At 40.4% G+C, this 72089-nt stretch overlaps 1 long non-coding RNA gene across 1 annotated transcript; it reads right to left on the reverse strand.

Annotated features, from left to right (window-relative positions):
* Window positions 1–17112: 17112 nt before the first annotated feature.
* On the reverse strand, window positions 17113–31383 carry LOC114045226. The gene is made up of 3 exons (XR_003569353.1): window positions 31190–31383; window positions 19614–19889; window positions 17113–17356 (listed from the first exon to the last, which is right to left on the reverse strand). It is a non-coding gene; the product is annotated as an uncharacterized LOC114045226 (long non-coding RNA).
* Window positions 31384–72089: the final 40706 nt, after the last annotated feature.

The raw sequence follows: 72089 nt of genomic DNA on the forward strand, positions 1-72089 counted from the left end.
ACGATCATAGTGATTGTGCTTGAGAGGAAGAGAAATCCATTTGTGATATATAGCCAGTGTCTGGGGGTAAGAGAGGTCAAGGTGTTTGGTAAGGACGAAACTATCTCTTTTGATGATCACCTTACTAAATGTAGCTCACTCTGACACCTCCGTTCAAAGGACAGGAGTTTTACAAATTATAATTAATGTGGTCCTGAAAACGATCATGAGTCTAGAGTGAAGGAGAAAGTGGTTGATGATAAATGTAGGTGACACATGATGGCTAATGAGAGCGTATTACTAGGGAACACATTATCTTGGATGATGTGGATTATACCAATGGATGAACACTGGTATTGAAGTTGTATAACAACTGTTTAGTCAACAGCTAGATGCTAGTAAATTTATTAACATCCCATTATAAATGAGCCCCTTAATATGTTGAAAATGTGAGCCAAAAAAAAGAAGCATTCTACTGAATTGTTAGAGAGCTATGACCTAGTCAATGGAGCAGTATGTTGCTGTGGGATAAATTTTTAAAATGGTGGTGTGATAATATTTTGGGTCCACCAAGTAGAAATATGCCAAAGGCAAATATGGGGAAGATGGTATAGCAGTAGAAACACAGCCTGGAGACTAAGGGATCTCAAAGTAAATGCAATTATGTTTAGTAATTACGGGTTTCTGCAAACACCAGTCAAATATCTAAAGGTATTGGGGATACATTATTTGCAGTTGTCTTGAACACAGACAATAAACATTTGTTGAATTGAATTGAAACATCTCTTGGTTTTTGCCTCTCTCTGTCTTTCTATTTTTCTTTGTTCTATCTCAACAGTAACTACCACGTGTATCTGCAAATAGGCCACACCTTCAGTATAGTACAGTAGAGTATAAAGACTATGACACTAAAATAAGAATTTTTTAAAAGGGACACGTGTACAGCTATACATGCACACATATGCATATACATATATGCTTATGTAGAATGAAAGAATGAATGAGTGAAAAAGCATTTATTAAGCTTTACTATGTGTTGACCGCTGTGCTAAGCACTGTGGATAAAATAGAAAGTTTAGCTGCAAAAAAAATAACATTAATTATAGAACGTGCTTAGATTTTATGCAAGCTGGATTTGGGGGAAAAGTATTTTTATAACTCAGGACTGGATAAACAAATGTGGGTATTCTAAGGTCCTTTTTTATCCTCTTTAACCTTGGTCAAACTATTTCCTCTCTCTGGCCCTCAGTTTCCTGCTCTAGAAAAGAAGGGAGTTTGACTAGATGCCATAAGTTCCTTTTCAGCTCAAAAATTCAGGGGTTCCTAAGAGAGAAGAATCATTTTAATTCATTTCTCTGTAAAGTGGGGAGCAGTGAGTTATTTCAAATTGCTGTTGCCTTTCTGGTTGACCATACTGTCCTGCCTGCTTGGATGTGTCCTCTAGGCCATACAGAATGAGCAGGTTGGGGAGAGGGGCAGTGGCCTGGGGTGGGTCTTTCTATGAAAGGAAATCTTCTTAGGGAGCCAGATGGCAGAAAGGATAGAGCTCTGTACTTGGAGTCAGGAAGAGCTGAATTCGAATTTTGTCTCAGATACTTCTTTAGCTCTGTTATCCTGGACAAGTCACTTAACTTCTCTCAGACTCAGTTTATCCATCTGAAAAATGGAGACAATAATAGCACCCACTTCATGGGGTTATTGTGATGATTGAATGAGATAACTTAATGTAAAGTGCTTTGCGAGCCTTAAAGTCCTCTATAAATGCTAGCTGTTTTCATCTTTATGGGTCCAAGGATTTGTAGGCAGTCGTCTTCGTGCTCTTTAAAAGTGGGCAGTAGGAAGACCAGAGCTGCTGGAGGTTGGGCAGCTGGGTCTTCTGTTTGCCTTGGCTTTTCTCTCCTATACACCTAAGAAATGGGCCTTTTCTGTGATAGGGAAAGGGAAAAAAACTGGACCTATAATGTCACTGATAAATGCAATTCCTAGGTGAAGAAACTCTCTCTACTTAATGCAGGTCAGCACCTTCTCTACACTTTAGGGACTTAGAAGATTTCCTAGAGCTTTTCAAGATTCAGTGATTTGTCCAGAGTTACTCACAGTAGTGTGTTGGTGTTTAACAATGGACTTTCCTAAGGGGTGTGTATGTGTGTGTGTGTGTGTGTATGTGTGTGTGTGTGCGCGCGTGCGTGCACGTGAGTGAATACCCATGACACACTTTTAAGTTGCATCTGCATTTTTAATATTTTCTCCATCCCCTTTGCAAGTCTTGACAATCAGCAGAACAATAAATCAAACCCAAATGCTCACACTGACAGCTTACCAATCAGCTCCCGTGGCAGCGCTGGCTCTGGAAGACCCCTATGTGTGTGTCACACAGCAAGCATGTGGCAGAGGAGGATGTGAGCCCAGTTTCTACTGCCTTTGAGGCTGGCTCTCCATTGATTCTGCTACCCTGATTCTCATTCTCTGTCATGAAAGAGGAACATGGGGCTCAGGTACTGAGAGGATTTATTGAGAAGCTGGAGTGTATCCACAGGAGGGTGACCAGGATGGGGAGAGGACTGGAAATTATATCACCTGAGGATGAGCTGGATAAGCATTAAACTATGGTGTTCCAAATCCATTGTGATTCAGCATTCCTTCGATCTCAGGCAGCTAGGTGACTGAGGGGAGTCAGGAAGACCTGAGTTCAAACCCAGTCTCAGACACTTAATATCTGTGTGACCTTGGGCAAGTCACTTAACCTCTATTTACCTCAGTTTTCTTAACTGCAAAATGGGGCTAATAACAACACCTATCTCTCAGCATTATTGTAAGGATCAAATGAGATAATACTGTAAAAAGTGTTTAGCACAATGCCTAGTACATAGTAGGTATCATATAAATGTTTAGACCCTTCCCTCTTCCTGTTGTTGTAGTTTAGTCATTTCAATTGTATCTGACTCTTTGTGACCCCATTAGGGGTTTTCTTGGCAAAAGATACTGGAGAGGTTTGTTATTTCCTTCTCCAGCTCATGTTACAGATGAGGAATCTGAGGCAAACAGGGTTAAGTGACTTGCCCAGGGTCACACAGCTAGTAAGTGTCTGAGGCCAGATTTGAACTTAGGTTTTCCTGACTCCAGGACCCAGGTTCTATTTACTCTACCACATAACTGCCCCTCCCTCTTCCTAGGAAGGGTCTAATAGTGTACCTGATTAGTAGAACCCACAATGAAGAAAATGTTTTTTTGGAGAGAAGTATTTAATTGGGACCATCAAGCACATAAGAGAGACAACATAGTATAGTGCAGTGTTGTCAAGCTCAAATAGAAATGGATCCCTGCTGCTACATGTTGACTGAGAAAGCCACAAATTAACATCATTTATGTTGTATTGTATTTTTATTTATTTTGTTAAACATTTCTCAATTACATTTTAATCTGGTTCGGGCTGCACTGGGGAGTTTTGGGGAAGCATTTCCACTAGCCTAATTTTGACGTCTCTGGTGTGGTGGTTTGAGAGCTGACACTTGAACCAGGAAGACTTGAGTTAAAATTCCACACTGATAAATACTGGCTGTGTGAACCTGGGCAAGTCACTTAACCTCTCAGTGTTCTAAGCAACTCTCTTAAGACCAAAAATTGCAGAGAAGAAGCCAACTTGCATTGGTAGAGGGAGTTTCCTCACCTGAGAGTTTCCTATACCAGTGGAATCACAGGTCCTAGTCCCCATCCCCATTAAGCACATGGAGTACAGATGGGGAATTCCTAGCTCAATAGAAACATAAATTCACAAAGAATGACTTCTATATTATGTAACAATAATATACAAATATGAGACAATTATGTCAGGATGGCAATGAATATCTCTTTTGGGACTAGTTGCACATAAACGTGACGTAATACCACATGGAATTCTCAGTTCTTTGCAGAGAGGAGAGAAAGAGAGAGAAAGAGGGAAAGAGAGAGAGAGACAGAGAGAGAGAGAGACAGACAGACAGACACAGAGAGACAGAGAGAGACAGAGACAGAGCCAGAGAGACAGACAGAGAGACAGAGACAGAGACACAGAGACAGAGAGAGACAGAGATGGAAAGACAGAGAGAGAGAGAGAGACAGAGAGAGAAACATACACAGAAACAGGGAGAGAGATAGAGCTAAATTCTAGAGCCAAACTATCACTTTCTTGCCTGGACAGAAAAGAGAGTGAACTAAAACATTTGTGACTTTAAGCCCCATTTACTATTTTCTGTTAATTCAAGTCCTTTACTAGCCATAGTTTTTCTTGCTTGGATCTAGGACTATTTACCTTTGACATCTAGAAGGTTGGAAGCAACATTCACATATCTCTACTCCATCCTAAACTCTGACAAATCTTTTTCCACCTTGTTAATAAACAGAAATTTGACTCCTTAACAGAGTTGATGTGACTCATTGGGGTCTACTCTCATAGTTGGAGTTGTATGAAGGGGATAATGAAAAGATGTTATGGAACACATTCCAAATAGCTAGAAGGTAACTTGAGTGTCAGTTGATAACTTATGTTATTGCCATGATGCCCTAGCAGACAAGTTTCTAACATACTCTCCCCATTAATGAGTTGATGATACCAATCATCATGCCCTCTACCTACATGATGGCTAGGCAGGTAAGCTTGTAAGAGGGGGCACGATGGTTGTCTTCAAGTAATTAAAGACCTGACATATAAAAGAGATGCTAGATTTGTTTTGCTACATGTCAGAGGTTGAGTGGATTGTCTTGAGATGTGATATATTCCCCAGTGTTGGAGGTCTTCAGAGGCAGGTGGGTGTCCTAGTAAATAAAGCACTAGGCCTGAAACCAGGAAGACTTGAGTTCAAATCTAGCCTTGGATACTGTGTGACCTTGAGCGAATCATGTTATGTCTCTCAGTTTCCTCACCTGTAAAATGGGGATAATAATAGCACCCACTTCCCAAAGTTGTTGAGAGGATTAAATGAGTTGATATTTGTCAAACACTTAGCCCAGTGCCTGGTTCATAATAAGTACTTAATAAATGCTTTCTTCCTTCCTTGACTTATTAATGAGCATAAATAATGCATAACAAAGAGGTATATGGGGTGCTCAGGGAGGACTAGGACCTCCAGTGGGGGGCTTGCCAAGCCCTTTTCAGGGCCACTTTCCACCTTTGGTGTCCATCTTTACCCAATTCTCACCAGTGGATCCAAGAAGCTGTAGTGTGTACAGGGGCTACACCCGGGTAAAATACATTATGATAGAAAGGCTGAACCGGATTGATGGTAACCACCAGTCCCCAAACCTGTTGGTGAGTTAGGGGGATGTCTACTCCAAGCATGTAAAGAAGTCTCCTGGCAGAATGGGTGGATGAAGACATTTTGTTCTGATGGCCATGAAGGTGGCTGAAGCAGGTGCCGTGGAGTGCTTAGAGCTTGGTCAGACATCAAAGGTGCCAAGGTCATCCGCCGCATCCTGGTCCATCACCAGTCATCTTGACTTCTGTCTTGCCACTGGACTTCAATGACTCAGGAAAAGAGAGTGAGGATGAGGACTTTGCGCAGTTCGCCTCACTTAAATCTAATTCATGCTAGAGTCAAGACATCACTTGTGATGTCATTGGTCCTCTTTGAAAATGAAGGATGATAGAACTCAAAATCTTGTGGAAGTGAATGTTGAAAACTAAAAATAAATGAGTTAATTTAAAAAAAGAATGAAGAACAACAAGGACAACAATGGCCATAAAGTATAATAAAGGCACAGAGTGATGGCCAGTGGCTCTTCCCTTAAGGAGAGGTTGAAGGAAGAAGCAGAGACCTCTGGGAGACCAGAGAAGTGGCTAAAGATAGTTGCCTTGCCATTTCCTTCCTGAACCAAACTTCCAGATGGGTTAGGGTTAGACAGAACCTAGATTAGATTAGGAAGCTTAAAGTTGCCCTGAGTGGCAAAGTAGGGCTTCAGACTGTGTCACTTTTGATAGCTTTATAGCTCTTTTGAAATCATTCTACCTTTTTTATGCATGTTATGGACTTTTTTTTTACCCTTTTCCTTATACTTCATAAAGCCATGTCCTAATGTTGCGCAACACAGTGAGTGTAGGGGGTGAATAAAAGTGTGATGGTACTTTGTTGGCAGGATGGGTCATATCTCAGAGCAAGATGAGAAAGGAGACCCAAAGGGGTCTGGAGTTCGATGTACTTCCTCTGGGCACTGGGATTTTGGTGGGACCCAAGCCTTCTTCATAGACTGAGATTGTCCTCTCCATGCAGTGACAGGGGATGCCTGGGGTCTACTTAGGAATTTTTAATGGAGAAACTTTTGGGAGAATAGGGAAGTGGGAAAAGAAGAATTGAGAAGCTGGATTATGACATGACAGTCACCTTGTTGGCTTCAAAAAAAGAAGTGGCTTTTTCTTTGAGCTTACACGAATGCCTTCAGTTGAGAATAAGATTTGGACGATATAATTCCCAGGCACAAGATAAACAAGATCTAGTTGGGCTTGTATCCTGTGACTCCCCTGGCCAGTAGCAGAGAATCAAGACTGAGAAGGATGGTCCAAAGGATAATGGAGTTTGGAGTCCATAGCAGTCCTGACCATCCAGGCATGGATGGATACTTTATTTTGGTCAACACAAACATTTATTAAGCACCTACTGTTTGCAGAGTACTTAGTTCATATTTTTAGAATTTTAGCATCTTTGTTTTTATTACATGTTTCCTGTAGTTTATACATAACAACATTAATAAAAGGGGACGAACTGCTATTATAAAATGACTTTATAGACCCCTGGGCCCAAATATTTAAAGGAAAGGACAGTCCCTTAAAAGGGAATCACTAAGGGAAGCAGGATTGTGACTCTGGGAGCAATGGTTAAAACACCAGATATACTTGTACTTTGGGACGAATGATTTAAACAACTCATATTTTTCCATCACTTCAAGGTCTGAAGAACTCTCTTCTCACAAAGACCCCGGGAAGTAGATAGTGTAAGTAGTATCATCCACATTTTACAGATAAATGAGTAAAGTGAGACTCATAGAAGCAAAGTCACTTGCTCGTGATCAATTATGAGAGATTCAAACCCACTTCTGCTAACTGAGTGTATTGTCTTTCTACCATGCTGTTCATTTATGTTAAAGATAGGTTGCTGGATAGATTTTTGTATTTTTATTTTTGTATTTTTGTATTTTGTATTTTTAGCCTACCAGGACTCAAATTGATTAAAAATATTAAATATCATCATTGTCAAGTTACATTTTTGATAATTGTAGATATAAGTGTATCAAGCTACATGGTCCTTGGTTTCCAAATTAACAAATTAACATACCAAACTCCTTGCTAGAAATAATGAATTACTAAGGAGGAGTGTGAAAGCAGCTGGTTAAAAGTACTCTGGGGATGCACAGCAATAAGCAGCCAGGCGGGAGAGTGGGAGGAAATAAAACCTAGAACAAGATCCTTCTTAGAAGATAAGAATGCTCTGAGGCCCTTGTCAGAGACCAAATCCTAGTGAGCGTGGAGAGGAATAAGAGAAACCTGGTTCCTTCAGAAGTCCCTCCAGCCAAATAATGCTCGTACAATCCTAGAACCCAGGGCTTTTGAAAGGGATCTCAGAGGCCACCCCAACTCAGGGTGTACTGGAGCCAGCTTGAATTGACTCTCAAGAGTTGACTGCTACATTTTTAGTGTGAGCATTTATACCTACAGATCAGAGTTTGATTTACTGTCTTGTTGATTGTCTAGATTTAGGAAAGTGATGAAGAAAATGTTAATAATTAGACTAAACTTAAATTTTTTTCATGTTTACATTTTTTGGGGAAAAGCCAGTTGTTAAACATTTGCCAGCACATTTGTGAGCCCAACCAATAGTTGAAGAATTCCTTTTGAAATATATCCAATGAAGGGTCATCCAAATTTTGCCTGTAGATATCAAGTGAGAGTAAGACAAGACCTCCGAAGGCAGCCCATTCTGCTTTGGGCTGACTGTCATAGTTAGAAAATTTTTCTTTCTGTGAAATTTAAATTTGGCTCTTTGCAGCTTCCACCCATTTATAATAGTTCTGTCCTCTGGGGCCAAGGAAGACAAATTTAATTTCCTGTCATAGCCTTTCTAATACTTGATGATAGCTATCATTCTGTACATTCTCCCTTACTTCTCTACCCTCCCTACTTCCCAATCTTCTCCTCTCCAGGCTAAACATTCTTTATCTGATTCTCCTACGGTGTGAACTTAAGGTCTTTTACTGTCTTGTAGGCCCTTCTTTGGAAGCTCTCCAGCTGATCTGTTTTTTCCTAAAGTATGTTGCCTAGAACTGAACTCAATTCTCCAGATGTCACCTGAGCAGGGCAGAGTACATACAGCAAGATTTGTTGTTGTTATTGTTGTTGATTCGTTTCAGTTGTGTCCAACTCTTTGTGACCCCATTTGAGGTTTTCTTGGCAAAGATACTGAAGTGCTTTGCTGTTTCCTTCAGCTCATTTTACCGAGGAGGAAACAGAGGCAAACAAGGTTAAGTGACTTGCCAGGGTCACACAGCTGATAAGAGTCTGAGGCCAGATTTGAACTCATGAAGATGAGTCTTCCTGACTCCAGACCCGGCACTCCATCCATTGTGCCACCTAGCTGCTCTGTCAGTCACACTACCAATACCAACTGATGGCAAATTGCTATCCATTGGCAGGTGAGCCCCAAAGACTCAAGAATGTAATAGTGCTCCCAGACCCCCGGCCATTTTCTAGCCCAGCCCCAAGAGTCAACATACAGGGAAATAATCCCTATGGAAAAAGTGCTAGTCATTTCCAGTTATTACCCCTAATAGGGCAGGCAAACTAATCTAGTTGAAGCAGCCAGGCACCCTGAGGCACCTCCTGAGAAGCAGCAAGCCCAACGTCGGCCACCAGCTCAGCTACCACCTTCCTTCAGACCCTGATGAAGACAGCTCAAAGAAAGCCCAAGACCTTTGGGCATTGCAGTGACTCCCAGATCAGTAGCCTTCTCAGGCCAGCATTCTCAGCCATCACAGAGGGGAGCCACCCTTGTGGAGGTGGGACCCTGCCCTCTCCTGCCCCACTCCCCCATCCCCACAGCTGCTTCTGCAGGTGCATCAGTCCCTGTTCCTTCAGCAGCCACAGTTAATGAAGACTCAAAAAAGAAAGTTCTTGCCGTCAAAATCCTTATCAGGATAAAGTGGTTCAACATCAAAACTGGGTATGATTTTATCAGTGGCAATAATATTAAAAAATGTGTTACCGTCTGTTTTTGCCACTGCACCCTAAAGACCACTGGACCTTTCCATCAGACTTGCAGCTGAAACCTCCTTTATGTGCTGTTTTTCCCTATGAAAATGGGAGCTCCTTGAGAGTAAGGACTATTTGGCTTTTTTGTTTTATTCCCAGCAGTAAGCATAGAGCTTGCACATAGTAAGTACTTAGTAAACATTCATTCATTCATTCATTCATTCATTCATTCATATCACTTAATCACATCGTATATTGATTTCCTCATTCTTATAAAATAAAGGCCTAGATTCTAGGACCTAGAAAATCTCTAAGATCTCGTCCGGCTCTGAATCTTATAATTCTGACTGTCGGGTGCTCCACGCCTCAGCCCCAGAGAGGACACCATCATAAAAATGCCTTTTCCCCTTCTTTCTCTGAGTCAATTTACTCTCATGTCCTTCATTCAGACCTTGGCAGAAAAGTCCCATGTCCCAGAACTCAGAGAAAAGAAAATTGCTCTATTTATCATGGGATCATAGATCTAATATAATAATAACAGCTAGGATTTATATAGCTCCTACTATGTGCCAGTCCCTGTTAAGTGCTTTACAAATATTATCTCATTATACTATTGCTTGCCTTCTCAGTGGGTGGGGGAGGGGCTGGAGAGAGGGAGAAAATTTGGAACTCAAATTTTTAAACAAATGCTAAAAATAAATAATAAAAATAAAAAAATAGAAAAAAACAAACAAACAAATCCCAAACATTGTCTGATGAGTTCTAGAGGACTCTTGGGAATCATCTCCTTTGATACTGAGATTCCCCTGCTGGGTATATACCCTGAGAATGTCATTGACAAAAAGAAAGGCTCCATATAATACACTAAGATATTTATAGTAGCACTTTTTGTGGTAGTAAAGAAGTGGAAATAAAATAGATGTCCATTGATTGGACAATGGCTAAGCAAATTGTGATACATGAATATAATGGAATATTATTGCGTTGTATGAAATGACAGACATTAGTACATGGTATAGAGAAGCATGGAAAGACTTACATGGACTGATGCAAAGTGAAGTAAGTAGAGCCTAGAAAACAATATACACAGTGACAACAATAATGGAAATTGGAAGAGTAGCCACTACAAAACAATTGAGACAATGTTATAAAGATTATTTAAAAAAAAAAAAGAGGTTGGTCTCAAAAAAAGACACGAGAAGACACCTTGCCTTGCCACTTTGTGAGGTCAGGGTCCATGAGTGTAGAAAACTGAATATAATGTCAGATTATTTTTCTATGACTTAAAATTCATCATTGCAACATGATGCATCTCCTACGGAACATACCTCCACGTTTAACAGAGCAGTTTCCAAGAATCAGGCACCCATACCCACCCTAGTCCAATTTATCACGTTTCTTTCCAACCCAACCCAGCTCAGTTCAGCACATCTCTCTGTTTAGCTCAGCTCAGCATCATTCATTCTGGTCTCCACTCAGCCTACCCTCAATCTCTTTAGGCTATGCTCTCTTCATTTCACCTAACAAATACAAGGTTTAGAGTTTGGGTCACCTCTTCTCTGCTGCAGATCCTCAGCATAGCTTCCAGTTCCCTATTGTCCTCCCCAACTCTTAAACCCCCATCTGTCCAAAGAATAGTCCACCTCCCTTCCTGCCTGCCGATTGGACCATCCTCAAACACACCTCTCCGAGCCCCATCCCTCCCTTTGCATGTCTCCGTCCAGTTTGCTGCTGACATTTAATCCTAGTCCCCTCCTCCTTGCCCAGCCCTCTCCAGGTTTACCTTTCTATTGTTACTGAGTCAGCATCTCTCTCTCCCTCTTCCTTACCCTCTCCTTCTCTCTCTTTCTTCCTTCTATCTCCTGTCTCTCTCTCTTCCTGCCTCCTCCTCTCTTTCTCTTCTCTCTCTCTCTCTCTCTCTCTCTCTCTCTCTCTCTCTCTTTACAAATGGCTTTGCAGCAGCCCTGGGAGTGCATGGCAGCACCAATAATGTCTCTGTGGCTTCTTGTTAGCTGCACTCTAAGCAGGAAAGTGACTGGGCCTGACAATATAATTTACATTGCTGTATAAAACTATCTGTGGAAGCCAAGCTAATTTGTGCCAGATTAGGCTATTTGTCTCAGCTAGTGTCTAGCAGCACAATCTATCAGAGGGCTGTTTTCAAATATCGCTTTTCAAGCGTGCCCTTGAGAGGCAGAAATTGATTGGGATCTTAGAGAGCAAAATTACAGCAATAACTTAAAAGAAACAATAATTACTGAATCATACCAATGTCAGCACTCTGCAAAACACGAAATAGCCATCAAGCCCTGATCCAATATATTCTGAAGCGAATTTATTGAATGGAAAAAGCAGTTGAGTGAGGGTTTTTCTCTCCCTCCCCCCCCCCCCTGTACATATGGTTATCTCAAAACCGCAAGTGAATGAGTCGATAACTCTTGTCATTGACTGCTCCATTTTCAGGGAGTCGAGAGAAGATCCATTAGCTGCCTCCTGCTGCACTTTCTCTCTCTCTCTCTCTCTCTCTCTCTCTCTCTCTCTCTCTCTCTCTCTCCCTCCCCCTTTCTCTGTCTCGCTCTCCCTTTCCCTCCCTCTCTCTTTTTTTCTCTCTCTCTCTCCCTCCACTCCCTTCTCTTCCTGTTTCCCCTTTGCTTCTATTCATTTGTGAGTCTCTGCTCTTCAAGCAAACAAACATGTATAACTAATCATCTCTTAAAACACAGAGGGTCCCTAATAAATCTCTGCAACTGAAATACTTTAATGGGTAATTAATTGATCCTGTTCCAGAGGAGTAATAAGATAATAAATTAGACAATATTTCACTCAGTTGTGTCAGGCTACTTGCTAATGGTGCTGTAGGGCTAAGCTGAAGGATAATAAATTAGCCAGAAATTAACTGCTAAGAGCTTTCTGGAGAGAAATTGGCTGACAAGTGAGTCACAAGTGTGATTTAAAGCCTGCTTGGTATTGTGGCAATCTCTATAAATATGGATGCCTGTTTTTGGAGGGAGCTGGGAAGGGTGGGGCAGGGTCCAATCAGATTAGTGATCTAGGCCAGATAAGGGAAGTAGGTGGTGAACCATTGTGTAAAAGTACTGTATATGTCAGCAACTAACACAATATCCTGTAAGCATTTGTCCGGACTTCTAGATTTCAAAACCAAGTATATATGCCTCATGCAGCCTTCTAAATAGTTTTCTCTATTTATTGGAGTCACCAAATAACTATTCCTGCCCAAATATATCAGTACCACCCCACCTCCCCTGCAACCATACACAGCTCCTTCAACTACTCCTACCTGGCTAAGTTAATGGAACCTATCTCACTGGGCTATTAGGACACAAGCACCTTTTTGTGGAAAATATACTCAGAGTCTTTCCCAGATAGATTCTCATAAAAAGCAAAACAAAAAGAGGGAGGGGAAAGGAAAAGAGAATCGATTAAATTTCTCAATGGGCTCCATGAAGAAGTCTTTTATATGTGAAGGGGAAGAGAGGATTCTTTCAGGAAGGTGGCAATTAATAGACTTGTTAGGAAACACTAAACTTAGCAAGTCAGGAGGGCCTTTGGATGAAGAAATGAAAAGCCATTTCTTAAGTTGATCAGAGTAGGGAGGCCTCAAAGGCAGGGTGGGGTGGTAGTGGTAGGCGGGCAGTGGTTCTATCACTGTAAGGAAATAATGTTTAGTAGAAAGTAAATACATTGGATTTGGAGCCAGACAACCTAGGTTCTAGTCCTTAACATATTATCCATGTATCTCTGGACCAATTACTTAACTTCTTTATTGAATCTCAGTTTCTGCATCTGAAAGTGGGAAAAAAATCCCTACTGTGCTACATGACTTCTCAGGTTTGTTGTGAAACTCAAATGAGATAACACATATAATATATATTAGATATATTAGTCATTTGTTATTATTTATTTCTTCACTGATAGGCAGCTGAAAATGGACTAGAAAAAGAGCAGATGACCCACAGCTCTGTTTAAGTTCCTAAGGCAGCCCATTTAGGAGACATAATAATGTAAGAAAAGAAAAAAAATTGATTCAGGCAAAGCTTGATAAGAATTCACTTCAATAGAAAACGATTTCAAATGTACCTAAGGATTTATTTTTCTTTATACCTTGCTCTAATTTGTATACCGCTATGCTTTTAGTGGGAATTATTGACTCTGGTTACTATTATAAACTTATATGAATTAAAACATATTTTTATAGGAATGATACACAGAAAATGGGTCACCCATTATGTCTTTGTCCCTTTCCATTATCCACAACTGAAATGAGTTACTCCAAACCATTCAGCTGTTAGACCATAACCCCAAATGTTATAAGGTATCATAGACTTTAGATTAGATACCAAACTCATTTAGTGAAAAAAAGATCACAAGTCTATTAACTGATTGTTATTAGACTTGTTTACATCCCTCATTTTGCTTAGTTATTGGTCCAGTCATCCTGTCCTGGCTGTATGACATGTTGCTACTGATGTATGGCGGTCCCTTTGCCTTGGGTGTGGCTAAATCAAAACATTTTCATATATTCCTAACGATGTCATCTCATCTATGTGACTATTGCCACCAGTGATTCAGATGAAAATCCATCTATACATGCCTTATCCTGTATGACTCTTACCATGTTTTCTGATAAGTTTAATAAAGAGGGTCTTTTCAGGGCCCTTCAAGCTAACTTTCTCCTGACGTTGTGAAGATACCAGTGGAGCTTATCATCTTTTTTTTTTTTTTTTTACATTTCCCTGATAAGATTATTTACTCCTGTTCTTCTTCCTTATTTGTTATATATTGTAACCTGTTCACGAGTACCATGTGCCTCTCCACATTGCCCTCTATGTGGTAACTCATTTTTAATTCTTCAATGACTGTAGTGTTTAGTGACTCACAGCCATAAAAAACACTGGTTGAATACTGACCTTAAAAAGATGGGCCTTTGTTTCTGGGAGAAGTTTGGGGTCACTGAAGAAGCTTTGCAATTATCTGAAGTCAATCCAGCTCACCCTTTACCTCCTGCTTAAATCTAGATCCATGCAATCCATTTATATTTAGTCAAGCTATATATGCTGTCAGTTCTATAGGCTCTTAATCCAATTATGCGGCATAATATGGACAATAAATATTTTTCATCCACTTAGTTTTTTCTCTGTTGGTGTTTAGGTCAAATTCTTCGGAGTGGTCATGAATCTCTTTCAAGATGCTTTGAAATATTCCAGTTTTTTATGCAGTCACCACATTGTCAGCTGCAAATAGGAACATCTGGAGGATTGGAATCTCCAGCTTGCATTTGATCCAGTGGCGTTGGCCCCCTTGCTGCTTATTGCATAAGAGATTCTATCTCCCGACTCCAGACATTTTCACTAACTGGTCCCCATTCCATTCCAGGAGAGTATTCTAACTCTCCCTCCTCTTCTCCACTTCATGGTTCCCTGGCTTCCTTCAAGTCCCAACTAAAATCCCATTTTCTTTGAGGAACCTTTCCTGATTCCCCTTAATGCCAGTGCTTTCCCTTTCTTAATCATCTCTAATTTATCCTGTATACATCTTGTTTGTATATATAGTTGTTTTTATGTTGTCTCTTCCATTAGACTGTGAGGTTTTTTAGAATAGGGATTGTCTTTTGCCTTAGTTTCCATAGCAGTTATCACAGTCCTCGGTACATAGTAGGTGCTTAATAAATGCTTACTATTTAACTGATTTATTGACTGATTTCTCTGAAATATCTGAATATTTTATCCAGGACACAAAAGACTGTGATTCTGGTTTACCTAGTTTTTATCAAAGAATTTTAGCCTTTTTTTTTCTCCTATTAATTTTCCTATCTCTGAATGCTGTTGACATTTCTTCTTCATGTCCTCTATGGCAAATATTTATTTTGAAAATGAAAATGAATTAACATTAATAAGATTAAATGAGATAACATGTATATTACTTTGCAAAACAAAGCGCTACATAAATGCTAGCTATTATTAATGTGGTTAATAGACTCAATCAACCAACAAGCATTTATTAAATACCCACTAAGTTCCTGGCACTGTGTTAGGTGCTAGACCTGCAAGGAAAAAAAAAAAAGAAATGCTACTTTTTGAAATAACTGAGGTGTCACAAAAATGTTGGAAAATCATTACTTTAAATGCCTGCTCAGTATGAAAGCCCTAAAATGTCACAATAAGACGCAGCTATCCTATGCAAGATGCCAAAAGGAAGAGGGGCAAGATGTCATGAACCTGGGCTAAGGAGTGGATCTATTACCTCCCTCCCCCCATCCTAATGAAGGTCTCAGCTGTGCTTTCTCTTCCTCTGTGAAATCATCCCTTCTTTTGCTGGTAAGTGTTTGTCGATTGATCTATTTTAGAATGTGGTGGTGATGGAATGAGAATAGCTCAGTTATGTATTTCCCTTCACAAGTACTCTTTCTCTGTTGGAGACTTCAGGATTAGGAGGGTGTGTAGTCAACCTCAAGAGATTTTTTGTGAGAGGAAGAGTGATATAGTGGATAGAGTTGCTAGGCTTCAAATCAGGAAGATGGGTTCAGTTCCTGCTCAGACACTTAACTATCTGTGTGACCCTGAAGACTTAGCCTTTCTGTATCTCAGTTTGCTCATCTATAAGATGATGGGTTTGGAGTGAATGACCTCTATCATTCTTTCCCACTCTAAATCTATGATCTGGTAGCCCTTCTCTTATCAGTGCCCTTGCTAAACTGTGTTGCCCAACCCATAATTTTTTCAGATGTGGAAACTAAGGCCAAGAGAATATAATTTGCCTAAGGTAACACAAACAGTAATGGAAAGCTCAGATATTAACAGCGGTCTTCTGTTTCCAAATTGGTTACCTTTCCCATTGTATCACACGAAAGCTGGGCAAATCACTTCACATCTCTGAAATTCAGATACCTTATCAATAAAATTATCTATAAAGTAATATTTCAGGAGAAGTACTTTAAAAGCCTCAGAGCATCCTGGCACTATTATCCTTGTGAGTTGTCATTGTTATTATTACTACCATTTCTAGGGTCTTTATTAAAACTCTATTAGGATTAGGGATGGCTTTAAAATGTTGTCCATGGCTATGGTGTGGACAATTGGAAAGGAATTCATCTTGCATCTTTCTCTTCACTGTCTTACAATTAGGTTCATTAGGAAACAATGGAATCCCTGTGCTGGGAGAAAAATGCACCCAAAGAAGTTTTGTAGTTAGATATGGCAATAAAAAGTAAAATGTAACCAGTCTAACATGTAACCACTAATTTATTTTCCTTTTTTAGGAGCTGATTTATACATTCTTTATTTTCCTGCCTTAAATGTCTTCCCCCCTTCTCTCTGCCAAAACAGTGAAGGCTCCAAAAGGTAATGAGGATATTTATGGTGGGCATAAGGAGGCTGTGGCATATTATCAATAAAGATGTATGCAAGAAGTAGTATAGATATTATATAGGATACATATATATTATACAGGATTTTATATATATATGCATAATGATTGAAAAGGTATGGGTGTATATATGTGTATGTATACATATATATATATGTAGATAGATAGATATATGTATATATACACATTTATGATTGAAAAAGGTGGTAGACCAATCATGTATCAAGGGTGTAGGACAGCAGATGGACAAGTTAAGTTTATAGTCATACTCATGGAATACTAAAAGATACAGAGGAAATCTTTGGGTAGATTTACTAAGAAAGATTTATTGGAGGACACAGATAAACATCTCACAGGATGAAAAGTGTGGATGGATTGTGATCTAACAGTGAGGGATTATCTCCATCAACGAAATTATGGATCTATTGAAGTCTTGAAATATAATAAGTAGACTATGTGTTTGTCTCATAAAATGTTTTGTAGATAAGAAAGTAGCATATAGATCAGTAATTATTGATGTTTTCTCAGTTGCTTTTTTTGAGCATTAATACAGTCTATTTTTTCCTTATGCTTTTGGTAGAATTTTCTCCTTCAGATATCTTACACATTGATTCCTTAAGTCCCTCACAATTGTGTCATCTCTAGGACAGATCTCCTTTATTTATGCTTGTTGTAATCCAGCTGATTTTTTTCACCTTGTTCTTCTTTATTGCTTTTTCTACCTCCTCTATAAACACATCTGGAACTGTGATGTCAGAGTTCAAGTATGGTGAATCTCTTGTCCTTAATGGTAAAAACAGTTTGTTATTAAAAAAATCACTGCAGATCTTTTCCATTTTTCTATCCTTTGTTGTCATTCATTGACCCTCTCACTAAACTTTCTTTAAATAGTTTCAACCCTCCACTAATTCTCTCTGCTTTATGAGATGATACTATTCATAACCTTATCAACATAAGATTACTGATTTAAAATGAGAAAGGACTATTGTGTCCTCACCCTTTTCCGTAAGGTATTACAAACGAGTTTATACTGCTGTGAGACATAGAGCACAGCAGTCTCTAAAGAACAAAGGACAATGGAAAGACACACAGTGGGTATGAGCAGGCTAAGACATATAACTAATATGACACTTTGGAGAACAGAAGTGAAAGATGCCATCAAGTAAATACATGATTAAAAAAAAGAGGATGGGACTGACCACTTTGCAAGCATGAAGGATAATAGGTGGCTCTCCATTGGGATTCTCACAACATCAGGAGAAAATGAATAAAAGTCCAGGATATATGGATGCTGGATTGAATTTATGGACAGATATGAGCATAAGTCAGAGAGAATGGGCAGGCCTGGATAGGTTGATGTCTGCATCACTGGAGGGAGATCAATGAAATTCCAGATCTATTTGAATATTTGAGTATATCTATAACCAGAGGACGAGCCTGAGTTTAGAGAAGCCTATAATCAGGAAGATGGCCACCAGGTAATGAGTTATTTTGGCAGCAGTAACATGTGAAGACTACCCAACCATAGTTGGGATGTACTTCCATTGTGGTTATACATGGAACTTTTGAAATATTGAAGAATTCTCATAAGCTGCCTACTTGGGTATGCTCAGGACCTATTGGAGCTACACTTTTTTCAGATCATGAATAATGTTAACTAGCATTTATATAGCATTTTAAACAGCATAAAGCACTTTATGTGTATTATCTTATTTGATCCTCATAACAACCCTATGAAGTAGATACTTTTATTATTCCAGTTTTACAGACAAGGAAACAGATAAGGCAGAGAGAAATGAAATGACTTGCCCAGGGTAACCCAGCTAGTAAGCATATGTGGCAGGATTTGAACTCAAATCTTCCTGTTTCCAAGGCCAACACCCTATCCATTGTGTCATCTAGCTGCTCTGTAAAAGAACAATTTGCACAGGCTTAACTAAGTTATTCTTTAGAATCCTCTTTGGTCTAAGTTTCATTGGTCAGTGATATCCAAACAGAAAGGAGAGAGAAAATGAGGCTGAGAGAAAAGCGGTAGAAATGAAGAGTAAGAGGGGCAGCTAGGTGGCGCAGTGGATAGAGCACTGGCCCTGGATTCAGAAGGGCCTGAGTTCAAATTTGACCTCAGACACATAACACTTACTAGCTGTGTGACTCTGGGCAAGTCACTTAACCCTAACTGCCTCACCAGAAAAAAAAAAAAGAAATGAAGAGTAAAAGGCAAAGAGAAGACGGATGGGGAAGGGCAGGAGAAAGAAAGAACTGAATAGAGAACATAGTACAGTAGAAAACACTGGATTTGAAGACAAATAGATGATGTGTGTTTGATTCCTGAATCTACTTCTTACTATCTATGTGGCCTTGGGAAAAATGCCTCAGTTTCATCATCTATAAAATGAAGGGCTTGGATTATATGATTTCCAAAGTCTCTTACAGCTCCAACCTTTATGAGAAAAAGAAAAGATAGGTTCCGGAGTAGCATAGGACCACCTGGTGTTGAGTAAATTGGTGAGGAGGAAAAGTGATGGTAGAACATCACTGGAGATTGCCCCAGGGACATGAGTGCCTCAGTTTGCTCAGGCCTACAATCTGCCTAAAAGACCAGACTGATTTCTAGGGAGCAGATTAGGCTCTGGGTACCCTAAGATGTCATATGGAATTACCTCAAACTCTATCCTGTCTTGTTCTCTAAGGGGAAAGCTATAGGCTACTAGCACTCAATAAGAGCACTTTCTTGCCATTCTTTCTTCCCTTCCCCTCCTCTCCAAACTCCTTGTTCCTGACTTAAAACCCAAGGGTCCAAGCAAAGTCATAAAGATTGTAAAGGTTTCAATAACAGCCCTGGAGATGCGCAAAGAGGGTCACTCAGTTTCTTTGGCAGAATTAGGGTACTTTTCTACAAAAGAGAGCTCTATTCACAGAAGCCCTAGGCCTTGTGGCTGGGATCTAGGCAGCAGAAACCCATGGCTCCCTCCTTCCTCTGTCTCCTGGGAAATGACAAGATCAGTAGCTTGCTAATGCCACCCTCCACCTGCTCCCTTACCTCCTTCACTGCCTCCAAGGCTCAGCGCATTCTGGCCCTGTTATCCTTTTGCTTCAAAGGGACAGCCATAGGAGTGTGGCCCGGGGGTAATCTAGGAAGCTGCTGGTAATTCTCTGCAAGCTCACCTCCTCCCTTCTTCCTGCTGTCATCCTTGAGCTGCTTTGATCATCACACAACCAGGAGATGCCTATTAGCAAAGGGGCTTGCTTGTCAGGATGGCACGGTTAGCGACAATTCTTGGAGAGACAGTGCAGTGTGGCAGGATGAAGCCGGCATCTGGAACCAGAAGACCTGGGTTTGAGTTCCAATTTTAGTAGTACCTCTGTATGTCCATGGACAAGTACTTTTACCTGTTGGAGGTTATGTTCCCTAATTGGTGAAATGAGAATAATAGCTTATCTACTTTACAGGACTCTTATGAACTAAGTGCTCTCTAAACTTCAAAGTGCTATATAAATGTAAGATGTTATTATTTTCCTTCAAAGAAATGGAGGGTTCATTATTTTCCCTATCCTCTGTATCTTCTTTCACTTCTCATTTTCCTCTGAATTCTCAGGAGCCAACAGCCCCTATCCAACCTGTTCTGTTTTAAGCTGTATCATCTAACTTAGCACCTTGTAAAGATAAATAAATGTTATGAGCTTCTGTACTGTGATAGGAGTGGACATGTAGTATGTGGAAAGAGTTCTGGGTTAGGATGCTGGAGACCTGGGTTCTCATCTTGATTCTGCTAAGAGATGCTTCCTGACTTTGGGCAAATCATTGCTTTTCCCAGACTTTGGTTTCCTCATCTGTAAAAGGAGGGGCTTGGCCCAGAAGATCTCTAAAATCCTTTTCAGTCCTAACATCAAGTTGTGGCCTCACATTTGAATAACAGGCTACCTGATAGAAAAGACTGGCAGATGGGCCACATGACATCATGGTCACCACATATGTGCCATTCTTCATGCTCTGGGGTGCTGCTGTAGTATAATGGAGCACAAACCTGACTCCATGACATGCCATCCTCACACTTTGATGAATGTACATTAAGCTCCTATTATGTGCTCAACCCCACTGGAATACTGTAGTACAGTAGAAAGTGCTGACTTTGGAAAGGCATGTAGTTGGTATGAGCAGCTTAACACATATAACTAATAAGGAAATTTGAAGAACACGAGTGAAAGATGCTATCAAAGAAATGCATGATTTAAAAAGAAGATGGGCTGGTTACTTGGTAAGGATAAAGGGTGACAGGTGGTATTCCATTGGTATCCTCACAATGTCAGGAGAAAATGAATAAAAGTCTAGGACAAAGGCACCTTGGGTTGAATTTATGGACAGATGCAATTAAGAGTCACATAGGATGAACAGGAATGGATGGGTTGTTATCTGTTTCATTGGAGGAAAATCATTGAGAAATCTAGGATTAAAATATTGGCTTTGCCACTTGCTACTTGTGTGACCAAGATATTTCACATCTTTGGGCCTCAGTTTCCTTATCTATAAAATAAAGGGGTTGGACTAAATTACCTATAAAGTCATTTCAAAATCTAGAGGTATTATCCTAATTATAAGGTACAGCTTCTTCCCTCAAGGTACTAAAAATCTAGTTGATGAGACTAGATTAAGTCAAATCAACAACTGAAAGAACAATACTAAAGTAATATGTAACCAAAATGCAAATTAGTATGCAGGACTGCATACATCAGGAATTTAGTAAGAGGAGATTAGCATTGTAGGCTGAAGTTATTCTGAGAAGACTTCAAGAAAGGGGTAGTCTTTAACTGGATCTGAAGGAAGTGGAGGAAGAAGGGGAAAACATTTCAGAAGATGGAGAGGGAATGAACATGGAAGAAAAAGATTGGCTGAATTAATGAGTGAATGAATGAGAAAAAATTTAAGTACTTACTATGGGTAGAGATATCTGCTGAATGCTAGGGACGCAAAAAGAGAAATAAGACTGACCCTGTTCTCAAAGACCTCATATTCTAATGAGGAGGCCAATATATATGTAGGAAGGTTCTACCTGCAAAGTCCAATGGAAAGATCCAGTGATCCTTATGATACAGGAGCAAGGCAGATAGATGGTAATGTATTTTCTTTAGTTTAATTTCCATTAATAACAGAATATCCATTTTTGATGGTGAGATGTTTAGTACTTGTCATGATTTTGCTATTGAAAACATTCTTTTCCAGATTTTTGTAGTGGTTACTTCTGAGATAGCACTGGCAAAGACAGATGTCAGATTGCATCTCCACAAAGGTTTTTTCCTGGATCATGGCTGGGTTTAAGGAGAGAGGCTAGAAGTAGGGCCAGTGATCTGGGGTAGAGCTGCTGTTCTTTTGCATTTAATTTTTAGTTCCAAATTCTTTCTCCCTTTACCCTCCCCCACTCATTGAGAAAGGCAAGAAAGATAAAAAATCATTACAATTATCTATAGACATACAAAACATATTTCCACATTAGCCATGTTCCAAGAATTAAAACCAAGAAAAATAAAGAAATAGAAGGAAATATTCTTCAGTCTGCTCTCTGAGTCCCTTTCTGGAGGTAGATATCATGTTTTATCATGAGTCTTTTGGATTTGTGGTTTGTCATTGTGATGGTCAAAGTTCCTAAGTCTTTCAAAGTTATTTGTCTTTATAATATTGTTGTTTTGTATAAATTGCTCCTGGTTCTACTTATTTCACTTTGTATTAGTTTATGCAAGTCTTCTCAGGTTTCTCTGAAACCATCCCTTTCATCATTTCTTTCAGCACAATAGTATTTTATCACATTCATATACCATAACTTGTTCAGTCGTTCCCCAACAATTCTTTGCTAACATAAAAAAATGCTATAAGCATTTATGTACATATGGGACTTTTTCCTCTTTCTTTGATGTCTTTGGGGTGGAGACCTAGGAGTGGTATCTCTGGGTCAGAAGAGTATGAATAGTTTAATATCTTTTGGGGCATAGTTCCAATTTGCTTTCCAGAATAGTTGGACTAGTTCTTAGTTCTGCCCACTGTACATTAGTGTACCTATTTTCTCATATCCCCTCTAGCACTGGTCATTTGTCATCTTAGCCAATCTGATGGATGGATATAAGGTGGTGCCTTGGAGTTGTTTTAATTTGCATTTCTCTAATTATTAGTAATTTAGAACATTTTTTAATATAACTATTGATAACTTTGATTTCTTCCTTTGTAACTTGCATATATATACATATATAGATATACCTATATATGTCTATGTGTATATATATACACATATATAGATGTCGCTATATAGCTATACTTTAACCATTTATTAATTGGGGAATGGCTCATATTCTTGTAAATTTGACTCAGTTCCCTATATATTTTAGAAATGAGATTTGTATCAGGAAAATTTGCTGCAAAGATTTTTTTCTCAGCTTCCCTCCCTAGTTTTAGCTGCATTGGTTTCATTTGTTCAAAACTTTTTAAATTTTGTATAATCAAAATTATCCATTTTACTTCCTGTGAACTTTGCTATTTCTGGTTTGGTCATGAACTTTCCTCTTATCCATAGATCTGACAGTTAATTTCTTCTGTGCTCCTCTAATTTGCTTACGATGTTACCCTTTTTGTCTAAATCATATATCTGTGTTGAGATTATCTTGGTATAACTTTTGAGACGCTGGTCTATGCCTAGTTTCTGTCAGACTACTTTCCAGTTTTCCCAACAGTTTTTATCAAACAGTGACTTCTTACCTCAATAACTGGGATCTTGGGGTTTATCAAACACTAGGTTATTGTGCTCGTTTGTTTCTGCTTACGACGTACCTAAGCTCTTCCAGTGGTCAACCTCTTTTTGTCTTCCCTAGTACCAAATTGTATTTATGGCTGCTGTTCTGGGGCTTTGAGACTTAGCTGCCCATTTGGTTGTTGGTACTATAACATTAAGAGAAGTCCTAGGCACAACTGGGACGAGGTAAAATACATCATGAGCAATCTGGCCATGCTTCCAGAGGTTCCAGGGGTGGCTGGAAGAAATGCTGGCAAGGATTTTTGAGGATAAGAAGGTTGATGTCATGGAAGGTCAATAATTAAGGCAGTCTACAATTTTGTTGCCTTTATGCAGATTTGGTTGTTTGAGAATAAAGATCAGTCAAGCCTTGGTAACCTCTTGCAGTTTGAAAAGGGCAAGCTTGCATTATTTAGGTTTTCTAGAAAGTTTTCCTGGTACAGGTATATAATGCTGTGTTTAATGTATTGATGAGAGAATAGGCAGCTGGGGAAGTAACTGGCTGCATTTGTGTGTGTGTGTTTTTTTTTAAACTGGAGTGTCTTCTGTGCTATGGCTGTTCATGGTGCTTTCACTGGTTATTGGGTAGGGAGCAGTTCAGTCTTACGCTAAGGGGTGAGTGTGCAGTAATATGACCATTCAATCACAGGCCAGGCAGTATTTCTGATGTCTCAGAACACTCTGGGGCCATTTTAGGAATTCCAGGTGTAATGTGTGGAATAATCACTGACTATCCTGACTAGAGCAGAGAGTTCATGTTGGAGAGTTATAAGAATAGGCAACATTTACATAAAGCCTTCAAATTTGCAAAACACTATATACATATTATCTTATTTGACCTTCATAACAACTATAAGGTGAATGCTACTATCCTCATTTCACAGATAAAGAAATTGAGGTTGAGAGAGGTTAAGTGACTTGTTTAGGATTACTTGGCTTTTAAGCATCTGAGGCAGGATCTGATCACAGGTTGGAGAAAATGTCTAGTCCACTATCTTGTTGGGGCAGCTAGGTGGCACAGTGGATAGAAGCCAGGCTTGGAATCCTGAAGACTCATCTTTCTGAGTTCAAATCTGGCCTCACACACATATAGCTGTGTGGCCTTGGACAAGCCTGTTTGCCTCAGTTTCCTCATCTGTAAAGTGAGCTGGAGAAGGAATGGAAAACCACTGTAGTATCTTTGCTAAGAAAACCCCAAATGGGGTCATAAAGAGTCAGACATGGCTGAAAAATGACTGAAATACCATCTTGTTGCTCATGTGACCTAGAAGTTGGGGGGATGAAGTTGAAAAGACAAGATGGGGCCAGTTGATTGAAAAATTGGAGTGCTAGGTTAATGTATTTGATTTGATCCAGTAGAGAGAATGACATATCAGGCATCAGTGTGAAGGAAGGACTGGAGGGGAAGGAAGCTAGAAGCAAGGACACTATCATTGTGATGTAGGAATGCCATGAAGGGGGCCTGAACTAATATGGTAACAGTGGGAATAGAAAGGAAGTTATAAGTCCAAGAGTCATTGTGAATGAAGACTTGTAAGGACCAGGTGGCTGATTTCAAAATACATTTATATTCAACCTCTGTTGTCTAAACTCTGAATTATGGATGAAAGAAGGTGGAGAATTAAATTGAGCCTGGGGCATGTGGAGAATAGTGGAAAGGTAAGAATGTTCTAGGGAGAAGAGGTAATTGGGGTAAGGCATGTTAAGTTAGTGGTGGTCCTTAGGCATCCAAATGGAGATAGTCCTACAGGCCACAGGAAATAATAGCGTTGGAAGGTTGGGCAGGAACCATAGTTAGAGATGTACATTGTAGGAATCATCAGCCTAACAACATGGAGGAGTGGAAAGAATTCAGATTGAGAGGACCTGGGTTCAAATTTCAGCTATCTCCCTGTATTATCTCATGGCAAATCATTTAACTCCTTTGGTGCTTTTGTTTCCTTATCTGTAAAATGAGGGGATTGAATGGAGTGACCTCAAGAGGACTTCCAGCACTGAATTGATGAGCTTATGATTGAAAGACACCATGGAAGGATTTAGCTGGAAATATTGCTGGGCCACCAGTATACCCAGCATCCACCGCCATATGCGACGGACCCTGTTTTTCCTTAGATATAGTGGCAGCTACATGGTACGGTGGATAGAACTCTGGACCTGGAGTTATTAAGACCATAGTTCAAATCTGCCCTCACGTACTTACTAGCTATGTGACTCTAGGCAAGTCACTTAACCTCTATCTGTTTCAGTTTCCTCAACTGTAAAAAGGGTATAATAATAGCACTTGTCTCATAGGGTTGTTTTGAGAATCTACTAAGATAATATTTGTAAAGCACTGAGCACAGTGCCTGGCACTTAGTAGGGGCTTGTTTCCTTCCTTCTTTAGAGATGACCACTATCACTAACACTTCCTAATTTTTAATCAAGTGAGATCAGAAATGTCCAGAAAATGATAGAATCCTAGAATCTCTGAGGGAGAAAGGACCTTAGGAGTCCTGCAGTCCAACTCAGACCCAAAGCACGAATGTCCTTTGTAACACCATCGACAAGTGATTAGCCAAAAGAATGAGCCCTGTCCCAGAAACCCACATGTATAGCCAATGTGTGCCTGTGGGGATAAACCTTCCCTAACCACCTTTCCCAATCATTCTCTGGCTTAGGCACTTGCCTCAAACTACAAGAATAGACAAGTGGCTATTAAAATAAAATGAGGCATTGCATTCTAAAGGTTTCAGAAGCCTGCCTTGACACAACCCAATCCTCCTACATGTCGGGAGATGCTATCAGGCCTCTTCTCCAGGGTAAATGGCCTTGTTAAAGATCCTTCAGGGCGTTTTCCCTTTCAAGAGACAGCATAAATGCTAGGGAAAACCTCTTCCTTCTCTCAGGGATCCTTGTGTAGACATTGGTAACCAGTATTGCTCACATTTGGCAGTCATATAGCAAGTATGATAGATGTTTAATTCAGGGTTTTGAAGGCTGATAGCTGGTTGTTGTAATGAGGACAGTGAATGATATATAATGATAATGAATGGAGAGGAAACTAGAATGTTAAAATCTGAGAATGGGAGGTAAAGGAAACACCTTAAATATGGGTTTCCATTCTTTTCAGTATACATGTATGTGAATAAAATAGAAGCATCTTGAGTGTAGGTTCGTGTTGGTGTGTGTATGTGTGTGTGTGTGTATTTTGTATAAGTGTGGTGCTATCAGAGGTGTGCTAGTAAATATTTAACAATCAGCTCTGAAAAAAATGTAAATGACACACCTTTAAAATATGCATGATCAGTATTTTCTCCATCATTTTTAAAAGTCTAGATGATCACTAAAAAAGTAAATCAAATCCTAATTTGTGGTGTTTGCTGATTTCCAAGGTATAAATATTCTCAGAAAATTTAATTGACTCTGGAGGGCTGGTTTGAGCTAGCTTCGGCACACCTCTGGGTACAATGGAAGGAATCAAAGGGGCAGGGTTTGAGCCCTGGCTCTGAAACTTACCAGATATGTGGCCATTTTAACTGTTGTCAGTCTCAGTTCCTTATCTGTAAAATGGACATAGTAATACTTGTGTTGCCTCCTTCATAAAGTGGTTGCAAGAAGTGTTTTGTAAACCACAAAGCACTATAGAAATGTGGGTGATCACAGGTTTTAGAGCCAGAAGGAGACCTAAGAGATTTAACAGATTATCTATGTAACCCCTTCATTTCACAGTTGAGATAACTGAGAATTTGGAGGTAGGATAGGGGAATGGAAGGCCAATGGTACTAGAAAAACAAAAGGACATAGAAATGACAGAAAGTTAGAAAAAAACCCATTATAAACATCATAAAAATGTATTTGGCCCCTAGAAATAACTACAAAGCATTTTGACTAGTTCCTTTTCAGCTCTGTCCGATTCAGGGAACTAGAATGATATTTTTCTGGTATATGAAAAAAGATGCTCAAAGGACCAGGAGCAGTCAGTCAATAAACATAAAAAATAGCCATGCACTGTGCTAAATGCTGGGGATACAAATCGAGGGATTCACCTATAGAGTCCCCCAGAACCAGGTCAGGTCCAGGTTGAGGTCATCTGAGGTGAATCTAACCCACCATCTCACCACCTCAGGAAGAACAGTGGGCTAGCAGGCCTTTAAAAAAATTCAGTGCTAATGAATTTTAAGTGGACAAAGATGGCTGAACCTCATTCTGCTAGTGGTGAGAAGGACTGGGAAATCATACACAGATAGTACCATTCAATTCAATTCTATTCAGCAAATATTTAGAGTGTCCACGTTAGTCTTCTGCTAGGTACTTTGGGGATATGAAATATACAAATGATATAGTGATTACTTTCATGACTCTTACAATTTAGTTGGGAAGACAGGAAATTTATACACATGATTATCATTAGGACTATAGACTTTAGACTTGAAAGAGATATGAGAGATCAAATATATGATGGCATAGTAACTAACATCTCACTTTCCAGGAGTCAAACTTCCAGTAACCTTCTTGACCACAATTTGGAAGCCCTAAGTGAAGGGGAAAGACTACTGGACATATAAGAAGATAGCTATCAGGAAGAATAGATTTACACTCAGCATTTCTGAGTCTAATTAATGACTGAATATTGTGTATGAAGACAAGGTTACTGATTTAACTAAGTTGGGTATGTGACTTTCCCTGACAACCAAAAGCAGTGGAAATTAATAGCAGAGAGTGAGAGACAAGAAGAAAGACCAATTAGAAAACCACAGTATTTGGGGACTCATTAGTAGTGGGATAAAAATAAGTATAAATAATAAAAATAATTATAAAATATATAACAAATATATACTACATTATTTTAGATCTAAAGTATATAACAAAATAATTATAAAAATAATAATTTAAAAGCACTTTAAATATGTCATTTCATTTGATACTCAGAACAACCCTGGGAGGTGGGCGCTGTTATTATCTTCCTTTTACAGGGGAGGAAACTGACACAGGTTAAATGACTTGTCCAGGCTCACAAAATTAGTAAATGTCTGAGTTAGAATTCGAACCCAGATCTTCCTGGTTCCAAGTGTTATGCTGTATCTCCTGTACCACCTAGTTGTCTCTGTAGCTCTCTTCATCTCAATAATCCTTGAGGACATTTCATGTCTGTGATGACGCAGATGGCCAAGAGTCAAGAAACTAGTATGTTGCTGACACCAGCAATACAGTGAAGGTCATTCATAATGATGAACCTGAATCATTCAGAAAATATGAATAAGTGTTGAATTAAATTATATTCTGCATACTAAGTTTACTACTTTCACTAAAATCCACTGATGCCTCAGCATAGTATAGAGGTGGCCCTGGGTTCTCAAAAACTATATTGCCAGTGGAGGTACAAACCGTGACAGTTCATACCAAGCTAGAAAGGCCTTTACATGCAGGCCCACCAATGAACATTGTCTGTTGTTCAATGATGAGCCTAGCTAAGTTATCATCTGAAAGTTGGTCACCAGGTGATGAACTATTTTGGCAATAACAAATCACCATTGCATAGGAAGATTGCCACTCGGGTTGTTAGAGGGAGGACCCACACTAATGAAATATCAAGGGGCTCTCTTTACTAAAGAATGGACATATGCAACATGCTTTAGAGAGATTTCCATTAAAAACAGAAAAAAGATGATTTTTTGGTGTTTAAAGGAGCAAACTTTCACTTATATGGAAAATTGACTCATAAAAATGCCTTATTCCCTGAAAAAGTTAGATGAATGAGGTGACTCTGTGTATGGTTAATTACCAAAATAAATGGTAATTACAATGAGTGTATTAGGAGTTTCAAGACAATAAGTGCATTAAGAGTTCAGAGAAGAAAGAGATCAATGTGAATGAGCGTGAGCAGGGAAGCCTTGATGAAAGACAGGAAGTGGGCCCTGAAGGATGGGTAGGATTTGGATAGGCAGAGAGAAGAGTAATCCACAGTAGGTGTAGGAAACAGAGCTTGAATAAAGACACAGTTAGGAGATTGACTTCCTGATGGAGCTGAGAAGGTCGTTGCACCTCTTCAGTCCAGCACTGGCCCATCTATGGAAGCTGTTAATTCGTTAATTGGAAGCATGACAGATTGATTAGTTAGCAGGGCAGGGGCTGAGACTTAGTCAATCCATAAATATCTGAATGCCTACCGTGTGCTAGGTGTGGAGGGAAGACTAACCTAAGATCACTCAGCAAGTAAGGAATGGAACTGGGACTTGGACCCAGATTTTCTGGCTTCAAGTCTGACCCTTCTTTCCACTAAATGTTGGGACACTTGGGAGATGTCATGCCTAAGTTAGCTTACCAAGCCACTCTGTGTCCCCAGCGGTTAGTCTAGGTTGAGAGAGCTGGGGGCAGTGTCTGGGTTGCCCTTCGTTCTCTGGCTCAGACAGTGGTGATAGGGATTTGGGGATTGGGGGAGGAGAGCAGTCCTCTGCAGGAAGAATGGAGGGGGGGCCCAAGAATCTCTCTCTTCACACTTGCCCTTCCTTTCTCCTCCTGGTCTCCTCTCCTTCCCTTCCCACTGAAGTGGTCTGGGACTGATTATCAGACTGGGCAGCACCAGAAGAGCTTTGCAGACGAGATTAAAAGCAAATCAAAGAAGAAAAATTGTGGCTCGGTTTATGTCTTCCTAATTAAAACCCCGCCAGTCTCCCTTCTTTTTCTTTCCAGCTAATGTTACACTAACGAGCTGAGTTTAGTGGCATTTATGTAGATAAAAGTCCCAATGATTGATCTCAATGGCTTGTTAAAATTAGTTTCAGTCCACCATATTGATTTAATTCCATTGCTTGAAAGTGCTAATTAATAATGATAATAAAAGTGTCTCGGCCCATTATTATCAGTGGGCAGGCAGGGGGGAGATGGCTGTTTTCAGTGTCACTTGCTTTGTCTAAGGGTGGCCTTTGAAAGCTGGGCTGGGGGGTGGTGCAGAAGGTAGGGGCTGAGGGGTGGGTCAGAAGGAGGGGTGCTGGAGACCTTTTCCTGCAATCAGTAAACTTTTTTATGATGCTTCTGGAGGCTTCTGGGAAGCATATGCCTCTGAGTGGGTTTGCAGCACCAGGAGAGCTGAACTTCCTGATCAAGTCTCTTAGGTAGAAAGGAAGGCATAGTTTTCACCCAGGTGTCACTGGATGATGAGGGGGTGAGGCAGCACTCTGTCTGAATTAAAGCTAGGTCTCAAGCAGAGGCTCTACAGTCCAAGCCTGGAGGTTGAGAGAGCCCCTTGGCCACCAGGCTGATGCTCCCTACCTTACCTTACCCAGCCTCATCTCAGTGGTAGCAGAAGACAGGGTTTAGAAATGTGGAGAGACAAGAAGAAATGAGAAAGGAATGGCGGGATGGGGGAGGTGAGAAGAGCTGGAAAGGGTTGAAAAGGAGTGAGGAGAAGAAGTTCTACAGGATGAGGCTATGGGAAAGGAGGCATGATTTAGTCGAGTAAGAAGACTAGTTTCAAGCCCAGACTCTGCTTAATTAGAGGTTGTGTGATCTTGGACAAGTTATTTGCCATCTTGCAAAACTAAAGGCCTGAACAACTTTATCCAACTTTAACATTCTGAAATCTGTGAGAGTTAGAGATTCCTCATGATTTAATTCAACTTTACTCATTTTGCTTAGTGGTGTTTCTTCATCCCCTAAATGTCCCAAATTTATGTCATTGAAAAAGACACATATCCCAGAAAAAACAAAACAAAACATTGTGGGGGCAAGGATTGGGAAGTAGGGGGAATTATCCACTGCTAAAGTCTCCCTTCTCTTAATCCTGTGCCCTCTATTAAGCTGCTCCTCATGCCTAGAATGTTCTTTCCTATTGTGTACATCTCCTAAAAGGCCAGTTAATACTTACCTCTCTCAAAGGTACAAGGTGGTCTGTGTTGGTCAAGCTGCTGGTGCATAGAATGGTGTCAAGGGTCCTTAAAGGTAGGGGTGAGGTAAGTGAAGTCAGAAGTCCAAATGTTAAGGTCAAGGGTGGAGCAAGGTTGGATCAGGAGAAAAAATGTAGGCATCATTGGTACCAGAAGGTCACCAACAGGAACAGGAACATCATGGTGAATGATGGTGAATAAATGAACAGACCAAGGCTTCAGGGATGCCAGGGGAGGAGACAAAAAGTAGATGAGGACGAACTGGAAGGCAAATGGCAGTTTGAAATTAAGCTGTCTTACCTGTTAATCACTCACTTTCTTAATGTGAATCAGTTGTTATAACATGGGGGCGGGGTTCACCCATCCCTGCAGCTTTGCTTATCCAATTTCTACCTAACACTCAAAATTTATTACCAGTGCCACTTAGAATAATAGAGCTGGGAGTAACCTTAGGTTTTCTTTACTTAATGCATACCTCTCCTCCCACCTATCACTTAACAAATGAGGAATCTCTGACCTAGACAGGAGAGTTAACTTGCTTAATTAAGGTTTCACAGTTAGTTGGTGGCAGCGTTAGGAATAGGACCCAGATTTCCTAACTTCTAGCCTACTGAACCATGCTGTCTTTAAGACCTGACTCAAATGCTGTCTTTTCCATGAAGACTTCCATGATTCCCTGCCTCTCCACTACCCTCTAGAAATAATAAGACACCATTGGCTGCGTGAAGTCTTTCCTGAAGGCTTCACTGAATTCACTTAGTCCTCTGTGCCTCCTTTCTTGTCCATTTACATTCTACCTTGTATTATTCAATTCAATCCAATCCAATTCAATTCAACACCATTTAGTAAAGTGCTACTACGTAAGGCACTGTGGTAGATGCTTCGGAAACAAATCAGCAAAAATAAAAGTCTTTGTTCTCAGAGCCTAAATTCTACTGGGGAAATACAACATATACACAGAAAAGGAAATACAAGATAATTTGAAGCCAGCCCTAATGAGGAAATAGCACCTGGGCTAACCCTTGATGGAAGATAAAGATTTGGGAATGTGGAGATGAGGAGGTAGCACATTTCAGATGTCAGCTACAATCTTCTGTGAAGCCAAGAAGGAAATAGACGTAATGTCAGTTTTGGGGAAACAGCAAATAGTCCAGGTAAGCTAAAACACAGGGCAGCTAGGTAGCTTAGTGGGTAGAGTGTCAGGCCTGGAGTCAGGAAGACTCATCTATGTGAGTTCAAATCTGTCCTCAGATACTTACTAGCTGTGTGATCCCGGGCAAGTCACTTAACCCTATTTGGCTCAGTTTCCTCCTCTGTAAAATGAGCTGGAGAAGGAAATGGCAAACCACTCCAGTCTCTTTGCCAAGAAAACCCCAGTTGAGGTCATGAAGAGTCGAACACAACTAAACAACAAAAAGCTAAAACATAGAATGCACCAATGGATGTAATGTGAAATTAGATAGGCTGGAATCAGATTATAGAGAGCCTTAAATACCAGGCTGAAGAGTCTGTCGGCCTTTTGGCTTGAACCTGTGGCTTCATTAGTGTGGGGAGCTTTGGGTATGGAAACATCTTCTATTGATGTAGATGGACAACTTGTCTGTATCTTAGAGTCTTAGGGAGTTACCTGGCTGACCCATGAGCACTGATACATATAGATTGTATAGATTAGAGGAAAGTCTTAAACCTAGATATTCTTTCCTTACTTGAGTCAGATAGGTGGTACACTTGGAAAGGGTGCCTGACCTAGGTTCAGAAAGACCTGAGTCCAAATCCGGCCTGAGATACTTCCTAGCTTTGTGACTGCGGGCAAGTTATTTAACTTCTCTCAGCCTCAGTTTTCTTCTCTATAAAATGGTGACAATAAGAGCACCTACCTTCCAGGGTTGTTGTGGGATAAATTGAGATGATATTTGAAAAGCATTTTGCAAAACATAAAGCCCTTTATAAATAATAGCCATTATCATTACTTCAAAGGCAACCCCCTCTCTCCTGCTTCTCCTCAGGAGTTTGTTTTATAGTTTATTTTAATTCAACAAATATTTGCTAAATGCCTTCTGTGTGTAGAGATTTGGTATTGAATAGTGGTTGGTGAGCTGGCCTCAGAGTGAGGGCGTTCAAGACAGTTTATGTTCTATCTCTGATATATAGCAATGAATCAAACAACAAACCTTTATTGAGTTTCTCCTATGTGCCAGGTACTATGCTAGGCACTAGGGATACAGTGAAACAATACCTGCTTGAATCCATTATGTTATAATGGGGGAGCCAACAAGTACCTATAAAATATATGTGATATAAATACAAAATTATTAAATACATACACAGGGTATCTCAAAAGACTTGGTTCATTACATAGCAAAAATAATAGCTTTGTTATTCAGTTGTGTCCAACTCTTTGTGATCTCATTTTGGATTTATCTTGGCAATGATACTGCAGTGGTTTGCCATTTCCTTCTCCAGCTCATTTTACAGATGAGGGAACTGAGGCAAACAGGGTTAAGTGACTTGCCCAAGATCACCCAGCAAGTAAGTATCTGAAGCTGGATTTGAACTCAAGTGTATCCTGACTCCAGGCTTAGTGCTCAATTCACTTTGCCACCTAGCTGCTCCACCCAAAAATAATAATAGACTTGGTTTATTACAGAACTTAAATAATAGCTATGTAATATTTTTAATAAACTGTATGAACTTAAAGCTGCACCAAGACTTTTGGGACACAACACCCAAAGTAAATGCAGAGTTTTTGGAGAGGGAAGGCACTAGTAGGTGGGGTGATTAGGACAGGCTTCATGTAATCTACAGTATCTGACATCCTAAAGGATGAGAGGGACCCACATACTCTGAGACAACTCCCTACATGAGGCTGAATCCTTCATTCAACTTTGTAAGTGCTCTAGATGACTAGCTACATTGAAGATGAGTTACCGTTTTGCATGGATAGTGGTAGTTTCTTCACTGGGAGTTCCTGAAATAGAGAGAGCCATGGGCCTAGAACCACCAAAAAAAAAAGTATAGATCAATTCAGGGTGCTGGGGGCACAAAAAGGGAAAGGAGCCTTTGTCTGGAAGGAGTTCAATATCCAATGATTTGTGTGCATGTCTTATCTCCTCAGCTAGTCGATATGCACCATGAGCAGATGGACCATGGCTTGTTCTTGCTATCTTCCCACAGGACCTCGCAGAGGGCTTTGCAGAAAGGAAGTATTTAATATTTAGTGAATTAATGAATGACCGCTCCATCTGGCTCAGGTCTGAGAGCTTCCCCATCTCAGAGACCTTTTGGGAGACTTTGCTGTTGTTGTTGCATATTAGCCCCTGTAAAGGGGCTACAAATCTGCAAAAATGAGTGTCTCTGTTCTCAAGTTATTTGGTAGGTTCTGTCATCAGAATTGCTTCCTAGAGAACAGGGATCTGTGGATCACCTACCACATTCTTTCTTACCGCCACGGCTCCAGATAGGTTTTTTTTTTTTTTACCCAAATGCTCACAATTCTCTGACACTGAGCTTAAGTAGAACTAAAATTATTTACTATTTGGGTTGGGATGAAAAGATACTTAAAATAACTTTGTGCTTCATTCAGTATCGATGTCACTAGTCACAGATGAACCCACATTTTGTGAGATTCACTATGTGGCATATGAGAAAATGCAGGATTGAACAGCCAGTTAAGTTAGATCTGGGGCATCATGGACCTCTTTAATTAGGTAAATTCAAATTGGCAACGGAAAAGATTTAAAATAATATGTTGTGTTATCTTTATTTTAAACAAGTTAGGTACCTTGGCTTTAACCTTGTTGACCCTTCTGGGCACCCACTGGTATATTATTGGTACTTGGAAACTATGGACCTTGTAAATAATGATATCATGTCCTGATCTAATGGAATCCCTGCTGCCCACTGATGTCCATAGTCCGAATCACAGTCAGGCTGGTGAGTCCATCTGAAATGGCTGTAATGTGGACAAGAAGCATCAAGGAGTGAGCAGCACAGTTGTGTCTGCCAAGTTTAAGCCACGGTTTTTCACCAGTAATCAGTCTGTCTAGCTTGGAATGAGGGAGCCCTGGTGCAGAGTGCCAAGACAAGATCATAGCAGAAGAATCAATTGTGAAACTGAGAAGGCCTTGAAAATCACTGGGTCTAGGATGGATTCTGCGAGACATGGAAATAGCAGGATGATGCTTAACTTATTCAAGGACTCCTAAGGATCATATACTTATCAAGCCTGCCTCACTCATGTGTGGTGGTTAAACATTGTCAGCTGGCATAGACAGGTAGGACTAGGGAACAGTGTTGTTGAAGGGCAAAGTCAAAGAACAGTCCATTGTTTAAGCCAGTTGTCAGAGGTTCCTGTGATAAGAAGTGGGTTAGAACCTTGCTTCAGTTCCAAGGTAACATCATGGCCTCCTGGTTGCTAGTGGTCCAGATGAACAAACATATGTATGAAACACATGCTTATCTATACTCAGCGTGGAATAGTGGAAGAGGAAGCCAGGTAGACTAAACAAGACACAAAATAGGGTTTAAGGAGCATGCAGTCAATCCATGTTGGAGTCTGAAATCCAGAGAGACAGACAAGGAGGGGCTCACCTCCCACATCAGGAAGGCAAGGAAACCCATGTGCCAGTGCTGGAGGGTGTGGAATAAAGGCTGCTATGAAACTTGGAGCCTCAGAGTGAGAAAATCATGTTTTGTCTATAGCACAAGCTCATTGTTTCTTTCCAACCATGTTGGAAGGTTTTTTGGTGTGTGTCTCAGACCCTGGACCTGACCTATTAGCCTAGAATTAGAATGTTCATTTTAGATTTTTGGACTGATCCTAGTTGTGTATCTGGTAAAAAATATTATTTGTTCTTATTCCATTGCACCTTGTGAAAGACTAGGGCTGATTTGAGTATGATTTTGGCTTAAGCTACGTGGACTTCTGAGGTCTACCTGTGAAGTGCTACAGACTGGAATATCAGGAGAGTCAACATGAGAGGAGTTAACAACCAGGAGACTCTGATGTTACCTTGAATCGGAGTTAAGGTTCTAGCCCAGCCTAGCATCTACTGCAACAGGAGTCAGTTCCACAGCATAGGAACTGATAATAGCCCAGACTCCATAGCAGGGAGCAGCAACTGGATAGGAGGGGAGGACAATGGAAGAGCAGCTGAAGGCAGAGCCTGACAAAGACTTTGAGAAGTCACCAAGGACATGCCTAAGATGTGCCTGAAGGTCTTTGGGTAATAGAGTCTGAGAATGCTGGAAAAGGGGAAACAGGTGTGTACCAGGGTATGCAGGTGTGTTTGTGGGGGTAGGGGTGTGGGTGCGGTGGGAGGACACAGCTGCTCGGAGTTGTAACTTATGCCCAGGGATTATATAAGATGTGTTAGGCCATACTCATACCACTGGTGTTTACAAAAGGTATTGTGTGTTACCCAAGAATAGAGACGTAATCATATCTACCTTCAACTAATTATCAACCACATGGAAATACCCATCTATAAAGGCTACAAGGAGATGGGTGTTCTTTGGTTTGCCACAGCCACCGCAGGTTCCCCATCTTTGTATGCCTTAGGGAAATGAGGTCAGCTCTATCCAGACAATAATAATCCAACCAAGGAATGGCCCAGTTTTTAAGGACCATTCAATTTTATACTGAGGTAGACAGAGGGACTTGTAAACATTTTCAAATTGAGCATTTTTAGAGTAAGAAGGCCTATGTAGTTGTGAATACACCAATCTTGAGTAGGCCAGATAAGGCTAAACACAGGGGTGGATAGAATTCCTTTGGAATCTGGGGACTATACTCATGGATTTCTACAGATCACTTGTCCTTTTCTGGGTGAAGGGGTAATCAAACCATCCTGCCTCACATTGATAGTAAAAAAAATAGGCTCTAAGTGCGGTAAATGGGAGAATAGGTGATGTGGACTGAGAAGTTTTAGTCAGGGTGACTGAGTCCATGTAAAACACACTAGTGTGAGAGAGAGAGAATCGTTCCATGAATGAAAATAAGTTCAGTATATGGGAGCCATGGCAATTTGTGTATGAGTATGCAGTGAGGAAAGTGAATCTGAGTATAGGGGAGAGAGACAGATGGAGAGAGAGACACACAAACACAGAGGCAGACAAAGAGATAGAGACAACCAGAAAGACAGAGACAGAGAGATTCCACTTGAATGGGCTAAGGTTGGAGTCCTCAGCCCCAAAAGGTACTCAGATTCAGTATGGTTAAGGGTATATGCACACCAGTTTTTGCTATTTTGGGTCCTATTTACCCCCTCCCTCTCTCTACTCCTATGTGGTAATTGCCAGTATGTGGGGACCCATGATCATATTCCTTACTGTATGCATATCAGAATGGAAGTTTTAGAGTCCCCTGGACCCATTTTTGTAAAAAGAGTCCTCAGAGGTACAAAGAGAACTTACAAAAATGGGTATGAGTGACAATAGTTGTACTATGTATAAAAGATCCCTAACATTAGGTAGGATTCATGCTTAAATCTTAAATATTACGAAACTGTAGGAATGGTGAGACAGATCTACTCTGGGGATTAAAATGTTTAAATGGAGTCAGTGGAATTAGAACCCGGGAAAGGATCAGTATGGACAGCTCTTAAAAGAATACTGGCTACTCTTTTCAACTTGGTTGTCCTTAATCTCACATTTTGGCTCCTTTTCTCTTTCCCTCCATTGTCACTTCTACCTTCCCCTTTTGTTTGGCTCCATTTTTCACTCTTGCTTATCCTATTTGTGTGAACTCAGTGCAAATCCTTCCATTTCTAATCATTTCTTGGCTTCCCTGATCTGAGTGGAGTAGTCCAGATTAACCTTAAAGGGAAAGGGAAAAAGGCAGCTATTGTACCAGGAAGTGGTAGTGAATGAAATCTGTCTGCAATAGTTAAGCTTAGAAACAGAGGACAGATAGACCCTATACGACCTTTTCATGAAGATGCTTGGATACTCAAGTGCAGCCCTTTGAATCCAAAATTAGATGCCATACTATATTGGATACCATATTAGAGTCAGTCAAAGGGCAGCACTTGAGGACTAGAATGCCACATGTGGCCTTGAGGCTGTAGGCTACCCACCCCTGCTCTAGACAGTTTAGGAGTTGTAATTGGTAGGGCCTTGTTATGTTTCCCTCAACCTCAACTTTGGCTCATTGTTGCCCCTTATTAGCTTGCAGTTCCTACCATCTCTCCATCCTGAACTTAGTACATTTCACCCTAGTCAATCAGTCAGTAAATAAATATTTATTAAATGCTTACTATGTTTCAGGTATTATGTGCTATGCACGGGGGGGATAAGACAAATGGCAGACAGTCCTGCCCTTGAGAAACTCACATTCTAATGGCAAAGAAACATACACATAACAACAAACATGTAAGTTCTGTACAGGGCCAATTGGAGGGAGTCTCAGAAGGGTAGTCCATTCTGGAGAAGGGGACAAGCTGACTACAGTCCTGTTCCCCTCAAATGACATACCACTCTTCTTGGGTCTTTTGAAGGGGTTAAAAAGGGGTAGCTAGATGGTGCAGTGGATAGAGCTCTGGCCTTGGAGTCAGGAGGACCTGAATTCAAATCCAGCCTCAGACACTTGACACTTACTAGCTGTGTGACCCTGGGCAAGTCATTTAATCCCAATTGTCTCACCAAAAAAAAAAGAAAAAGAAAGAAAAAGAAAAAAAAGATAAAGGGGTTAAAAAAAGAATTATTGGGAAATATGTGTGGAGTGGTAACAAAAAAAGACGGAATTTATGAGGCATATATGTCTCTTCAGTTAGCCTAGTCTTTTCCTGAGAATTGCTTCCAGAGAATTAGGCCTAGTCCATTTTCTGTCCCTCCTCCTGTTCCATTCTGCTGAGTTCCTAATGATGATTTTATCTCCAGAGTGAGCCAACTATGTTATCTTCTGGATAAGATGATGAATCTAATCAGGTAGTATTGTAAGAGGTTGTTAAAATAATCCAGGTAGGAGGTAATTAAGTCCTAGAGCAGCTGGTAGAGTGGCAATGAAAAGGAAGGGACAGATAAAGTAATGAGTCAGCATTTATATAGCACTTTGAAGTTTGCAAAGCATTATATGTGTTATCTCATTTATCTTCATGGCAATCCTGTGAGATAATTGCTGACATTCTCCCCATCTTATCAATGAGGAAACTGAGGCTGAGAAAGGTGAAGTGATTTGCCCACACAGAGCTAGTAAGTGTCTGCAGTCAGATTTGAACTTGAATCTTACTGACTCCACTTCTAACACTCTATTCACCGTGCCACTGAATCTTCAATTACCTCAAGCCATCATCCTATAATCTCTATGCCTGTGAAACCTGGAGAGTATACCAGTGCCATGCTAGGAAACTGAATCGCTTCCATTTGAATTGTCTTAGGAAGATTCTGAAGATCACCTGGCAGGATAAGATACCAGACACTGAGGTCCTTTCTCTAAATAAATTTTCAAGCATTCAAACTCTACTTTAGAGAGCTCAACTCCGGTGGGCTGGCCATATTGTTCGAATGCAAAATGTATGCTTGCCAAAAAGACTATTTTATGGAGACCTCACACAGGGCAAGTGTTCACATGGTGGTCAGAAGAAGCGATACAAGGACACTCTTAAGGACTTTGGAATTGATTGTGTGAGGTGGGAGACACTGGCACAGGACCGCTTAGCATGGTGTGCCCTCATCATAGAAGGTGCTGTCTTTTATGAGTAAAGCAGAATTGAAGTAGTTCAAAAGAAACATGAGATGTGCAAATTTGGATAATCCACCCCAAATGTTCACATGAACTGTTTGTGCCTGACCTGTGGTAGAACATTCTGAGCTTGTATTGGTCTGATCAGCCAGAGTTGGATACACCATAACTTGATTCAGCATAGTGATCTCATTTTGGTTCTCTTCGAGAATGAAGGACAGCAACCAATACCAATCTCTCTTTTACTGCCAAATTTTGTCAGTCCACATTCCCTTTCACCAGTCTGCAGCTTTGGACACTGTTGAACATTCCCTACTTATGGATATTACATTTTGCCTTGGCTTCATCAATGCTGCATTCTTCCATTGCTCCTGTCTCTCAGATTTTTGCTGAGATACATTTCAATCTCCCTTGCTGACTCATCACCTATTTCCTACCACCAGGCATCAAGATTGTTCTTGGCCCTCTTGTCTTTTCTCTTGCTACACTTTTTCTTAATGATCTCATTTTACTTCTCCGGGTTCATTTTATCCCATCTATCCAGACGAGTCCTAAACATCCACTCTCTCTGCTATACTCTGGTCCCATACTAACCTGCTGCAAATCACCTAGATGTTCCATGAACATTGCAAACTCAACATAGCTAAAATGGAACTCCTTATCTTTACTCCTAAACCTACATTCTTCCAAACTTCTCTATTTCTGGTAAGAGCACTACCATCCTCATCTCTGGCCTGGATTAATGCCATCATCTCCTGATTGCAGAGAGCCCTGAGAGATTGTGACTTGGGAGCCAATGAGACCACAATGACATCTCTATGTCTCTTGTTTAGTCTTTCTGCCTTCATTTTTTGTCCTCTCCATCCCATCTTCCACCCAGTCATCACAATTAGCTCCAGTAGCTGGGCTTGACCATGTGCTCCTATTGGCTTGATATTTTTAATAGATTAAAATACAAATTCATCAGCTTGGCTTTTATAGCCCTCCAAAAATCTGATTCCAGCTTACCTCTTCAGGATTATTTCACATTGCTCTCCTTCATATATTCTTCATTACAATGAAAAAAAAAATTCACTGGACTATTCTATATATTTGACATTCTATACCCAACCTCACTCCCATGCCTGGAATATGTTCCTTCTCATCTCTGCTTTCACAATCCTTATCTTTCTACAAATCTCCCCTTAGATGCCACCGCCTTCATGAAGCTTGCTTTCCTTGGTATGTTTCCTCCTCCACCTAGTCATTAGTGCTTTGTACCTCTTTCATATTACTTAATTATTTATGTACTTATGGTATCATCTCAGTAGGATCAAAAGCCCAATCTGTTTTGTTTTTGCTTTTGTTTTTGTTTTTACAACTAGCAAAGTGCCTGTCACATAGTTGACACTTAAAGTTTGAATTCAATTAAATCCCAGTCATTCGGTCAATAAATTTTAATTTTTTAATTTTTTTTAAACTCTAAAATATTTATTTGTTAATTTATTAAAAATAATGACAAACCTATCACATTAAATAATGTATTTTTTATGAAAAATAGTTATATTTTCCAAAACAAAAAAATTAGTGAAATAAATTTTTATTAAGCATCTGCTATGTGCCAGGCACTGTGGTAAGTCACTGGGAATTCATAGAAAGGTAAAAGACAATCCTTGCCCTTGACCTGGAAGGGACCTTAGAGAGTATCAGGTCTAATGATTAGTTATATAGGCTCTCCAACAAGTATCCCTTCAATTTTTACTTGAATACTTTAGTGTGGCAGAACTCATTACCTCTCAGGGTTGCCTGTTCCAATTTTGTATAGCTCTAATTATTTTTCCTTATATCAAGCTGAAATCTGCACCTTTTGTTCATTGCTCTTAGTTCTGTCTTCTGAGGTCAAGCAGAACAAATCTATTCCCTTAAGCACATGACACCCCCTCAAATATATGAAGGCCACCACTATGGCTCTAAGTCTTTCTTCTCCAGACTAAACATTCTTCTTTCTTTTCTTCCTTCTTTTCTTTTCCTTTTCTTTCAAGAGATTATTGTATGGAATCTAATCTTTCCTTTCTTGTGGCTGTCTTCTGAATGTGCTCTAGCCTTGTCATGTCCTTCCTAAAATGTGCCCTAAATGGAAAACAGCTCTCTAGATATGGTCTTATTAGAGTAGTCTATGACAGGCTCATTTCCTCTCTTGTTCAGGAATCTTTGTCCATCAATTCAGGCTACTATTGTTATTATTTTTTGGGATGCTATTTCAAAATGTGCTCACATTAAGCTTACAGTTCACTAAAACCTGCAGATCTTTTTCATGGGAACTCTTGTCTAGCCCCAGTTCTCCATATGCTATTTTTGGGAAGTGGCTTAAAAAATCCAAAAGTAGAAACTGATATTTATTCCATTTAAACTTCATCTTATTAAGATTTGACCCATTTTTCTAACCTGTAAATATCTCTTCGCTTCCTTGATGTTTTGGTCAACATCTTAGGTTCTTCTCTCAGCTTGATATCTACAAATTTGGTGAATATGGCTTGTATGACTTTTTCATGTCATTGATAATTTCATTGATTGTCTCATTGATAATAATGACATCGATTCATGTCATTGAACATCTCAGAGTCCAGGACAAATTTTGCAGTCATTCCACTAGAGACCTCCAATAAAAGAGGCAGGTTCAGGTCTATGGAACTGATAGTTCTACTGTACCATGTTCTGTTCATACCACATCTGAAATATTGTGTTCAGTTCTGATTGCCATATTTTAGGAAGGACATTGGATCAGTTAGAGAACATTGGAGGATGGCAAGCAGGGTGATGAAGGTCCTCCAATTCATAGCATATGATGATCATTTGAAGGAATTGTGAATGTTACCAGAAGATTTAATGGGTACCCGATAGCTGTCTTCAAATATTTGAAGGGTCATTGTACAGATTAGACTCCTTCTATTTGGCTTCAGAGGACAAAATTGGGAATAGCGGGTAGAAGATGAAAAGAGGTGGATATTGATGATTTCAGGGAATATTCCCAATACTTGGAGCCATCCAAACATACTTTAGAAGCAATGGGGTTTTCCTTGTCAAAAAAGATTGTTTGACCACTTGATGGGCATATTATAGAGGTGATTCTTGTTCAAGTCTGGATTCTGAGTTTTCTCCCAACTCTGAGGTACAGTGATTTTGTGATTTTGAGAACCTGACATCAACCCAATAAAAGTTATTTTTGGGGACAAGTCATTTAAAAAGTTTTTAATCCTGCCCTAAATGTATTGTAGCCTAACCCACATATCTCCATCTTGTTCACCATGATAGCATGAGATGCTTGTGAAATGCTTTGATGAAATCTAAGAATACTACTATGTCTGTAGAATTCTTTCAAAGTACCAATCTAGTCACCCTGTTAAAAAAGAAAATTAGTCTGTTGTAATCTCTTGTTAATCAAGCCATACAGGCTTTTAGCCATCTTCATCATCTTCATCATCATCATCATCACTAACATTTATATTTTACTTACTGTGTGCCAGGCACTGTGCTAAATGCTTTACAAATATTATCTCATTTAATCCTTCTAACAACTCTGGGAGGTAGGTGCTGTTATGATCCACATTATACAGATGAGGCAGACAGTAGTTAAGTGACTTGTGCAGGGTCACATAGCTAGTGAGTGTCTGAGGCCAGATTTGAACTCAGGTCTTCCTGATTCCAGGTCTAGAGCTCTATTGACTCTGCCACCAGCTGCCACCATCACTGCTAAAAAACCATCATTTTAATAATGTGTTCTAGAATTTTTCTAGGAATAGATGTCAAGCTCACTGGCTTATAGTTGGCAGATGCCATCTTCTTTTCTATTTTGAAAGATAGATACTTGTTCTCTAATAGTCTTACATCACTTCTCCCATTCTTCAAGATCTTTTAAAGAATACTGACAATAGCTCAGTTGTCACATCTGCTAGTTTTTGCAGTGCCCTAGGACACAGTCTCTCTAGAGACCTGCTGACTTGAACTCACGGATGACAGAAGATGCTAATCTAGCTAAACTTTTCATTCCCTAATAACCATTTTTGTTCTATACTTCCCAATCCAAAGATCCTTATCTTTGGAAAAGAAAATAGAAACAAAATAAGTATTGAGTAGTTAATATTCTCACCATTGTCTGTTATCATTATCCCATCTACCACAGGCTGGGGTAATATTCCTTCTTTGATTCTCCTCTTGCTCTGAACATTGCTTATAAAAAACATACACATAGCCCAACCCTCACAAAAACTACCTTTTCAAAAATCCATAGCACTCACTATTGGCTTCTGCACATTCTGAACTTTGGTATTTCTGACAGTATTCGTAAAATATTCTTTTTTTTATTTATCTTGTTACTTGGTCTTGCTTCTATTTTCTATACATGTCTTTTAAAACATGAGCTGGGTAGCAAGTTCTCCAGGTAGTCATATTGGTCTCTTTACTCAGTTTCCCCTTTTCTTCTTCATCAGACCCATTTCTATTTGTATCTTCAGGATTTCATCCCCAAGAGCTTTCTATCATTCCTGGGACAATTTCCCTGGAAAGATATTAAGTCACTCGATGCTGCTTTAACTTGATCTGAACTTTTTGAAATTTACTTTAGTTAGATTAGGCCCACGCTTCCTTTCCTTCTTTATTATGAACTTCATAACAGAGTAATTGCTGGTCCGTAGAGTTCTGCCATTTTTACTATAGCAATCATTTCCTCCTTGCTGATGAGAATCAGATCCATAATTGAAGTTCTTGTTGTCACTTCCTCCACCTTTTGAAAGATGAAATCATCATTAAAGAAAGTCAAGTATTTTTTCCCTGTTCTGCTTTTGGTAAAGAGAGCTTCTCAGCAGATATCCAGATAACTGACATCAATAATTACTACAGCAGCTTGCTTCTGTGCTAGGTGTATGGTTTGTTTCCTGAACTTGCTCATCCAATTCCTTCTTCTTTCTAGGTGGTCTATAGAATACTTCTATGATGATATAAAATTTCCAAGTTAATCCTCATCCAAATGCTGTTCACTATATTTCTGATTTCCTCACATGAAGATATCTTTTTAATATTCAGTTTTACCCCCTGTCGCTTTTATCTATTCTGTTCTTTTTGAATGAACTTTAGTATTTAATGGAACATAGTCATATGTTCCATTCCAATAAGTCTTGGTGAAACCTATGAAGCCAAATTTGCCTCTTTGTGTTAGGATCTCTACTTCCCTACTTGTACATTATCTATACTTATTGCATTTTGACATAAGCATATGAAGCAATGAATTTTATTGCTGGTTCTCTTAAGTATCACCTTCCTCTCTTCATGTTCCTATGATGTACAAGCCACTCTCCATGTTACTAGATTTGGTAAATCAATGTGGACAGTTTTCTCTTGCCCCTTCTCTTTTTTTTATTGTTTAAAATCCTCTTATTTACTTCACAAGACTCTAGGCAAATAAGTTTTTTTAAGGCAATTGGGGTTAAGTGACTTGCCCAGGGTCACACAGCTAGTAAGTGTCAAGTGTTTGGTCTGAGGCCGAATTTGAACTCAGGTTCTTCTGACTTCAGGGCCGGTGCTCTATCCACTGCACTACCTAGCTGCCCCCAAATAAGTTTTTATCAGTCCACATTAGGTGTACTCCATCTCTGGCCAAGAGCTCATCATTTCTGTATTTTAAGTTATCATTCAGAAATCTATATGATCACACTTTCAGAAACTGTCAAGTTGGTAAATTTCAAGGTGGTATATTTCCACCATAATTTCTTCATATTTTCCTCCTAGGACTTTGTAATTCTTAGCAATGCTTTTGGTGCTCCTTCTGGAAGTTCTGTTTGTCCCCATGTCAATCACCAAAAGTGGGCAGTGGTCATCAGATTTGAAAAGTATGGTTGGTTTTTCATCATATCTCTGATCCAGGCTCCAGGATGACAACAGACCACTCTGGCTGTCTGACTGATAGACAAATAGCTACCTTGTGACCCTCAGCTCAGACTCACTAACCACTATTACCCAACTCTTCTTTCTCTGACCATTTTTGGATAGCCTCTTATATGATGATGCCCATGGAGCCACAGCATCATTATTTGATATAGGAAACTGCTTCTTCCTAAGGTGGTCCAGCTCTCCCCTCTAATGGAAGAGCCTCATATCTATTACTTAAGCTCCAAACATTTAGTCAATGAATTAGTCTTCTCTTTACCTCTTCACACCTTTTGCCTTATTTGTCATTATTTTCTCTGGAGCACTTTTATTTTTTTGAGGAACACTTCATTGTCCCTGATAACATGGAGTGTATAAATGTGTCCCTGTAGCCTTTTCATCTTCTCATTAATAGGATAGAAACCAACTTGCACTTTGTGTATACATAGGTATTTTTTTATACTGTATTTTTTTATACATGCTATACATACATAGCATGCTCTGCAGGTCACTGCAAAATTCCCCTTGCTGTCCATTTTTGTGTGAAATAAAAACTGTAGTCCTTTATCTTCTTTTTGGTGGTAGCCTTCTCAGCTAGTCCTTATGGATGACAAACTGCCTATCTGTCACGCCTATTTACCATGCATAAGGTTGCACTGACAGTGGCTAAAGGAAAAATCCATAAGACATATACCTCTGACAACTGTCCTACAGCTACTTTTTGCTCATTATCTATGTCCACCCTGCCCCATGTCTGCCCCAAAACTCTTTTCTTGATCCTCTTATTTTCTCTTTCTATACTCTTGATATGGATCTCAATAGTTTCCATGGATTCAACTATCATCTCTATGAAGATGACTCAACGTATCTAGTCCTCATCTCTCTTTCTCTCTTGAACTCTTGCATCCCTAATTGTTTACTGGACATCTCTACCCAGATGCTTCTGAGGCATCTGAAACACAACATTATCTTCCCCCCCAAACCCACTCCTCCTCCTAATTTCTTTATATCAGTTGAGGGCACTACTGTTCTTCTAGTCACCCCTTTTTGAAACCTAGGAGTCATCCTTCACCCAGGAGTCATCCTTCCCAAGGCCCCACATATCCAATCATTCGTCAAGACCTGTTGATTCTATGTCCATGACACATCTCACATCTATCCCTTTCTCTCCGCCACCTTGTAGGTCTCCTAATTGATCTCCCTGAACCCTACCTCCCTCCTTCCCAATCTATCCTCTACACCATTGCCAAATTGATATCCCTGCAGCCTGTATCTGAACATGTCACTTCTCTACTCGCCAAGCTTCACTGGCTCCCTATGGACTTTAGGATAAAGCACCTTTGGCATTTAAAGCCTTTACATTCTGCCTCCAATGTATCTTTCTAGGCTGATTACACATTACTCCCCCTAATGCACACTATATTCTAGCTCAGGGGTGGGGAACATGTGGCTTCCAGGCCACACGTAGCCTTCTAGGTCCTCAGGTGCAGCCTTCTGACTGAGTCCAAGTTTTACGGAACAAATTCTTTTATTAAGGGGATTTGTTCCATGAAGTTTGGATTCAGTCAGAGAGCTGCACTTGAGCACCTAGAAGGCCACATGTGGCCTTGAGGCCGCAGGTTTCCCACCCCTGCTCTAGGCAAAAGGACTGAGGTAATAAGGAACCAGGGTAGTGGTGGTATCAGAGGAGAGAACAGGTGTATGAGATGTGAAGGTAGAAATGACAGGACTTGGCAGTTGATTGGATAGAAGGCCTCGGGTGAAACAGAGTGAAAAGTTAAGAATGAAACCTAGATCGCAAGCGTAGATGACTGAGACTTAATGAAAGGAAAACCTTCCCAACAATTAGAACTGTCCAAAAGTGGAATGGGCCCCCTTGGGAGGTAAATGCTTGAGGACAGGCACTGTTGTTTTTATTTGTTTTTTTGCCTCTTTTTGTATCCCCAGCACTTTAGCACAATGCCTGGCACATAGTAGGCACTTAATAAATATTTATTGATCGATAGTGGGCTTCTCCTCACTGAGAGCAGTTCCTCACTGCAGGAAGAATTTTTTTTTCAGCAGTGAACTGGGCTAGATGACTGATGAGGTCTCTTCCAACTGAAATTATGTGATTCTTGCTCATTTAGTTTAAGTATCTTGAATAAATAATAGACTATTTTTGAGTCACTTGCAGGTATTTTAATCAATTAATTGTACTGTGTCTATTTCCTTGGTATAGTCAATCAACAAGCATTAATAAATGCTTATTAATTAATTATATGTTATTAAGCACGTAATATGCATCAGACACTGTGCTAAGCACTGGGACATAAAGAAAGGCAAAAATATGACTCCAGGCCTCCAGAAGCTCACATTCTGATGGGAGAAGACAACATAGAATGGATTGCACATATAAGATATATACACTGGAAATGGAAGGCAAATAGCGGGTAGGTACTAGTGTGTATGTGTGGAGGAAAGGAACCTGAAAAAGACCTTCTATATAAGGTAGTTTTCAATATGAATCTTGAAGGAATTCAGGGAAGCCAGTAGGTCAAGGTAAGAAAGGCTAGCATTCCAAACATGGCAGATGGTAAATGAAAAGGCACTGGAGGTAGGAGATGAAGTATCCTGTGGGAGAAGTAGATTCCAAGGAGGAAACTTACTCTACCTATGGAGATCAGCACCTGCCCTATAACATACAGTTTTAGGGAAATGCTTGGGGCATGGGCAGTTTAAGTGACTTGCCAAGTGTCTTTGACCTAATACAGACTAGAAGAAGGACTTGAACCCAGGTGTTATTGATTCCAAGGCTATCTCTCTATCCACTATACCATGCTTGCCCTCATTTCGTTTCTTTTTTAAAAATTAGATTAGTCTTCATAACATTCCTGGAAGGTGGGGGTAGAAGCAGAGATTATTGCTATGCCCTCTTCTTCCACAAGATGAAGCTGATAGGGAGGAGCAGGACCAGCCTCGGTCTCCTTTTCAATCACAAAAGGAGACCCAGAACTCTCGGCCTGTAAGTATAAAATGGTGACGAGCCTTGGTTCATGATCTAGGAATGATCGCCCTGGCTCTCTGGATGGTTGTAAAGAATCATAGAAAGTGAGAGGATGTTGGCGTGCTCTGTGGATGAATGGCTGCAGCGCTTATTATGAAGAACAATAATAATAATAACAATAATGGTAATAATGATCACGATAATAACGATGATTAGAGAGCTGCCCGGGCTCTGTTAATGGCAAACACTGTACCAATGGGAACAGGATTTCTCCAGCTTCCCTGATTTCTCCATCTTCCAATGGGGAGAAGGCGCCTGATTGTTTCCCAAGGTCCCAGTCCCCTCTCAACCTTCATGGCCCAAGAGAGGATAGGCCAGGAAGGCTGGCCCAGCCAGATCGAAACTGGCAGAAGAGAAGGAGCCATTTCTAGTCCCTTTGGTCTTGACTGAAAACAAAGTGAAGGTCCCTGAGTTCTCCTATAAATGATAATGATAACACAATTATCATGCAAAACAAAAATTAAGTTTAATGGTGCAAAGCCAGGATGTACTGGGGAGGTAATTCATATTAATTATGTTTGGATTAAAAGCTTATTTCTTTTGTTAGCATCTGCAAGTAGAAACTTAGCTGTTAAAAAAAAAAGGAGAAGTTGCATATAATTACTGCCTTTCATGGAGGAGCAATGTTGGACTTAATGGAGCATCTCTGCCGTCTTCAAGCTCCTGGAGAATGGTAATATTTCACATTTTATGAAATACAGAAGAAATAAATTACAGGTTTAATGATAAGAACTACTTGGGCTCATAATGAAATCTGATTGGCCAGTTAATCCACCGAGACCCTCAGATGTGAACCATCTGAAAAGGGTAAAAATGATGAAAAATGAAATTAAATGGAAAAAAAAAATCTCACTGCCGCCTGTTCTTCAGAGCCAGGAGAAAAATCCCCTTCAGGCCAAGGAGAAAAATCACCTTCTCAAGGTTTGGAGGGGAGCAGGCAAAAAAGGAAGGGATTTCCCTCTAGCTTTCCCCTGGTTTCTGGTAGAAATGAAATGTACTAGATTTCCCGATAGAGAGAGAGAGAGGAAAAAAAAAAAAGAAATTCAGAAGAAAGACAGTTTCTCATGGGAACATAACTCCCAGGATTTCCTCGAGCTAGTTTTTCCCCACATAGGTAAGTCCAAAGTCACAGGGTTTGGGCAAAGTTCACGAAAACATTGAAGGCCTTCTCCGATCTGGCTTCAACCTACCTTGACAGCCTTATCTCACGTGACTTACCTTGCATACTTTGTTCAAGCCAAACTGGTCTACAAGTTCTTCCTTGAATTAGATATTCCGTTTGCTACTTTCATGCATTCACACAAACCGTGTCTCATTCCTGGAATGCACTCCTACTTCAGCCTCTCTTCCCAGCATCCAAGTGTTCCACTGAACCTCAAGTCAGGTTGCAGCTCCTCCATGAAGCCTTATCTGAACCTTTCTCCCTTCTCCTCTCTTCCCCACCACAAGTAATTAATGCCCTCTACCTCCTCAGTTATTTGTATATATGCTGTATCTCCCCCCCTTTAGAATGTAAGCTCCTTGAGGGCAGAAATTGCTTCATTTTTATCTCTGTATTCGTAGTGCTCTTGTATGTAGTAGGTGTGAAGTAAACTTCTGTTGATTTGAATTGAAGCAGGTGTTTCAAAGTTCAGGATACATTTCAGGTACACGAAAAGCCTAGAGGCCAGATTTCTCCTCCTTTATCCTAAATTAGGAGTAACTGCAAACCTCTGTTCCTTACTTATTTTGTTTTTCCTTGAAGTGCTTAACAAAAATGGCATCCCTGCTAGAGTTAGCAGGTTCTTATCTCTTAGTAAAGAATGGTAAATGCTCCTTATTGACCTATACAGTTCTCAGACACTGCTAGCAGCTCTGGGGAGTTTCATGAGGGATTTTAATCTTTCCAAAAATATGTTCTATTTACCTGCTTGCTGTGGGCCAGACATGCAAATTAGCCCAACTGCACAGGCTCATATTAAATCAGGTTATGAGAAAGTTCCTCCACCAAGGCCCCTTCCTTCAATGCATCATTGTGATGAAGGGGTGAGGGGAACCTGAGTTCTTGAAGGCTGGACCAGAAAAAAAGCAACCTCTGCCTCATCTTACCAAGTTGGAAAGGTTTTAAGTACTGTTCTTGTCCTTCAAGGATCCACTTGGTTAAGTAGAGGGTTTCATTAGGATCAGGGGTCTTAATAGACCCCTTTGGCAATCTAGAAAAGCCTATGAACCCCCTTCTTAGAGTAATGTTTTTACATGCATAAAATAAAATATATAGCATTCAAGAGAAACCAAAAGTTAGTGAAAATAAAGATGTACTTTCTCCCATTCAGGTTCATAGATCCCTGTAGTCTATCCATTGACCCCTTGAGGGTCCACGAACCCGAGGTTAAGAACCTTTGCATTAAAGTGTTGGCCACCAGATGATGACTTTTTTCCCCTTACGGAAACCCATGAAACAACAGTCAATAGGGTGAAGGGGTTGCCATCTATGCCGGTGGAGAGATTCTCCACGTCTGGGGCCTAGAAAATGAAGTGGCCAGGTCTGGATTTGAACTCGGGTCTTTTGACTCCAAATCTAGCGTTCTTTCCATTATGCCATGCTTCCTATATATAGTTCAGAGAAATGGCTGGTACACATTCTCAGGACTGATGAAGGCACTTCCTAGACAACTGGAAGGTAGGTTTTTATCTCTTAGAAAAGAATGCTGATGTTCCTCACAGGCTTATGTGTCTCATCACCACTGTGGAAATCTTTGGGGAGGAGAGCCTTTTAGAGGAGTTTCATGGGGAATTTTTATTTCCTTTGCAAAAAATATATTGTACTTTCATTCTTGCTATGAGATAGGCATGCTAATTCACACAAGTCCATAGACTTATTAAAAAAAATCAGGCTATGAGAAACTTGGTCCATGGACTGGAGCTCTGTGGAGGTGATGGTGGTAGTGGTGGTGGTGGTGTTATTCAGTTGTTTTTCAGTCGTGTCCAACTTTTTGTGACCCCATTTGGGGTTTTCTTGGCAAAGATACTGGAGTGATTTGCTATTTCCTTCTCCAGCTCATTGTATAGATGAGGAAACCGAGGCAAACAGCTAAGTGACTCGCCCAGGGTCACAGAGCTTGTAAATATCTGAGGCCAGATTTGGGCTCAGGAAGATGAATCTTCCTGACTTCAGGCCTGGCATTCTATCCACTGCACCACCTATTTGCCCATTCTATGGCGATAGGATGGTACAATGCAAACATCCCTGAACTTGGAGTCAGAGAACACAAGTTAAAATCCTGGCTCAGCCATTTTCTTTACCTCTCTGGGCTTCAGTTTTTTCACCTATAAAATGAGGATATAACCTAGCTAACTTCCATTGTCCCTTCCAGGTTTAAATCCTATGATCTCATATACAGGATATGGAAGGCTATGTATACATATATGTATATGTGTTATGTGTGTATATGTGTGTGTGTGTATGTATATCTTTAGGAAAAATTGGGATGTTGCTTAGTATACAAGCAAGTTATCTGTAGCTCATTAGACGCCATTCAAGCTAAAGAAGTGGCTAGTGCGTGGCCAAGGAAACATTTAGGCCGTAATGTCATCACTGCTGCTTCCACTGCTGACCCAGAGATATTCAGAGTCAGGCTCCTCAAGGCCTGAGCTTCACTACTTGGTAGATTTATAGCAAACCACCCCAGGAGTTTCAGGAGCAGGTAGCCCTTTGTGGGCAGCGTACCTTGTGAAAGTTCCCCTGGAATTTGCTCCTTGGCAAAGTCTCCTTCCCTGAGCCACTCTGGTGTTCGCAACAGACACCTGCCGTAATCTAGCATAGCATGGTAGGAAAAGTCTTAGACTGGGAGTCAGGACCCCCGAGTGCCAAGTAGGTGTGTGACCTGGGGCAATGTCACCTTCCTTCTCTGGGTTTAAGTTTCCCCATCTGTACAATGAGCCTGAGTGGCCTCTTGGATCCCTTTCAGCTCCAAAGTCTCTGATCTGATGAGCTAAGAGTCTGGAGGAGTGACATCACTTGCCCCAAGATGACTAAGGCCAGATATGCTCATGTAATTACAGGAAGCAAGGCTTCCTCCAGCAATGGTAGAGGAGAGAGGCAGTGGAGGAGAGGGGATGGACTGAGGATGTCAAGACGGCTCCCTCAATCAGCAGCGCCAACTAAACAAACCATGCCTTTCAGTCAGAGACCATTTATCGTCTCCTGCCTCCCATCTCCTTTCCCTGCTTGGTTAGGTCGCAGCTCTGAGAAATTGATTGAAGTCTTCCGTCACCTGGACTGTAACTAAAAAACACAGGTATATTTGTCACAGGCAGGAGGGTAATTGCCTCTTAGTTCAGCTTCTTCCAGGCCTCTCCTATTCCATTCATAGGCAAAGAGGGTATCGTGTTGAGACAGGTATGGTAATAGATAACCATAGTTGTTGTTCAGTCATTTTTCAGCCATGTCTCACTCTTCATGACCTCTTTTGGTGTTTTCTTGGCCAAGATACTGGAGTGGTTTGCCATTTCCTCCTCCAGCTCATTTAACACATAAGGAGCTGAGGCGAAGAGGGTTAAATGACTTACCCAGGGTCACACAGCTAGTAAGTGTCTGAGGTCAGATTTTAAGTCAGGAAGATGAGCCTAAGATAACTATAATCAATATGTATATTAAACATATAAGTACCTTCCAGCTCTGGTATTTTATGATTTTAAGAACTACTGTTTTCTTAGGGGTCTCTGGGAATGTTTCTCTAGTCTTATTGGACCCAGTAGTCTATCACTGGATCATAACATTTTAGAGAAGAAAAGGATCATTTAGCTTACAGGTTATCCAGTCCAACCTCCTTATATGACTTATGAAGAAAGAGGTCCAAAAATGGTAAAAGACTTGCCCAAAGCCAGATAGACAGTGAATAGCAGAGCCAGGACTATAATTCAGGTCTCCAGAATGAGTAAAACTGATTTTTCCATTTTACTGGGCTGCTATATGTGTGTGGCATGTGTGGTCTCTCATATGTTCATACTGTGCAAATGTGTCTTGAAAAGGACCAATTACTATTCGCCAACCTAAGTTTTGGGGCATCTAGGTGGCACAGTGGATAGAGTGCTAGGCTTGGTGTCAGGAAGACTCATCTTCCTGAGTTCAAATCTGTCCTCAGAAAGACTTGTATGGACTGATGCTGAGTGAAGTGAGCAGAACCAGGAGAGCATTGTACACAGTAACAGTCACGTTGTATGATGACTGACTTTGATAGACTTAGTCCTTCTCAGCAATTCAAGTATCTAAGACATCTCCAAAATTTTCATGATGGAAAATGCTATCCACATCCAAAGAAAGAACTATGGAGTTTGAATGCAGATTGAAGCATACTATTTGCTATTTTTTTTCTTCTGTTTTGTTTTGTTTCCTCTTTCTTGTGGTTCCTCCTATTGGTTCTAATTCTTCCTTACAGCATGACTAATGTGAAAACATGTTTAATAGAATGTATATGTAAAGCCTATATCACATTGTGTGCCATCTTGGGGAGGGAGGGAAGAGGGAGGAGAAAAATTTAAAACTCAAAAGCTTATGGAAGTGATTGTTGATAAATAAAAATAAATTAATAAAAAATTTAAAAAAGATACAAAATCTGTCCTCAGATATTGACTAACTGTGTGACCTTGGGCAAGTCACTTACCCCTGTTTGCCTCAGTTTCCTCATCTGTAAAGTGAACTGTAGAAGGAAATGGCAAACCACTCCAGTATCTTTGCCAAGAAAACTCCAAATGGGGTCACAAAGAGCTGGACACAAGTGAATAACAACAAAAGTTTCGTCCTCTGAAAAATGAGGGGATTTAGCTGGATTACTTTTGAAGTTCCTTCCAGTTCTGGATACTATGATAATTTTGGTTGGATACTCATGTCCTCCTGCTCTGACCCTCAGATTACTGCCTACCTCTGCTACTCTTTCAAATTAAGTGATTTACTCAAGGTCACATAGATAGTACATAGGAAGGTGGAAGATCAGGGTTTGAACCCAGGTCCTGGCTCCAAGTCCAGCGTTTTTTCAGTGTGAAAGAAGTGACAACAGGCTACAGAATGAATTGGAGAGATGACGAAGAGACAGTAAAACCAGTACAGTTTTGTAATATCCCATATATGAGGTGAGGAGAGCACAAAATAGTAATGGTAAAGGGAAAGAATGAATAGAAGAAATGTTTTGAAGAAAGCAGGATCAGCTACTTGATAGCTAACAGGATAGTTCCTCATCTATATAATGAGGAGGTTGAATAAGATGGTTACAAAATCACAGAATGTCAGAGTTGGGGGAAGCCTGAAGGATCTTATAGCCTAACCCTTTATTTTACAGATTAATAAACTGAAGTCATGACTGGTTAAGTGAGTAGCATAAGGACACATAGATAGGAAAGAGAGCCACCATTTGAACTCAGATCATCTGACTTCCATGTCAGTCATTTGTTGATTCAACAAACATATATTAAGTATAAATAACTCTTTTTTTAATGAGATTAGGTTATTGTATCTGATAATTGTCCATGGGTTTTCTGCTCCTCGGGCAAAGGTAGAAATAGTGGATACCAAAGAACTGAAATGACTTCAGATAGCTAGAGACTGCATGTGCCTGTGCCCAATTCCAGATTCCCCTTCTGCCATTGTTGGATGGTAGATTATTATGAGAGGTAGAGGTTTGTATGGAAAGCTGCTAGGCTCCTCAGTTAATCAATCACTCAACATTTGTTAAGCTCCTACAGTAAGCCAGGTACTTTGCAAGGTAATGAATGAATGAAAAAGGCATTCTTAAGTAATGCTAGGTGCAGGTCTTAAGTGCAGGAGTGGATACAAATGCACAAAGCAAGACAGGTTCCTACCCTCAAGGAGCTTACATTCCAATAGGTGAAAGCAACACATACCAGGCAGTGGTAGTCAGAGAAAGATATTTTGGTCTGGGCAGTCATAGGGTTGGTGAGTGGAATCAGGACCTACTTCTGACACTTCCCTTCCAAGTAGTGTTAATTTGATTACTGTTGTCAGAATAAGGATAGAAACAATGTTTGTGTGTGCAGGTAGGGGGTGGTGGTACATGATTGGCAATATCACAGGATGATGGTTGGAGGGCATCCTGGGGCTGGTTAGGTCTGATAAATTCTCACTAATCAGGACAGCATAGAAATACAAAGACAAACATGAAATAATCTCTCCCTTCAAGGACCTTACATTTTATCATAGGAGATGATATGTACAAATAGAAATATATACAAAACATATGCAAATGAAAACAAGATGATTCAACGCCCTCATGTACAAATAAAGAAGCTGAGGCCTAGAGGAATGAAGTTGCTTGCCTATAGATGGTTAAGGCTGGGTACACTCTCATATTACCATAAGCAAGGCATCTTCTAGCAGTGGTAGAGAAGAGACGGGTATAGAAAAGAAGGGAATGATTGAGGATCATGAAATTGATCCCTCAATGACTTTGCTTTGGGAGGTGGTGTGGGGCAGAGGGGATGCACTAGTGGTAGGGGAGGGGAGAAAAGCCTCCATCAGAGGAATCATTAGAGGTAGCTTGGAGAAAGCTAGAGATTGTATGAGGTGGAAGGGAGCAGGGAAGACATTCCAGGTATGAGAAGTAAGCTGGGCAAACCCAAGGAGATGGGGATGGAAAGTCATATGTGAGGAAAGTAAAGTGGGTTTGACTGAGTCATAGAGTGTGCAAAGGGTGAATAATATATGAGAAGCTAGAAAAGTAGGTTGGAGACAGGTTGTGAAGGACCTTATATATCAACAGAGGAGGTTGTTTTTGATCCCAGAGGCAGTAGGGAGCCACTGGAGTTTATTAATTAGGGGAGTGATATAGTCAGGTTAGTGCTTTGGAAATATCATTTGGCAGTTATGTGGAAGATGGATTGGAGAGGCGACAGAGACCAAAAGGAAGGAAACCAAGTGGGATTTTGTTGCAGTAATCTGGGTGAAGAGTGATGAGGGCCTGAATTAGGGCTATGGCTGTGTGACTGGAGAGAAGGATATGGATGTGAGAGATGTGGATGGAGAAATAGTAAGATCTGGCCAATAATCAGATATAGGGAGAGGGGGGAGGGAGAAGGAGAAGTCCAGGATGACTCCAGGGTTGTGAGACCCTGGGAGACTGAAAAGATGGTGGTACCTTCAACAGAAATAAGGAAGTTTAGAAAAGGGTTTTATTTGATGGAGAAAGATAGTAAGTTCTGTTTTTTAACTTATTGGAGTTTGAGATGTCTATCATACAACCAATTTGAAATGTCCCATATGCTGCTGGTGATGAATAATGGAGCTCAAGAGGGCTAAATATATAATCTGATAATCATATTTGTAGAGATAATTGAATGCGTGGGAGCCAATGAAGTCACTATCAGGGGTGTGAAAAGACAAATACCCTCAGCCTGGGGGAAAACCATGTTTAAAAGGTAGATGATAATCCACCTTTTGCTGGATGATAATCCAGCAAAGGAGACTGACTGAGAAGAGGCAATTGGGCAAGCATGAGAAGAACCAAGAAAGATCGATTTCTTAAAAACTCAGAGAGGAGAGAGCATCCAAGTGTAGACGGTGGTCAACAGTGTTGAAGGTTGTGGAGAGGTTAAGAAGGATGATGATTGGGAAAAGGCTGTCCGATCTGGCAATTAAGAGGTCGTCATTATCGACAACTTTGGAGAAAGTGGTTTCAGTTGAGTGATGAAGTTTAGAAGCCGGATTACCAGGGATTGGGAAGTAAGAACTATTGTCCTCCTCTCATCCCTAAGGGACATGCCCCTTAGGACAGCACCTTCCCACTAGTTATGCCCCTGACAGTAGATGTCAATCTAATCCTACCCATTAGGGAACTGGAGAACATGCCATATGATAATTGGTTGGAGAAACTCGGAATGTTTAGCTGGGAGAAGAGTAGATGTAGAAGGGACATGATAGCTGTCTTCAGGTATTTGAAGGGCTGTCATATGGAAGACAGATTAGACTTCTTGGCCCCAGAGGAATGAACAGTTGGAAAAAGTTGCAGGAAGGCAGATTTCAGTTCAATATAAGGAGAAAAAAAAAAAAACAACTTCCTCCCAATTAGAGCTATCCAAAGGCAGAATGGGCTGCCTTGGGAGGTGATAATAATAATGATAACTGACATTTATATAGAACATTGAAGTTTTCAAAGCACTTTATTGGTATGATCTTGTTTGAGACTCACAACACATGAGGTAGGTCCCCCAGGTATTAGGAGTGGGTTTCTCCTCGATCGAGATCTTCTTGCAGAGGCTACATGACCAGTCTGGGGGGATGTTGGGGAAGAGATTCATGTGTGTATGTGTGTACATATATGTGTGTGTGTGTATATATACATATACAGACACATATGTATATATGTGTGTGTGTGTATATATATATATATACACATATATATAGGTTTCTATATCTTTATATATATGTTGGACTAAACCTCTGAGATTATTTCTGGTGCTAAGATTCTATGTTCTATTGGAAAGAGCTTTGGCTGTGTTGTATCTCTTAATTCTTGTAGTCCTTTGTGCATGATTAAGATGCAACCCACTTTCATCCCTTCCTCCAATAGCATCGTCTTTGGAAAATTTTATTTTCCTTAAAATGGAATAGTACATTTGAAAAAAAAAATCCTCATCTTTTTTTGACAGTTGCATGTTTCTGTAAGCTTTGAATCCAGCAAATCATTTTCTAAATATGACAAATTATTAATATTTCTGAAGCATAAGGTTCCCCCTGCCACCACCCCCTGATCTCTCTAAAGCATGTTCTGCATTCCTTGGGGGAGTGGGTAGCAATTTGAGGGAGGCAGTCATTCCCAGCTCCACTTCTGTGATCTTTCATGAAGAATCCAGCCTGATTTGGGCCATCTGGAAAATGGTATTTTCAGACAACCTTTTTACCTTTTCCAGATTTGGTTTCAGAATGAAGGGAATGTTACCTGTGAAACACTTGGGAGAAAGGTGACTTCCTATGTGATTTGTACAGAAGAATATATTTAATCCAATCTTGTGAACAAGCAAAAGATATTTATTATCAGAGATTTTGTCTTGGCAATGAGGTCCTCACCTCAGAAAGTACACAGACAGATAGCGACCTTTCTTCTTTGCTTACCAGGTATTTTATCCTAGGTCAATGGGCAAGTGAGTGTTTGCATGGCAGTGACTTAGCTTTGCTCAAGGACTCAGCTATAGTTAACTCTCCTTTATCTGCATGCTAATTATCCATTTAATGGAACAGCTGTCAATAAAGTGTTAATCCTAGCCTGGCTTCCCTACATTACACAACACCCTCCTCTTCCTCCTTCCCCTCCTCCTGCCCCTCTCTCACCCAGATGATGTGTGCTTAGGAAATGCAAACTAATTTTACAATTCGTTCAAGCAAAACATAATTAGGATGGTAAATCTGCTGCCAAAAATAATATCATCTAATGTATTCCATATATTTAGCCTTCCAAAGCTAAATATAAATGACTTTTGGGTTATCCAGAGTTTCGGATTATCAGCATCACTGTTCATCTCCATTAGTGCAGATAATCCAAAGTTGACTATGTTTCTCTCGTCGACAAATTAGTCCCTTTTGAAAGCTATCTCAACTGTCCCCCTGCCTCCAACTCCCCACCCCAGGCCTCCAGAGTAAAATTTCCTACCTTTTTCAATCTGCTGTATGCTTGCAGAATTATAAGACATAGGATTAGAGGTAAGGAGTGGGGAGAGACTGTGCTCAAATCCCACCTTCTGCAAGAAGCTTTTTGCCAGTGGTTTCCCTTTACCGATTATTTCCAATTTACCTTGTATATGTCTTGTTTGTCCATAGTCGTTTGCTTGGTGTCTCCCAGAATAGACTATGGGGTCCTTGAGAGCAGGGATTGTCTTGCTTTTTTTTTTTTTTTTAAATATCTCAACGCTTAGCACCAATCCTAGCATATATTAGGCATTTAATAAACTGCTTGTTGACTTGATTTGACTTCATACAACTGGAGTCAGAATTCAGTTATATCCAATTCACTTACACGTCACAGTATCACCTCCCTGACGTCATGGTCCTCTTTGAGAACGAAGGACAAACAACAACAACAGCAGAAGGGGAGTGGGCACGTGGCAAGTACTTAATAAATGCTTGTTGACTTGACTCAACTAGACAAAGTTAAGTTACATGGGAGGAGAGTTAAGAGGAAAGGAGGAACTTCCAGTTCAGGGTTTTTTTTTTTTTAATTTAAATGAATCCATGTGGTACAGTAGAAAGATTCCTGGACTCAGAATGAGAAGAAACCTGGCTTCCAATCCCCTCTATAACACTTACTAGATGTATAATCACCCCTCAAGGCCTCAGTTTACCATCTGTAAAATGCAGATGATCTATAGTTTTTTCTTTGTAGAGTCATTGTGAGGGCCAGATGAAGCTAATGTGTATAAAGCCCTCTGTACAAATGCTAGCTGTTTTTATTTATGACTTATAACACTCCTGCTTTCCAAGAGGATTTGAGGCAGCATCTAGCTGAGTATGGGCTGTGTCTTCCTCTCTTCTCATATAGGTCCTCTTTATTGGCCCAGCTCACTCTAAATCTATGATGCCATGTATTCATTAAAAATAATAATAGCTAGCATTTGTATGATGCTTTAAGGTTTGCAAAGTGTTTTACAAATATTATCTCATTTTATCCTCACAACAACCCCAACAAGTGTTGTTGTGGTTATTCAGTTGTGTTTGACTCTTTGTGACCCGATTTGGGGTTTTCTTGGCAGAGATACCTCAGTGATTAGCCATTTCTTTCTCCAGCTAATTGTACAGATAAGGAAACTGAGGCAAACAGGGTTAAGTGACTTGCCCAGGATCTCACAGCTAGTAAGTGTCTGAGGCCAGATTTGAACTCAGAAAGACGAGTCTTTGTGACTTCAGGCCTGGCACTGTATCCATTGCACCACCTTGCTGCCCCATTTTTCTCATCTTACAGAGGAGAAAACTAAGGCAGGTAGAGGTTAAGTGACTCATTCAGGTCACATAGCTAATAAGTGTCTGAGGCGGATTTGAACATAGGTCTTGACTCTCGACCCAGCCCTCTATCCTCTGTGTCACCTGTTAGGCCCGTGGGAAATCATGAAGTGAAAGGCACGTTGCTACCCTCAAGGGGCTCAGGATCTCTCTGAGGGGGTCTATACAGCATGCACCAAACAACATTTAACAACACAAGAGAAAATAGAAAATGTCACTTTGTGTAACAGCCTAGAAGTATTGTAGAGGAGACAGAGTTATTAGCTATGGCCAGAGAGGAGGCTGTGGTATAGTGGAAAGAACTCTGATTTTGGAGGACCCTTCTGACAGACCTTTGGCTTGTTACCTGTGTGACCTCTATGGGCCTCAGTTTCCCTCATCTATAAAATGATAGGAATGGATTAAGTGATCTCTATGGTCCCTTTCAGTTCTAGATCCTGTAATTCAAGTCAGCTCCAACCTTTATGGAGGCAGTGGAATGTGAGGAAGAATCTTGAGTGGAATGGACCAGTGAAGAGAAGGGAGAAAATTCCAGGCAAGGGAAACAGAATGAAATGAATGAAAATGTGGAAGCAGGAAAGGGAGGTGGTGTGTTTGTGAAAGTAGGAAGCCTGGACTAACCTCCAAATCTAGGAACAAGATGAATTTTGTCTACCTGGGATTTTTTATTCAGAAAAACAAAACAAAATAAAAACAAAAAGGAAAATGAAAAGGAAGCCTGAGGGTTATATGGCTTTGGTTCTCAACTTCAAATTAGATGCTTAGGAACAGAGCCATTAAATGTGCTGCCCGAGGGCAGCCAGCAATACTCTCCGGTATAGCCTGAATCAGATCATAATGTAATTGGGAAATATTTAAGAAAATAAATAAAAATACAATAGAGCATAGATAATGTTAACATGTGGTTTTCTAAGTCAACATGCAGCATGCAGAGATGCTTATGTGCAGTGTAGTGGCCCGTGTTTCTATTTGAGTTTGACCTCCACTGCTCAAGAAAGTCTCAAAGAGGCATCTGAGCACATTTAGTTGGGGCACAAGGCTTGGTGGTCATTGGTTCCTCCCTCCACCACAGCCCTGGTTGGATCTGTGGCAGGTGCCACATCACTTGAGAAGGCCAAGGACAAACCAAGCAGATTGGGAGTCTGAGATTTTAGGTCTTGCTTGGTCATTAGTCACCTGTATGTCTGTGGTCATATACGCCATGTTGTTTCTTTGGGCCTCTGTTTCCTCATCTGTAGAAACAGGGGGTTGGACTAGGTAACATGTCCAGGCCCCTTCCAATTCTAATAATCTATGAAATGAATGTGTCTGTCCATTGTTAGCGGTTTTCTTTTCAAGTTGTTTCATTCCTGGGTTTGCTGTTTAACTAGCTTTGGAACAAACCGCTTAACCTCTCTGTTAACCTCTCTTGGTTCCTTTATCTGTATGTAGGGTAAGACCAAAACTTAGAAGGACTTTCTTAGCACATATACACATAGAAGGCCAAGAATATGGCTAGGCATGAGGGAGTCTGCTGAACAAAGTGTTATTTCAGTGCCTTTCCCCTTCCAACTCACCAACATGAGAGAGCCAGAGTTTTGGAACTGAGAGGCTAGTGAACCCTAGACCTTGAGAGCCCTCGGTAATTTGTTGGAAGACTACCACATAAATAGACGCTGCCCAAAAGTAGTTTAGCATGTGAGAGTAAGCAGGAACTTCACACAGATTTTCTGACCCTATGCTAGAGTGAGGTTTCTGATAGAGAAGGAATCATTAGTGATCAAGAAATACAGTTTAAAAAATAGAATTAAGTCCAAGTGTAGTAGTTAGGTTGGGTGGATCGACTTCCCAGAATTTGGTGCCTAGGGGCAAGGAATCTACTTCTGGAGAGGAAACACACATTCTAGCTAAAGTTTGGAGAGAGTTAGACCTTATGAGGAAGAAATGAAAAAAAAAAGCCAGGAAAGTTTTCCCCCTGATCCAGTGACTGTGTGTGTTAGCAGAGTTCTGTTTTATAAAATTGCTGTATCAAGATGAGTCATGGGAACTTGAGTGCAATGATAGAACCCACTTTACTATGAGAAAGAGATAGCAGTCCAGTCAAGGATAGCAGATGAAGCCAAAAGCTAGAAGCAAAGAAGAATTCTGCAACCTCAGGTTCAGTAGAGTTGTACCTGATGCCCACCTAGAGGGACCATGGGACCAGAACATCAATAGTCATGTGAAATCAGCACAGAGTGACATCTAAAAGGACTATGCAAAGACTATTCACCCAGGAGAGAGCCTGAGTGTCTGGCAGAGAGCTACACGCATGACCGAGTCCACGTGCCATGCAAGATAATCAGGGAGAAGACCCATTGGTGAAGACGTAGGCAGCCCAGTGTTAGAGATGTGAATCTCTCCATGGGGGCACCTTGGCCTCAGGTGCTCCTTACATGTGTGCCACTACATGTGTGTGCCTTGGTCCCATATCTTTCCTGCATATATCCTTCTATCTGTGTTCCTTCTACGTATGTTCTCTACATGTGTCTCTTCTTCCTACTGATGGTGATTATATTTATGAGAGAATATGCCCCAGATTTATGTGAGGGGATGCTTTATTGCTACTGTTCTGGCTATGCTATTTCATTTTAACTTCATCATTCAACTGAAACAGTTCCCTCCAAAGTCACCAGTGATTTCTTAGTTGACAAATCCAATGTCCTTTTCTCAATCTTGGTCCTCCTAAACCTCTCCACAACCTTTGACCCTGATGATCACCTTCTTATCCTTGATACTCTCTTCTCTCTAGGTTTTCATGACACCATTCTCTTCTGGTTCTCCTCCTGCCTATCAGACCTCTCCTTTTCTGGATCTTCATCCAGATCATTCCTGCTAATCATGTGTATCACACAGGGCTCTGTCCTGGGCCCTCTTCTCCCTTCCTACTTTTTCACCTGCTCTCATCAGCTTTCATGGATTCAATTATCATCTCTGTGCTGATGATTCTCAAATCTACTTATCCAGCCCTAAACTCCTTTCTGACTTCTGGCCTCACACCTCCAACTGTCAAATTGGATGTCCCATAGATATCTTAAAGTCAACATGTCTAAAACTGAAATTGTTATCTTTCCCCTCCAAATGTTCCTCTCTTCTAAATTTCCTTATTGCTGCTGAGGGCACTACCATCTCCCAAGCTCCCCAGACTCAAAATCTCGGTGTTATCCTTGACTCCTCACTCTCTTTTATCACCTCCTCACCATCTCTCTCCCCTTCCCTGCCCAACATATCCAGTCTGTTGCCAAAGCCTTTCAATTTTACCTTTGTAACATCTTTTGAATATACCTTTTTTTTCAGCACCAATATTGCCACCACCAGGGTTCAGGCTCTCATTTCCTCACACTTGGAATACTGAAATAGCCTGCTGGTTGACTTTTCTGCCATAGGTCTCTCCCTACTCCAATCCATCCTCCACTCAGCCATCAAAACAATTTCCCTAAAGCACCGATCTGACCATGTAGGGGTTGGGGATGGTACTGCCCATACATGCTCAATAAACTCCAGTGACTCCCTATGTCCTCTAGGATGAAATAGAAAATCTTTTGTTTGGCATTCAAATGCCCCCAAGCCCTCATGTCTCCAGTCTTATAATGTACCATGTATACTGATCCAGTGATACTGGCCTGCTTGGTGTTCCTAGAATGACATACTCTATCTCTCTGTTCCAGGCCTTTTCACTGGCTAGTTGTCATGCTTGAAATTCTCTCCCTCCTCACCTCCACCTCCTGACTTCTCTGGCTTCCTTAAAGTCCCAGCTAAAATCCTACCTCCTACAGGAAGCATTTCCCAATCCCTCTTAATTCTACTGCCTTCGTTTGTGAATATTTCCTACTTACATTTTATGTAGCTTGTTTGTATGTAATTGTTTGCATGTTGTGTCCCCAGTTAGATTGTGAGCTCCCTGAGGGCAGGGGCTGTCTTTTGCCTTTCTTTGTATCCCTTATATCCCCAGCACGTAGCACATTGTCCAGCACATAGTAGGTGTTTAATAAATGTTTCATGACTGACTGGTTTGGGGCTCATTTCATCCACTGGCTCATTGTTAAAGGTGAATCCATTGATAGGGGCTCATGAACTATTGTCTTGGGTAGATGGAAACCCAAGGTTTCACCCTGGGTTAGCCTTGTCTGAGGGACGCATGGTGAGAGTTGGGTGGTATACCCAGGTCCTGTATGTAACATGAGGAGATGAGAATAGGTGATCTTTAAGGTTCCAATTTTATCATCTATGATTCTCTAAACTGCTGTGATAGTATAATTTAAGTTTTTTGATAATTTGATAATCTTTTGTTTTTCTTTGTATCATCTATTCCTAGCACAGTGCCAACTGGATAGTAAAATTTAAACACATATGAGAAGGAGAAACAAGGTAGACATCTGTCCAGAATGACTTTCTTAATGCCCACATCACTCGCCTTCTGAAACACCAGTGGCTTCCTGTTACCTCCAGGATAAAATATAAAATCTTCTGTTTGGCTTTTAAAACCCCTCAAAATCAGGCCCATCCTTGCCTGTCTAGTTTTCTTACAACTAGCTCCCCTCCACCCACTCTATGGTTCAGAGAAACTGAGGTCTTTTCCATTCTTCACATTTGACACTCTATCTCCTAACTTAATGCCTTTTCACTGACTGTTTCCTGTGCCTGGAATGCTCTCTCTCCTTACCTCTGCCTCCTGGCTTCCTGGCTTTCTTCAAGACTCAGTTCAAATCCTATCTTCTGCTAGAGGCCTTTCTTGCCCCAGGGCTTTCTCTTTAAGATGACCTCTGATTTACTGTATATATCTTGTCTGTACAAGGCTGCTTTTATGCTGTCTCTCCCAGTAGAATGTGAGTTCCTTTGAGCGCAGGAAGCACCATATTTTTGCTTTCTTTATATACTCATCACTTAGCATAGTGCCCAACACATAGTGAGTGTTTAATAATAATGTTTGTTGATGATGATGATTTGGGGTAAAATTGGACTAGTAATACTAGGGGCCATGGTGACCCAGGATTTGTTGAGCACCATATTAGGGAATAGTGGAAAATAAGGTTAGGGGAACAAAGTAAGGCCAGCCAATGTTTGTACCAGGGAACTTTAAACTGGTGATTCCCATTTCAATACAAAAGCCATTGTATAAAACAAGTTGCATCTATATCAATTTTAGCAAGCCATAATTTCAGCGTATCTTGCCCTAGTGGTCTGAATGTGTTAGTATTTTATAATGTGGCTGAGTTCTCCTTTCAGAAGTTGCATTAAGTGAAACAATAAATCCCTGTGTTCAAAGAATATTAGATATACCAGTAAGCAGGATGGATTCTGGTGGGTTGACTCATAACTCTGCCACAGTCAAAGCTGTGTGGCCTTGGGTAAGTCATTTCCCTTGTCTAACCCCAGTTTCCTCATCTGTAAAATGATGGTATTAAACTAGATGACCTCTATTATGGTAGCAGTAATTGGGAAGAGCAGAATCAGATGGCTTGGGTTCAAATGGTGGCTTCATTCATGCATGATTCGTTAAGCACCAAACATAGGCCAGGCACTGAACTAGGGGCTGGGGATGGTATCCCTCTCCAGCTTTTTGAGTTTGTCTTTCTGAATCTCGGCTTCTTTATCAGCCTGGAGTCAGGAAGACCCGAGTTCAAATCTTTCCTCAGACACTTACTAGCTATGTGATCTTGAGCAAGTCACTTAACCCTGTTTGTCTCAGTTTCCTCATCTATAAAATGAACTGGAGAAGGAAATGGCAAACCACTCCAGTATCTTTGCTAAGAAGTCCCACACCACTGAAACAACTGAATGACAGCAAATGGGGCTGTACTCCACACCCCCCTTACCCCAGCCTCCCTTGGGTGCACAATTCACACTTCCTTCCTAAAGGGCTCTACAACACCTCTCTTCCTTCAGAGGAGACTTGACCTCAGACTGCTTTTGAAAAGGCAAGGAGCTGAGAAACTCCTACCCCGCCTCTACTGGGGTGGGTGGTCCGGAGGAGGAGATTGGATAAATAGGGAGGGGCATCACCAACAGAGGCCCCCCCATCCTGTTTCCCCACTGCCTCGGGGCGGGCCCCAGCCCACCAAATACCGAACCCTGAGAGCCAGAGAGGCAGAGGAGAGGGTAGCCCTCCCTGGGGATGAACCTAACCTCTCACATCCAAAGAGGAAAAGTCGACAAATGAGACAAAATGAAAAATATAATGATGCATATTATATTAATCATCCTCCCCTTTTCTGACACAATAAATCTTCTCTTTAAACTCCGGGTAGCGATTGCATCATCTCCCTCTCTCCTCGAACAGCACAGATTAAGATAAAGTGATAGTACTGTGTCAAAGAGAGCTTTGCTGCCACACTTGGGATACAAAGAGAGAGGTTAATTTATCATCGCTGGGGAGAACTGACAGAAGAGAGATATACTAGCGAAAGGGGATTTAGCACAGGGCCAAGAAACTTCACACTATTTTTACCATCTGTCACATGCTCTAATAAAGCAGGACAAAATATGAAGAAAGGAAAAATGAACTATCAAACACTGATGTAATGCAGCCCATAAATCTAATTTAATTACTTTGCATGGAGACAGGTCCTCGAGTCTGTGTGAATATACTGGATTTTCTTGGCAACTTAACAACTAAGTGTTTTAATAACATCACACTATAATTTATTCTGCTTGAAACACAAAACCCCTTTTGTGAGAGTTTCATTTTTGAGAACTGTTAATTTTTTCGGCTAATGTCAAAACTGGCATAAATTCACATGTGAACTTGAAGCCTGACTGTGAAAAAGGCTTAGGTTACTGTATGCCTTTGTATTGTTTGCTTTTTTTCTCTTTCCCCCCTCTTTTTGCTTTCTGCATGCATTAGAAATAATTGGGCTTTGTTGATGACTTAGGTGAAGAGAGTTGTCTTGCAATTAGATTTTAGTGTAATGACAAAGGGGTGGGGGGCAAAAGGGAGGGGCATGAGTCTTGGTAAAATACCAAGAGGGTTGGGGGGAAAAAGCCCAATGGAAAGAAAAAAAGTCCTTCATTTCCCCATTTTTTTTTTTTTGAGCCAAAGAGCAGCATTTGCTGAGGCTGAGCTGGTCGGTTCCTGGAACGAGGAGGATTTCATGGGAGAGGCAGGACGTCAGATCTTGGGGCACTAGGGACTCTGGGAATGCGGTCCGCCCTAGAGGGAGTTGCAAGGCACAGAAAATAAATCAAAACTAAAATTAATATTCATCGGGTGTCTTCCCGAATTTGGATGCAGTTACAGAAATTATTGTTAATAATGAAAGCCATATATCAAAGGTTATAAAATTCATCTGTGCTGGGACACTATTTTTTTAGGCTTTGTTCTGAACCATTAAAGATGACATATTGCATTTGTGTGCCTCTCCATATAATAAGATACATTTAAGGCTGATTCTAACCTAAACTGGCAATTTTGGCATTGAACTTCCTTAAATGGGAGCCCTGACACTACCATCTAGAGGAGGTCAGCTGATCCCATCAGTTCTCCCATGACCTCACTCAGTAAGGCAGGATGGATGGGTAATTAATTTGTTAGATCATCAGTGATTCATGTTGGGAAAATAAAACCCGCAGCCTCCTTACAAATTCAATTGAAATAGAATCATCATTGTAATAAAAAACACACAACCCACACACACACATACACATCCCAAAAAGAAAATCCCAAATTTGGAGGAGAGGCTCTATATTGGAAAATATTGGATTTGGAGTCAGCAGACATGGGTTCGAATCCTAGCTCTTCCAATTAATATTTGTGTGATTTTGGGCAAGTTACTCGATCTCTCTGAGCCTCAATTTCCACATTTATAAAATGAGGGGATTGTGTTACATGATCTCTAATGTCCCCTGAAGCTCTAAATCCCATGATTCTATTTATTTGTTCATTCAATCATTTAACAAATATCTGTTTAACAGCTTCCATATCAAAGGCTTTGTGCTGGATGCTCTAAGGACCACAAATGTTTATAAGGCATGGTCTATGCATTCTTAGAGTTTGCAATCTAACAGGGCAGGCAAGACACATAGAGAAGTTAACTATAACAGCAGGCATTACATAAAGTATAATTAAGTATTAGGCAGTATTGCCTAATGATTATAGAACTAGCATGGAATTCAGCAAGTTTTAGGTTTCTGTCCTTTCTCTGATACATTCTAGTTATTTGACCCTGGGCAAGGTACTTGGCTTTTTGGTGCCCTAGACAACTCTTTAGGACATAAGTATAATGAAAAGAACTAATTTGTAGTCAAGAGGACCAACATTCAATTTCCTCCTCTGCCATTTGTTACCTGTGTGACCTTGGGCAAGTAGCTTGATCTTTCTTGGTCTCAGTGTACTCATCTTCAAAAGAAGGGGTTTGGAATAGATGATCTCTAAGACCTCTTTCAACTTGAAGTCTATGATCCTTTGAGTGTAGACTTTAGAGGAGTTGATGATTTGAATTGTTGGAAGGAAGTCCCATGCTGGGAGCAACTACATGGATAAAAGCACAGGTCCAGACCAAAATAAAATAACATTAAAATAAAAAAAGTCTAACTAGCTTTGGCAAATATCACACACCAGGCAGTTTTGAAGCTGGTCCAGTTTGAGGGAAGGAAATGCAATTTCTCTAGAAAACTTAACAAGGAAAGGCATTAACAGGGAATTGACCAAAACTGCTTCATTAATTTTGAATAATAAGAATAGCTGACATTTCTTTAGTACAGTAAGGTTGGGAAAGCTCTTCAAATACATTTTCTCATTTGATCTTCACAATAACCCTAAAGGTAGGTGCCATTATTGTCTCCATTTTTTAGATAAAGAAATTGAGACCCAGAGAGTCTTAAGCGACTTCCCCAGAGTCATATAGCTGGTAAATGCTTAAAGCATGATTTGAGTCTAGATATCCCTGTCTTCATGTTCAGCATTCTATTGAGTGCTACACTCTGGTGAGTGAGTGTAGTGCTCTGTTAGGTATATCTACAGATAGGCAAGGGCTCTCTGCTATACAGGAAGCTGGAGCACAAAACTTTCTAGCTTATAATTCCTTTTCTTTTTTCATCTGAAGTTCATATTCCCCTGCTCAGACTCTGAAAATATAACCAATCAGAATAGAATCAGAGTAATAATAGTTCACATTTCTATAATGCTTTGTAGTTGACAACCCTGTGATCCAGATTGTGAAAGTATTATCTTGATTTTTCCAATGAGGAAAGATACCCAGAGAGGTTAACACTTAGAATTGCCCCTATAATAAAATGGGATGTCTCCAGAGGTAGCGAATTCCTCATCACTGGATGTTTTAAAATGGAAGCTGGATAATCACTTGTCAGGAATTGCATGGATGGAATTACTTGGGATGCTCAAGGAGGACTAGCACCTCTGGTGTGAGGGCTTTCTGAGCCCTTCTCAGGGTTACTCATCCACGTTTGGTGTCCACCTCTCACCCAATTCTTACCTGTGGCCCCAAGAAGCTGTTGCAGCATGCAAAGTGGCCAACACTCTGGGAAAACCGTCTCGGCAGATGGGCTAAATGAGGTTGAGAGTAACTGATAGGCCTCAAACTCATGAGTGAGTTAGCGGATGTCTGCCCTAAACATGTGAAAACTTCCACTGGTGGAATGGATGGATGAAAACAATTTGTTCCAGTGTTCATGAAGGTGGTTGAAGGAGGCACCTTGGAGCGCTTAGAAGTTGGTCAGACATTGAAGACATCAAGATCATCCATTGCATCTCAGGCCATTGCTAGTCAGCCTGACTTTTGTCTTGCCACTGGACTTCAATGACTCTGAAAAGGAAAGTGAAGCTCATGATTTTGGGCAACTCTGCCTCACTTAAATCTAATTCACTTCGTAATGTCATTGGTCTTCTTCAAAAACAAAGGATGAGCAACAACAGATGGAATTATTGTTTCAGTAATATATTGGATTAGAGGACCTTTAAAGTTTTTTTTCCAACTCTGAGATTCAATGGAGCTAAGTGGCTTACCTAAAGTATAATATAGATATGATGGACTAGAATATGATGTCATCATACAAAGTCATTAGTAATAGAATGGTAAGGTAATAGAATATAATATAGATATAACTACAATAGGATATATTATAGTGGAATGTAGTAAGTAATAGAGTGTGAAGGAGGCAGAATGTTGGCTTTGCGAGGAACTTTGAAGATCCACTTGTCAAAAGCTCTTGTTTTATAGATGAGGAAATGGAGACCTAGAGAAGTAAGAGGTCACACAACTAGATAGCATCAGAGCTGGGATCTGAACTTAGGTTTTCAAACTTCCTGTTCAGAGGTTCATTGAAGTATTAAGATATGTGGGTAAAATATACCTCCTTGAACTCGGAATCTTGCCTGAACCAAAAGAGGTAGTTCTCACATGTGCTTTCTTGAATATTCTCATAGGCATTTGGAAAAAACAAAATCCCTTTATAATTTCTTAGTGACCTTGAGCTGTGTCACTTACCTGTTTTAAAACTTTCAATGGCTCCCTATTACCTAGAGGAAAAGTTACAAATGTCTTATTTTGGCATTTTAAAACACATGCGTATACAACCTGGCACTAAGCTGTCTTTCCAGACTTATTTCATATCCTTTCCTTCATTCGGTCTCTTTCTGCCAACACTGACATCCCGATTTCTACCTCTGTGTATCTGCACAAGCTGTTACTCCCTAAGCCTGGGATGCTCCACTTCTTCATCTTAGTCTTTCAGAATCCCTCTTTTCCTCCAGCGCTCAGTTCAGTTGCCGCATTTTCTGTGAAACCTTCCTTGATGACTGTAGCCCAATATTTCACTCCTTAATCTTTCTTAGCATGCTTTGCCTGGAGGCCTCCCCAAAAGTTAAAACCCTACTTTCTAGAGGAGGTCTTTCCCTATCTCCCCTTAGCCCCACTGCTGGTGCCTTCCCCATAGTAGGACTACCTTCCATTTACACCGTATATCTCTTGAAGGCATACTTTTTTGCATGCTTTCTCCCCACTTAGAATGTAAGTTCCCTGAGGGCAGGGACTATTTTTGCCTTTCTTTGTATCCTTAGAGATTAGCAGAATATTGTTCCTTTTCAGTCAGAAGACTGGCCCAGAAAATCATCTTCATTGACTGATTTTACTACTTTATATTATAATGCCTGTCCAAATTGCTTCTTCTATAGTAAAATGTAAGCTTCTTGAAGGCAGTCTTATCTTGTTTCATCTTTGTGCCCCTAGTGCTGAGCCCAATACCCTGCGTGTAGTAGGCAATGATGCATGTTTATTAAATTGAATTAAATGATAAACATTTTAAAAA

This window comes from Vombatus ursinus, unplaced genomic scaffold, assembly GCF_900497805.2.
Source record: "Vombatus ursinus unplaced genomic scaffold, bare-nosed wombat genome assembly UNPS02014778.1, whole genome shotgun sequence".
NCBI lineage: Eukaryota > Metazoa > Chordata > Mammalia > Diprotodontia > Vombatidae > Vombatus > Vombatus ursinus.